The 72,089-nt window shown below is 41.7% G+C and overlaps 1 pseudogene; it reads left to right on the top strand.

Annotated features, from left to right (window-relative positions):
• The first annotated feature begins 13,771 nt into the window (after window positions 1-13,771).
• LOC135514113 (anthrax toxin receptor 1-like) lies at window positions 13,772-60,824 on the top strand (annotated as a pseudogene).
• The last annotated feature ends 11,265 nt before the right edge of the window (window positions 60,825-72,089 follow it).

The following is a 72,089-nucleotide window of genomic DNA, read 5'->3' as shown; positions in this document are numbered from 1 at the left end:
AAACAATTGGAACCATTTCCCTGTTTGACCGCTAGGTTTTATGAGTATTATGACACCTCCACTGTGGGGCTCGATAGCGAGTGCCAAACACTGGCCACACATTCTGCAAGATTGATTGTCTATTCAAACAATTTAAAAGTGCTGCCTAGAGCCCACACTTCTATGCAAAAGAGTAATTGATGTTCAATATTTTGTTCATCAATACATGATTGTGTTTCTATCTCCTGCCTTGGTATAGGCTCTGAGATTAAATAAATCAAATCAAATTTTATTTGGTCACATACACGTGTTTAGCAGATGTTATTGCGGGTGTAGCGAAATGCTTGTGCTTCTAGTTCCGATAGTGCAGCAAAATCTAACCAGTAATATCTAACAATTTCACAACAAATGCCTAATACACACAAATCTAAGTAAAGGAATGGAATTAAGAATGTATACATTTATGGACGAGCAATGTCAGAGTGGCATAGACAGTATAGAATAGTATAGATATAGATATAATAGAATACAGTATATAGATATGAGATGAGTAATGCAAGATATGTAAACATTATTACAGTGACTAGTGTTCCATTTATTAAAGTGGCCAATGATTTGAAGTTTGTGTATGTAGGGAGCAGCCTCTCTGTGCTAGTGATGGCTATTTAACAGTCTGATGGCCGTGAGATAGAAGCTTCCCGGTGATGTCTTGTGCAGACTGCACCACCCTCTGGAGAGGCCTGTGGTTGTGGGGCTAAAATGTCACCCATATTGTCAAATATTTTAAATAGGCTACCGGTCTATTTACTTTCAAGCATGGTTGTCTATTGAATGAGCAATGGATAAATGGTAGCACAATATTTGTTGTGTAGCAGGAATAAAGCAGTCATAACAGAAAAGGAGAGGCATGCCCTGCAATATAATCAAGATTTAGGCCTATATGATAAAAGTAAAATAAATATATTAGACACTTGCTGCTATGTGATCTCCCACCAATGACAAATGCATCCGTTTGAGCATCAGGCTTACATTTGAATGTTTTTATTTTACTACCATTATAATTCCCGTGCATCAAACACCTCCATTTCCACCAAAATAACAATATTTGCTTGCAATACAGTTGACCATCCACTAGATCTTGTGTGTACACAAGGTCTGAGATTTACATGGAGAAACATACATTTTCCCCTCAAGTTCCAAATGGCTAAATACCAACCTTTGCAGTAAACTGGTGCGTACAGCGTTTAGTTTTTTTTTGTGCGCACGCACCATTGAAAATTGAGGCCCTGGCCTGCACCTGCCCTTAATCCTGAAAAAGCAGTGGCTCTTATGTAAACAGTATGGTAAGCACTTTTCTCACTTTTGTTTATGGGTGGGGAGGAGGAGAGGGTAGGCTACTCCCAAAGACCCCCTACTTAAAAGCATGTGAAATTCTCTACTTCCCTACAAGACCCCTAGCTAGTAGCATTACATCAGAATCCAGTCTACATTCATTTGAATCAAGTCATTTTGCATGCTATGTTTTCACGATTTTGGAGGTGATAGAACAGTCCTCTAATTTGGTTGATTTTCGAATACCAAAAGCTGTGTTGTTGATAATTTACTGTAATTTACTGTAGTTCTTCATGGCACATAGGTATCCTAATTGGGTTTAATTTTGTTGTCATAATGTGGACATTATAAATACTACAACATTAATATGTTTTAACTCACCACATTTGTTTTGAGTTAGAATTTATGGTGGATTTAAACTACATGATAGAGAAAATACATTGGAGACATATACACTATCGTTCAAAAGTTTGGGGTCACTTAGACATTTCTTTGTTTTTGAAAGAAAAGCAGATTTCTGACCATTAAGATAACATCAAATTGATCAGAAATACAGTGTAGACATAGTTAATGTTGCAAATTACTATTGTAGCTGAAAACAGCAGATTTTTTTATGGAATATCTACATAGGCGTACAGTTGCCCATTATCAGCAACCATCACTCCTGTGTTCCAATGGCACGTTGTTAGCTAATCCAAGTTGATCATTTTAAAAGGGTAATTGATCATTAGAAAACCCTTTTGCAATTATGTTAGCACAGCTGGAAACTTGTGCTGATTAAAGAAGAATTAAAACTGTCCTTCTTTTGACTAGTTGAGTATCTGGTGCAGATTCGAAATGGCCAGAAACAAAGACCTTTCTTCTGAAACTCATCAGTCTTTTCTTGTTCTAAGAAATGAAGGCTATTCCATGCATGAAATTGAGCAAGAGGACAAGTACATTAGTGTCTAGTTTGAGAAACAGACGCCTCACAAGTCGTCAACTGGCAGCTTCATTAAATAGTACCCTCAAAACACCAGTCTCAATGTCAACAGTAAAGAGGTGACTCTGGGATGCTGAAGGCCAGCTTCCCGGAGTCACCTCTTCACTGTTGACGTTGAGACTGATGTTTTGCAGGTATGCATTTGAACTTTGAAAGTGTCTTCAAGTGCAGTCGCAAAACCCATCATGGCTCTCATGAGCACCGTCACAGGACAGGAAGACGCAGAGTTACCTCTGCTGCATAGGATAAGTTCACTAGAGTTACTAGCCTCAGAAATTGGAGCCCAAATGAATGCTTCACAGAGTTCAATTAACAGACACTTCTCAACATCAACTGTTCAGAGTAGACAGTGAAAATCAGGCCTTTATGGTCGAATTGCTGCAAAGAAACCACTGCTAAAGGACACTAATAAGAAGAAGAGACTTTCGCGGGCCAAGAAACACGAGCAATGGACATTAGACCGGTGGAAATCTGTCCTTTGGTCTGATGAGTCCAAATGTAAGAATTTTGGTTCCAACCGCTGTGTCTTCGTGAGACGCAGAGTAGGTGAACGGATGATGTCCGTATGTGTGGTCCCCACAGTGATACATGGAGGAGGAGGTGTGATAGTGCTTTGCTGGTGACGCTGTCAATGATTTATTTATAATTGAAGGCCCACTTAACCAGCATGGCTACCACAGCAATCTGCAGCGATACGCCATCCCATCTGGTTTGCACTTAGCGGGACTATCATTTGTTTTTCAACAGGACAATGACCCAAAACACACCTCCAGGCTGTGTAAGAGCTATTTGACCAAGAAGGAGAGTGACCTAACCTCCACAATCACCTGACCTCAACCCAATTGAGATGGTTAGGATAAGTTGGACCACAGAGTGAAGGAAAAGCAGCCAACAAGTGCTCAGCATACTGTATGTGGGAACTCCTTCAAGACTGTTGGAAAAACATTCCATGTGAAGCTGGTTGAGAGATTGTATTTGTCACATGCGCTAAATAGCCTACAACGGGTGTAAACTTGACCATGAAATGTTTGCTTATGTGCCCTTCCCAACCATGCAGGGTTTTTTTATATTGAAAGGCGCATTACATGTGTGAGTGTTTTTGTAAGGTCTGGGTTGAGCAAGTAAAAAAGCAACTTCATCTTCAACTGCCCTGTCCTACCACTATATCATATATATACTGAGTGTACAAAACATTCAGAACACCTGCTCTATCCCTGACATAGACTGACCAGGTGAATCCAGGTGAAAGCTACGATCCCTTATTAATGTCACTTGTTAAATCCACTTCAATCAGTGTAGATGAAGGAGAGGAGACAGGTTAACAGGATCGATGGGTCCCCAGCGAGATGGTTGAGCTAACGTAGACTAATGCGATTAGCATGAGGCTGTTAGTAACAAGAACATTTCCCAGGACAGAGACATTTCTGATATTGGCAGAAAGCTTAAATGATTGTTTATCTAACTGCACTGTCAAATTTACAGTAGCTATTACAGTGAAAGAATACCATGCTATTGTTTGAGCAGAGTGCACAGTTATGAACTCGAAAAGTTATTAATAAACCAATTGGGCACATTTGAGCAGTCTGAATACAACATTCCTCACAGAAATGCAATGGATCAGTCGAAAACTTTGCACATACACTGCTGCCATCTAGTGGCAAACATTTAAATTGCGCCTAAACTGCAAAGGCAATTTTTGTATTTTTTTATTTCACCTTTATTTAATCAGGTAAGCTAGTTGAGAACAAGTTCTCATTTGCAACTGCGACCTGGCCAAGATAAATTCGACACATACAACAACACAGAGTTACACATGGAATAAACAAAACATAGTCAATAATACAGTAGAACAAAAGAAAACAAAAAGTCTTCAATGAGTGCAAATGAGGTAAGATAAGGGAGTTAAGGCAATAAATAGGCCATGGTGGCGGAGTACTTACAATATAGCAATTAAACACTGGCATGGTAGATGTGCAGAAGATAAATGTGCAAGTAGAGATACTGGGGTGCAAAGGAGCAAGATAAATAAATAAATACTTTATGGGGATGAGGTAGGTAGATAGATGGTCTTTTTACAGATGGGCTATGTACAGGTGCAGTGATCTGTGAGCTACGAATGGGTGCTGCTATGGTGACCAGTGAGCTGAGATAAGGCAGGGCATTACCTAGCAGAGACTTGTAGATAACCTGTAGCCAGTGGGTTTGGCGACGCGTATGAAGCGAGGGCCAACCAACGAGAGCGTACAGGTCGCAATGGTGGGTAGTGTATGGAGCTTTGGTGACAAAACGGATGGCACTGTGATAGACTGCATCCAGTTTGTTGAGTAGAGTGTTGGAGGCTATTTTATAGATGACATCACCAAAGTCGAGGATTGGTAGGATGGTCAGTTTTACGAGGGCATGTTTGGCAGCATGAGTGAAGTATGCTTTGTTGCGATATAGGAAGCCAATTCTAGATTTAATTTTGGATTGGAGATGCTTAATGTGACTCTGGAAGGAGAGTTTACAGTCTAACCAGACACCTAGGTATTTGTTGTTGTCCATGTATTTTAAGTAAGAGCCGTCCAGAGTAGTGATGCTGGACAGGCGAGCAGGTGCGGGCAGTGATCGATTGAATAGCATGCATTTAGTTTCCCCTGCGTTTAAGTGCAGTTGGAGGCCACGGAAGGAGAGTTGTAATGGCATTGAAGCTCATCTGGAGGTTAGTTAACACAGTGTCCAAAGAGGAGCCAGAAGTATACAGAATGGTGTCGTATGCGTAGAGGTGTACCAAAGAATCACCAGCAGCAAGAGCAACATCATTGATGTATACAGAGAAGAGAGTCGGCCTGAGGATTGAACGCTGTGGCACCCCCATAGAGACAGCCAGAGGTCCGGACAACAGGCCCTCCGATTTGACACACTGAACTCTATCAGAGAAGTAGTTGGTAAACCAGGTGAGGCAATCATTTGAGAAACCAAGACTGTCGAGTCTGCCAATAAGAATGTGGTGATTGACAGAGTCGACCGGAGTAGGGGTAGCCAGGTGGAAAGGTGGAAAGCATGGCCAGCCGTAGAGAAATGCTTATTGAAATTCTCAATTCTCGTGGATTTATCGGTGGTGACAGTGTTTCCTGGCCTCAGAGCAGTGGGCAGCTGAGAGGAGGTGCTCTTATTCTCCATGGACTTTGCAGTGTCCCAAAACCTTTTTGAGTTAGTACTACAGGATGCAAATTTCTGTTTGAAAAAGATAGCCTTAGCTTTCCTAACTGCCTGTGTATATTTGTTCCTAACTTCCCTGAAAAGGGCTATTCGATGCTAATGCAGAACCCCACAGGATGTTTTTGTGCTGGTCAAGGGCAGACAGGTCTGGAGTGAACCAAGGACTATATCTATTCCTTGTTCTACATTTTTTGAATGGGGCATGCTTATTTAAGATGGTGAGGAAGGCACTTTTAAAGATTAGCCAGACATCATCTACTGATGGGTTGAGGTCAATGTCATTCCAGGATACCCCAGCCAGGTCAATTAGAATGGCCTTTCTATTGCATTTCAAAGATGATGGTACAAAAAAAAGCATGTTATTCTTTCTATTATCTATTAGCAGATCTAATGTGTTATATTCTCCGACATTAATTTCCACAAACTTAAAGTGTTTCCTTTGAAATGGTATCAGGAATATGCGTATCCTTGCTTCAGGTCCTGAGCTACAGGCAGGTAGATTTGGGTATGTCATTTTAGGTGAAATTTGAAATAAAAGGGTGAATCCTTAAGAGGTAAAGAAGGATTTTCAAGCCTTGAGATAATTGAGACATGGATTATCTATGGGTGTCATTCAGAGGGTGACTTGGCAAGACAAAATATTTAAGTACCTTTGAACGAGGTATTAGGTTCAGTAGTAGGTATTAGGTATTAGGTAGTAGGTTCCAGGCGCACGGGTTTGGGTCAAGAACTGCAACGCTGCAGGGGTTTGTCACTACACATCCAGCCAACTTGACAAAACTGGGGGGGGGGGGCTCAATGTTTATGCTAATGAATTACTTAAAAATTATACAATGTGATTTTCTGGATTTTTGTTTTAGATTCCATCTCTCACAGTTGAAGTGTACCTATGACAAAAAATACAGACCTCTACATAATTTGTAAGTAGGAAAACCTGAAAAATCGGCAGTGTATCAAATACTTGTTCTCCCCACAGTATATCACTCCAGTGTTTAATCGCTAAATTGAAATTATTTCACCCTTGTGGCCTATTTATTGCCTACCTCCCTTATCTTACCTCATTTGCACACACTGTATATAGACCTTTTCTCTATTGTGTTATTAACTGTATGTTTGTTTATTCCATGTGTAACTCTTTGTTGTTGTTTGTGTCGCAATGCTTTGCTTTATCTTGGCCAGGTCGCAGTTGTAAATGACAACTTGTTCTCAACTAGCCTACCTGGTAAATAAAGTTTTTTTTTAACTGCACTGTCCAATTTACAGTAGCTATTACAGTGAAAAAATACCATGCTATATGAAGAGGATGCACAACAACAAACCCCTGCTGTCTCAGGGGTTCAAAGACCGGCATCCCTGAGTTGCCTCTTCACTGTTGATGTTGTGACTGGTGTTTTGCTGGTACTATTTAATGAAGCTGCCAGTTGAGGACTTGTGAGGTGTTTGTTTCTCAAACCAGACACTAATGTACTTGTCCTCTTGCTCAGTTGTGCACCGGGGCCTCCCACTCCTCTTTCTATTCTGGTTAGAGCCCATTTGCGCTGTTCTGTGAAGGGAATAGTCCACAGCATTGTACAAGATCTTCCGTTTCTTGACAATTTCTCGCATGGAATAACCTTAATTTCTCAGAACAAGAATAGACTTATGAGTTTCAGAAGAAAGTTCTTTGTTTCTAGACAGTTTGAGCCTGTAATCGAACCCGCAAATGCTGATGCTCCAGAGACTCAACTAGTCTAAAGAAGGACAGTTTTATTGCTTCTTAATCAGAAAAGTTTTCAGCTGTGCTAACATAATTTCAAAAGGGTTTTCTAATGATGAATTAGCTTTTTAAATTATAAACTTGGATTAGTTAACACAACGTGCCATTGGAACACAGGAGTGACGGTTGCTGATAATGGGCCTCTGTACGCCTATGTAGATATTCCATTAAAAATCAGCCATTTCCAGCTACAATAGTCCTTTACAACATTAACAATGTCTACACTGTATTTCTGATCAATTTGATGTTATTATAATGGACACTTTTTTTGCTTTTCTTTCAAAAACAAGGACATTTCTAAGTGACTCCAAACTTTTGAACGATAGTGTGTCTCAAGTAAACAATATAAATGATTTAAATCAGACCTATTAGACAGGCTATTTTTTCAAGTAACCTCTTTTGATCTTTACATCCCAAAGGGAGCGTGGTTTATAATATACTGTAAAATTTAATTGATGAACAGATATTTTGCTTTGAAGTTTGTGGGCTTCCACTGTAGCTAAAAACATTTTTCAGTAGACATACTAACTAGACAATAGCTAGGTTTCCATCAAAAGGGTGACAGATTTTCGTGCTAATATTCTAAAAATACACATAAAGAAAATACGCATATCTTCCCACCAGTAGTTCATAGTGTTTCCATCGCAACATGACCAAAAGTATGTGGACACCTGCTTGTCAAACATCTCATTTCAAAATGATGGGCATTAATATGGAGTTGGTTACCCCGTTGCTGCTATAACAGCCTCCACTATTCTGGGAAGGCTCTCCCCTAGATGTTTGAACATTGCTGCGGGGACTTGCTTCCATTCAACCACAAGAGCTTCAGTGAGATCAGGCACTGATGTTGGCACTGATGTTGTCCAATTAATCCCAAAGGTGTTCAATGGGGTTCAGGTCAGGGCTCTGTGCAGGCCAGTCAAGTTCTTCCACACCGATCTCGACAAATCATTTCTGTATGAACCTCGCTTTGTTCACGGGGGCATTGTAATACTGAAACAGGAAAAGGCCTTCCCCAAACTGTTGCCACAAAGTTGGAAGCACAGAGTCATCTAGAATGTCATTCTATGCTTTAGGGTTAAGAATTCCCTTCACTGGTACTAAGGGGTCTATCCCAAACCATGAAAAACAGCCCCAGACCATATTTCCACTTCACAATAACAGCACATATAGTTGACCGGGGCAGCTCTAGCAGGGCAGACATTTTAAGAACTGACTTGTTGGAAAGGTGGCATCCTATGACAGTGCCACATTGAAAGTCACTGTGTCTTCAGTAAAGTCGTTCTACTGCCAATGTTTGTCTATGGAGATTGCATGGCGGTGTGCTCGATTTTATACACCTGTCAGCAACGGGTGTGGCTGAAATAGGTAAATCCACTCACTTGAAGGGGTGTCCACATACTTTTGTATATATAGTGTAGTTTTGTCACAATAACTGTTGCATTAATTAGAAACGTGCCTCTCTGGTATAGGCATGTGCACTCCAACAGCTTGCAGATACAGTAGGCTGTAGGGGTAGGCTAGACTACATGATATTGTGGGGGTAGGCTTGTCTACAATAATATTTGTCAAATGGCAGTCAAGCATCGATCATCATGTCACCAAAATCAAACCCTAGACATTTATTGGAAAGGAGCATCAAGCTCATCACCTTGCACTTTCACCACCCTGTGAAGTTCATCATTATTTATTTGTAGCCTCATAAACTGTAGTCTGTAGCCTCATAACTGTAATCTGTAGCCTCATAAACTGCATGGTTTCCCGAGTTGTAGTGGGAGGCAGACTCCAAGTTTACTTCCATATGATGGTTATTATATCAATATTTCCACATAAAGTTGTTTCCACCGACATTTCTCGCATAATACATTTTACCGACAGAAAAAGATCCCATGTGTCCAATAAACAAATTATCTGTCTGCGTTTATAAAATGGTACCGAAACTTTGTGTTTCCATTACAGTTGTCGTGATTTGTTTAATATGTATACACACACACATATCTCAATATTTTTTGTATGTGCGCAGTCTTTTCAGACATGTCGCTCCTTTTCGGACAAAACTGGTTTATTCTCGTTAGACAAAAGCTATTAGGCTACCATTTATTCATCACTCATTTAATAGCCTAACCACCTGCTCAAAAGTAGAGATCCGGTAGCCTATTTAAAATATTTGAAAGGATGGGTAGGCTACAGTATTGCTCTGTGATAGTAGCCTATTTAAATTCAGAGCCTCTACCAAGGTAAGATATAGAAACACAATAATCTATTCACAAACAATTTGTATTTTCCATAGAAATGTGCTGTAGCATTTCCGTTTAAATTGTTCAAATAGACAATCAAACTAGCAGAATGCGAGGCCATTTAGCATGCATTTTATTTTTTGAAAGTAACTTAAAAATATTAAAATGTGGTTTAAATACATGTGATCAAATTTGCCACTGGCTTTAGAAACTGTCATAGTCCAGTTCCAACATCTCTAAGCTTTTTTTGTGTGTGTTGTTTTTACCGTAAAGGAATATTGGAGGGCGTTTTACAGGCGGGGTTGTAATTGTAACACACAAATATAGTATGGCTCTGATTTATGAATGAAAATATGCATATATGTTGCAACAGTTTGATAAATCCCAATAATTCTTTGCGCACGCAAATCTCCACATATATACATATATTTTTTTCTTGGGCCTCTATAACTATATCTATTTATTTTATTTTATTTTAATTATTTTTTTTGCGAATTGGATTCATCCCCTCTACCACACGGAACCCCACTAATCCTACCGACGGAAACGCACGAAGTGGCTAATAACAGACCTCCATCCTATGCTAGCTTGCTACCGATGGCCCGGCTAGCTGTCTAAATCGCCGTGACCCCAACCCACCTCACTATTCACTGGACCCTTTTGATCACTCGACTAAGCATGCCTCTCCTTAATGTCAATATGCCTTGTCCATTGCTGTTCTGGTTAGTGTTTTTTTGGCGTATTTCACTGTAGAGCCTCTAGTCCTGCTCACTATACCTTATCCAACCTATTAGTTCCACCACCCACACATGCAATGACATCTCCTGGTTTCAATGATGTTTCTAGAGACAATATCTCTCTCATCATCACTCAATACCTAGGTTTACCTCCACTGTATTCACCATACCTTTGTCTGTACATTATACCTTGAAGCTATGTTATCGCCCCCAGAAACCTCCTTTTACTCTCTGTTCCAGACGTTCTAGACGACCAACTTTTATTGCTTTTAGCCGTACCCTTATCCTACTCCTCCTCTGTTCTTCTGGCGATGTAGAGGTGAATCCAGGCCCTGCAGTGCCTAGCTCCACTCCTATTCCCCAGGCGCTCTCTTTTGATGACTTCTGTAACCGTAATAGCCTTGGTTTCATGCATGTTAACATTAGAAGCCTCCTCCCTAAGTTTGTTTTATTCACTGCTTTAGCACACTCTGCCAACCCGGATGTTCTAGCTGTGTCTGAATCCTGGCTTAGGAAGACCAACAAAAATTCTGAAATTTTCTTTCCAAACTACAACATTTTCAGACAAGATAGAACTGCCAAAGGGGGCGGTGTTGCAATCTACTGCAAAGATAGCCTGCAGAGTTCTGTCCTACTATCCAGGTCTGTACCCAAATAATTTGAACTTCTACTTTTAAAAATCCACCTCTCTAAAAACAAGTCTCTCACCGTTGCTGCCTGCTATAGACCACCCTCTGCCCCCAGCTGTGCTCTGGACAACATATGTGAACTGATTGCCCCCATCTATCTTCAGAGCTCGTGCTGCTAGGCGACCTAAACTGGAACATGCTTAACACCCCAGCCGTCCTACAATCTAAGCTTGATGCCCTCAATCTCACACAAATGATCAATGAACCTACAAGGGTACCTCCCCAAAGCCTTAAACATGGGCACACTCATAGATATCATCCTAACCAACTTGCCCTCTAAATACACATCTGCTGTCTTCAACCAAGATCTCAGCGATCACTGCCTCATCGCCTGCATCCATAATGGGTCAGCGGTCAAACAACCTCCACTCATCACTGTCAAATGCTCCCTGAAACACTTCAGCGAGCAGGCCTTTCTAATCAACCTGGCCGGGGTATCCTGGAAGGATATTGATCTCATCCCGTCAGTAGAGGATGCCTGGTTATTTTTTTGAAATGCCTTCCTAACCATCTTAAATAAGCATGCCCCATTCAAGAAATTTAGAACCAGGAACAGATATAGCCCTTGGTTCTCCCCAGACCTTAACCAACACAAAAACATCCTATGGCGTTCTGCATTAGCATTGAACAGCCCCCGTGATATGCAGCTGTTCAGGGAAGCTAGAAACCATTATACACAGGCAAATAGAAAAGCCAAGGCTAGCTTTTTCAAGCAGAAATTTGCTTCCTGCAACACTAACTCAAAAAAGTTCTGGGACATTGTAAAGTCCATGGAGAATAAAAACACCTCCTCCCAGCTGCCCACTGCACTGAAAATAGGAAACACTGTCACCACTGATAAATCCACTATAATTGAGAATTTCAATAAGCATCTTTCTACGGCTGGCCATGCTTTCCACCTGGCTACTCCTACCCCGGTCAACAGCACTGCACCCCCCACAGCAACTCGCCCAAGCCTTCCCCATTTCTCCTTCTCCCAAATCCAGTCAGCTGATGTTCTGAAAGAGCTGCAAAATCTGGACCCCTACAAATCAGCTGGGCTAGATAATCTGGACCCTTTCTTTCTAAAATTATCTGCCGAAATTGTTGCCACCCCTATTACTAGCCTGTTCAACTCTCTTTCTTGTCGTCTGAGATTCCCAAAGAATGGAAAGCAGCTGCGGTCATCCCCCTCTTCAAAGGGGGACACACGCTTGACCCAAACTGCTACAGACCTATATCTATCCTACCCTGCCTTTCTAAGGTCTTCGAAAGCCAAGTCAACAAACAGATTACCGACCATTTCGAATCTCACCATACCTTCTCTGCTATGCAATCTGGTTTCAGAGCTGGTCATGGGTGCACCTCAGCCACGCTCAAGGTCCTAAACGATATCTTAATCGCCATCGATAAGAAACATTACGGTGCAGCCGTACTCATTGATCTGGCCAAGGCTTTCGACTCTGTCAATCACCACATCCTCATCTGCAGACTCGACAGCCTTGGTTTCTCAAATGATTGCCTCGCCTGGTTCACCAACTACTTATCTGATAGAGTTCAGTGTGTCAAATCGGAGGGTCTGTTGTCCAGACCTCTGGCAGTCTCTATGGGGGTGCCACGGGGTTCAATTCTTGGACCGACTCTCTTCTCTGTATACATCAATGATGTCGCTCATGCTGCTGGTGAGTCTCTGATCCACCTCTACACAGACGACACCAGTCTGTATACTTCTGGCCCTTCTTTGGACACTGTGTTAACAACCCTCCAGGCAAGCTTCAATGCCATACAACTCTCCTTCCGTGGCCTCCAATTGCTCTTAAATACAAGTAAAACTAAATGCATGCTCTTCAAACGATCGCTGCCTGCACCTGCCCGCCTGTCCAACATCACTACTCTGGACAGCTCTGACTTAGAATACGTGGACAACTACAAATACCTAGGTGTCTGGTTAGACTGTAAACTCTCCTTACAGACCCACATCAAACATCTCCAATCCAAAGTTAAATCTAGAATTGGCTTCCTATTTCGCAACAAAGCATCCTTCACTCATGCTGCCAAACATACCCTTGTAAAACTGACCATCCTACCAATCCTCAACTTCGGCGATGCCATTTACAAAATAGCCTCCAATACCCTACTCAACAAATTGGATGCAGTCTATCACAGTGCAATCCATTTTGTCACCAAAGCCCCATATACTACCCACCATTGCAACCTGTACGCTCTCGTTGGCTGGCCCTCGCTTCATACTCGTTGCCAAACCCATTGGCTCCATGTCATCTACAAGACCCTGCTAGGTAAAGTCCCCCCTTATCTCAGCTCGCTGGTCACCATAGCATCACCCATCTGTAGCACGCACTTCAGCAGGTATATCTCTCTGGTCACCCCCAAAAAACAATTCTTTCTTTGGCCGCCTCTCCTTCCAGTTCTCTGCTGCCAATAACTGGAACGAACTACAAAAATCTCTGAAACTGGAAACACTTATCTCCCTCACTAGCTTTAAGCACCAACTGTCAAAGCAGCTCACAGATTACTGCACCTGTACATAGCCCACCTATAATTTATCCCATACAACTACCTCTTTCCCTACTGTATTTATTTTATTTATTTATTTATTTTTCTCCTTTGCACCCCATTATCGTAAATGAGAACTTGTTCTCAACTTGCCTACCTGGTTAAATACAGGTGAAATGAAAAACAAACAAACACAAATTGTATGTACGCATGGTTGATAAAGGAGGCCCCAGATAAGCTCCTGAATAAGAACACTGTCACCACCGATCATAACCAGTAGATGGCAGTAGAAGTGGAGTTTGTCTTTCTCACTTGTTTTAATTCCCTCTTCAACCACGTGAAAAAAAATGAAAAAGAAAGTTAGAGTTTTGGAAAGGGTCTGACTGACTGTAAGTTAGACACAATTACATCGTTTTCTGTGGAGCTGCCTGGAATGCACTTACTTTGTAGCTATTTTCTTACTGTTGGGAAGTAGGACAAAGGAAGACCAGGAGTTTGCTGTTATGTGGCTCAGTGCATGTAGCCTGTGCTTGCTTGTCTCTTACCCAGTTATTAGAGCTTCCTGACTCAGTTGAGACGGACTAGATTCATAGCATCAGTGCATTCTCTGCCTTCCACTGCACCCTTTCAGATAACTTATTTTCAATGCTGAAGAATACTGGATCAATATACAGAAATAAGGAATAGTTGTTTTTTTTGTACAAAGGAAAGGTTTTTCTCCACCTGTTTTCCAAAGTGGTTTTATTCTTCCTTTTATGTGAAATAGGCTCCTCCAAACTGGAATAATGTCTTTATATGGGTGCAGAGGCTCCTGGTTACCAGTGCTGCTTGGTGTTGTGAGTGGGCTGGTGGTACTGACAGCTGGTAATGCTGGGCACAACCAGGACAGGGGGGAGACTGGACCATCCTGCTTCGGGAGCTTTGACCTCTACTTTGTCCTGGACAAGTGAGTTTGTCATTCATCATTCTCTTTCCACCTTATCTCTCCACTGCTTGTCATACACTATTGGGGGCAGAGTTCATAACTGTGTGTACAATGTACTATCAGTTGGTGAGAGAGAGACTCAAATATCACATTCATTTGTACATATTCACTGTATAACATCAGTGGTCACCAACCGGTCGATCTTCAAGACAATACACCCATGTGTAACTGTGTTGTTTTTGTCGCACTGCTTTGCTTTATCTTGGCCAGGTCGCAGTTGTCAATGAGAACTTGTTCTCAACTGGCCTACCTGGTTAAATAAAGTTGAAATAAAAATAAATTAAAATGTTCCTAGTTGACCACCAAACATTTCTGTAGAAAAGCCAATGATACAGGCTTGCTCTTTTTTTGTGTTGCGCTGTTGGTGGAAGGTGTACTTGATTCATAAGCCCTGCACACCAGGTAGGCATAGTCATAATACCCATAAAACCTAGCGGTCAAACAGGGAAATGGTTCCAATAATTTTTCACACAGGGGATTTTAGAAACACTTAAAATAAGGCCTGTGTTTCATGTAGGCTTACTCTGGCATGACGTTTTGATAAGCGTGTAAGTCTCTTTAGAACAATGTGACCGTGAGAGGCTGAGACTAATGCTGTGTTCAACTGGAAACCTCATACTTCCGACATCTGACTGGGGAAAATCATTTTGAACGGTCATCCAACTCGGAATTCCAAGTCGGAATCTCGGGCATCTTTCTAGAACTCCGACTTCACTACCTGAAGATCACTGACGTTATGATTTGTCCTTGTTCCCAGTTGCCTTGAAAGCAGTATGACAGATGCAGGTACCATTAATCCAGTAAAATAAAACAGCAAATGATTTACATTTATGCTCAGCTGTGCCTTGCAAGTGCTACACCTGATGTAATTTATCAAAGCTCGAGTTTTGAAATATAATATGGTCTGAGAAGAACAATATTGGCAGGCCAGGTATATAGCCAATATGCTGTGATAATGTATTAGGCCTACTGCACAAATCAAAATCTTGATAGAACTGTTTTTATTAGGTTAATGTTACATTTTTTAAGTCATGTATAAAATAAAAATCATAATCTGAGTGGTACATCTTGACTTGCATTTAGACTGAGAAAGTGATCTTGACTCAAAGGTTGGTGACCACTGGTGTACATGAATCTTGGCAAAGTTCGTTCCTGTTTGGTCACGTTTCTGTGTGTCAAACAAAAACACCCCAATTATAGGTTGACAATAGAGCCTCCCACAATGCAATCTATGGCTGCGGGATGAAGTTGGTAAAGAGTAACTGCAGAAACTTGCAGTCAAAATGACATTTGATCACGTGGTTTTTGTAAAGTTTATGCAAGTAGTCATGTAGGCGCAAAAACTGACAATTTTATCTCCATAATGTAGCACACTTTGGAAGGCTTGACAGAAGTGATCCAAATGTTGTCATACTTGGCAGGACCGGACTACCGCATTGGGGCCCTGGGACACCGAGGGGGGACAGCTAACTTACAGTATTTGTCATGAGGCTAAGATAAAATGTTGCAGTTTTAAGCTAATTTGCTGCAATTCTACACTTTTTGTCATGGGGCAGAGATTTTGTTGTTGTTGCTGTTTTATAGTTCATCTCATGCTTTTGTTGACATTTTGCCATGAGGCTGAGAGACATCTTTGCAGTTTTAAAGCTAATTTATTGCTATTCAACACATTTTACCATGTGGCTGAGAGAAAATGTTGCAGTTTTAAAGAACATTTGCTCAAATTCTACACATTTTGATACATGGGGGCCCCCCCAACATATTGTGTGGGGGTTTGGGATCCCAGGGCATGTGCCCTGCATGCCCGTTTGGTAATCAGGCCTTGATAGGTTGGCATGTTCAGGCATGTTATTGTTATTATCAAGACCTCTGGTGAAACCATTTCTATTTTGACTTAGAATACGTGGACAACTACAAATACCTGGGTGTCTGGTTAGACTGTAAACTCTCCTTCCAGACTCACATTAAGCATCTCCAATCCAAAATTAAGTCTAGAATCGGCTTCCTATATCGCAACAAAGCATCCTTCACTCATGCTGCCAAACATACCCTTGTAAAACTGACCATCCTACCGATCCTCGACATCGGTGACGTCATCTATAAAATAGCCTCCAACACTCTACTCAACAAACTGGATGCAGTCTATCACAGTGCCATCCATTTTGTCACCAAAGCCCCATACACTACCCACCATTGCGACTTGTACGCTCTTGTTGGCTGGCCCTCGCTTCATACTCGTCGCCAAACCCACTGGCTACAGGTTATCTACAAGTCTCTGCTAGGTAAAGCCCCGCCTTATCTCAGCTCACTGGTCACCATAGCAGCACTCATAGCACGTGCTCCAGCAGGTATATCTTACTGGTCACCCCCAAAGCCAATTCCTCCTTTGGTCGTCTTTCCTTCCAGTTCTCTGCTGCTCATGACTGGAATGAATTGCAAAAATCTCTGAAGCTGGAGACTCACATCTCCCTCACTAGCTTTAAGCACCAGCTGTCAGAGCAGTTTACAGATCACTGCACCAGTACTTAGCCTATCTGTAAACAGCCCATCTATCTACCTACCTCATCCCCATACGAGTATTTATTTATTTATTTTGCTCCTTTGCACCCCAGTATCACTACCTGCACATTCATCTTCTGCCGATCTACCATTCCAGTGTTTAATTGCTATATTGTAATTATTTCGCCACCGTGGCCTATTTATTTCCTTAACTTACCTCATTTGCACTCACTCTATATAGACTTTTTGTTTTCTTTTGTTCTACTGTATTATTGACTGTGTTTTGTTTATTCCATGTGTAACTCTGTGTTGTTGTATGTGTCGAATTGCTACGCTTTATCTTGGCCAGGTCGCAGTTACAAAGGAGAACTTGTTCTCAACTAGCCTACCTGGTTAAATAAAGGTGAAATAAACAAAAAATAAATTTGTATTTTTTTATTTTGCTATAATGCTGGCAAAAAAAATGTGAAGTGTTTTCTCAATGTCTGTTTATTTGATAATTGTAATCTGATATAACCTCATTGCTATATTTATGTGTACTTTATACACTGTTGAAGGCATTCTGACTGCAAAAAAAATATTTAACCTAATGTGGAAAATATATTTTTATTTTCAACATCTTTGAAAACCTGCATCTTACAAAACATATGTGGTATTTACTTCCCCTGAGGGGCATTGATCAAGCATTGGGACAATTCTGAAGATGTTATCCCCATAATGCAACACACTTTAGAAGGCGTTAACATGAGCCTCTTTAAAACTCTTCACAAAAGCAGTGTTTACATGTCCGCTGCTTTCTTGAGTTACATACAGTGAATTCTAAAAGTATCAGACCACATTTTGTTACGTTACAGCCTTATTCTAAAATTGACGAGGAAATGTTTTATTTAATCCATCTACTCGCAATACCCCATAACAACGAAGTGAAAAAACAAAAGTATTCAGACCCTTTGCTATGGAACTCGAAATTGAGCTCAGGTGCATCCTGTTTCCATTGATCATCCTTGAGATGTTACTACAACTTGATTGGTGTCCACCTGTGGTAAATTCAATTGACTGGACATGATTTGGAAAGGCACACACCTGTCTATATAAGGTCCCACAGTTGACCGTGCATATCAGAGCAAAAACCAAGCCATGAGGTTGAAGAAATTGTCAGTAGAGCTCCGAGACAGGATTGTATCGATGCACAGATCTGGGGAAGGGTACCAAAAAAATGTCTGCAGCATTGCATCTCCCCAAGAACACAGTGGGCTCCATCATTGTTAAATGGAAGTAGTTTGGAACCACCAAGACTCGTGCTAGAGCTGGCCGCCTAGCCAAACTGAGCAATCGGGGCAGAAGGGCCTTGATTCGGGTGGTGACCAATAACCCGATGGTCACTCTGACAGAGCGCCACAATTCCTCTGTGGAGATGGGAGAACCTTCCAGAAGGACAACCATCTCTGCAACACTCCACCAATCAGGCGTTTATGGTAGAGTTGCCAGACGGAAGCCACTCCTCAGTAAAAGGCGCATGACAGCCTGCTTTGAGTTTGCCAAAAGGCACCTAAAGGACTCAGACCATGAGAAACAAGATTCTCTGTTCTGATTGAACTCTTTGGCCTAAATGCCAAGCGTCACGTCTGGTGGAAACCTGGCACCATCCCTATGGTGAGAGATGATGGTGGCAGCATCATGCTGTGGGGATTTTATTTTAGCGGCAGGGACTCGGATACTAGTTGGGAAAGATGAATGGCGCAAAGTACAGAGAGATCCATCATGAAAACCTACTCCAGATCTCTCAGGACTTCAGACTGGGTTGAACGTTCACCTTCCAATAGGACAACAACCCTAAGCATACAGCCAAGACAACGCAGGAGTGGCTTCAGAATAAGTCACTGATTGTCTTTGAGTGGCCCAGCCAGAGCCCGGACTTGAAGCCGATCAAACATCTCTGGAAATAGCTGTGCAGTGATGATCCCCATCCAACCTGACAGAGCTTGAGAGGATCTGCAGAGAAGAATGGGAGAAACTCCCCAAATGCAGGTATGCCAAGCTTGTAGGCTGTAATCGGTGCCAACGGTGCTTCCACAAAGTACTGCGTAAAGGGTCTGAATACTTATGGAAATGTGATTATTTCATTTTTTTAAATAAATTTGCCAAGAATTTGAGGTATTGTGTGTAGATTGATGGGGGAAAACTATTTAATCCATTTCAGAATTAGGCTGGCACAAAATGTGGAACAAGTCAAGGGGTCTGAATACTTTACAAATGAACTGTAGATTTCCAAACCCGTGTTTGGAAATCACTAACCACTAACATGTGGACAAATCAATACTGCGTGCAACTTACTAGCTTGCTGATTCTTGCATGTTTTCATTTTCACTCAGCCATGTTGTTGGCATTGGACTGTTTCAGACTGGTACCGTCTGTTTCATGGCGCTGCCCCAGTTTTAGCATTTCAACCACAACCAATAATATCTCATTTATGCCACCCTATGATATTCTCAGATGTATTTCTACTGTAGGTAGCCTTTCTCTGTCACTTCTGCACTAGTTCTCCTTAGTGTTAGTTCACCCAAATTCCTTCCTTATCCTCCATTAAAAGGGCCTAATTATTGTGAGCAAAGGCAAATCAAATCAGTTTGAGTCACATGCACAGGGTTGCAGATGTAATTGCAGGGTACAGCGAAATTCTTATGCTTCAACAATGCAGGTCAGAGAAGTGAGTGAAACAATAATACTAAGTAAAATAATAGAAAAAGGCATGTGTGTATGTATCTCTATCCAGGCTATATCACATCCGGTTGTGATTGGGAGTCCCATAGGGCGGCGCACAATTGGCCCAGCGTTGTCCGGGTTTGTTTGGGATAGGCAGTCGTTGTAAATACGAATTTGTTCTTAACTGACTTGCCTAGGTAAAAAGTAAAGTGTTGGTGCCATGTTTCATAAGCTGAAGTAAAAGATTCCAGATGTTTTCCAGATGCACAAAAGCTTATTTTTCTCCAATGTTGTGCAAAAATGTGTTTGCATCCCTGTTAGTGAGCATTTGTCCTTTTCCAAGATAATCCATCCACCTGACAGGTGTGGCATATCAAGGGCCGATTAAACAGCATGATCATTACACAGGTGCACCTTGTGCCGGGGAAAATAAAAGGCCACTCAAATGTGCAGTTTTGTCACACAGCACAATGCCACAGTTTTGAGGGAGCGTGCAATTGGCATGCTGACTGCAGGAATGTCCACCAGAGCTGTTGCCAGATAATTGAATGTTCCTTTCTCTACCATAAGCCACCTCCAAATACATTTTAGAGAATTTGGCAGTGCGTCCAACCGGCCTCACAACAGCAGACCATGTGTAACCACGCCAGCCCAGGACCTCCACATCTGGCTCCTTCACCAGCCACCTGGACAGCTGATGAAACCCCAGTGGGCTCTCCCAGGCCTACCAATGGCTGCGCTCCTGCCCAGTCATGTGAAATCCGAAGGTTAGGGCCTAATGAAGTCATTTAAATTGACTGATATGCTTATATGAACTGTAACGCAGTCAAATCTTGAAATTGTTGCATTTTATATTTTTGTTCAGTGTGTGTGTGTGTGTGTGTGTGTATTTATTTATTTATTTATAACACCTTTTAAATTATATACAGATGTTGCAGTTAAGTGGCAACTTGTGTAAATAAGGCTATTTGTCCATAGTGTAAGATTTACAAGGATAAATGTCCATTAGGGGGAAAGGGGGGAGGGGGGCAGGGGGTAGAAGTTATTGGGCAGTTTATTTCTACCATGATGCTCCTATATTGTCTGTGTGATGAAAGCGGTGAGAACAGGCTGTGGCTCGGGTGACTGAAGTCCCTGATGATTTTCTTGGTCTTCCTGCAACACCTGGTGTTGTAGGTGTCCAGGAGGGAAGATGGTGTGCGACATCTGTAGAACCTTGTGGTCAGAAGCCACACCAGGCTGATGCAGCCCAACAGTGCGATCTCGATGGTGCACCTGTCCAACACTGTGAGGGCCCTCGGGAACAGGCCGAATTTCATAAACCTCCTGCTTTCTTCACCACGGCGTCTTTGTGGTTTGACAATTTCAGCTCCTCTGAGATGTAGACACAGAGAAACTTTAAAGGTTTCTGACCGTCTCCACGGCAGCCCTGTTGATGGGGGGTGTGCCTAGCTTGGTTCCTCCTGAAGTCCACAATTGGCTCCTTTGATTTGCTTACTTTGAGGGAGAAGTTGTTTACCTTGCACCACGCCATCAGAGTGCCTACCTCATCTCTGTAGGCCCTCTCGTCGTTGTTGCTAATCATGCCTACTACTGTCGTGTCATCAGCGATTTTATTGGAACTGTACCCCCGTGTTGAGGGTCAGTGTGGAGGAGGTGATGTTACCTACCTTCACCACCTGGGGGTGGCCGTCAGGAAGTTTAGGACCCAGTTCTATATGGAGGAGTTAAGTCCCAGGGCCGAGAGCTTTGTGGTGAGCTTAGAGAGTACTATGGTATTGAAGACCAAGCTGTAGTCGATTTCAAGCATCTTCACTTGTGCATTCCCCTTTTCCAGGTGGGTGAGGGCAGTGGATCTTTTGGGGCATACCTAATAGGGTAAAATAGAGCCTCTTCTTGTTTTAATATATATTGCTACCCTCTGAACTCCAATACTTTCAAATGACAACACTCATTATTGCCTGCATGATTATTTGTCTAATGTGGGTGAGCAGGCTTCAGACTCTATCATTTGGGTCTGTCTTTTCCTCTCCTCCATTGTTTAGTCTCTTACTCGTGGATGAAGATTTTTTTTTTTCCTTTTGCCCTACATCAGAATGCCAACTCCAGGCAGACATTTCTGTGGTGGCATAACATTTTAGCTAAGTGGAAATTCTGTCAGACATCTCGAATTGTAAGATTCAAAAGACTGATGTAGGGAGTATGATGAACATACTGCTGTGTGTGTGCACAATGTTTTGCTAACAGAAAATGCATAAAAAAGGAGAATGTTAGACACCAGGAGGTTGGTGGCCCCTTAATTGGAGAGGGCGGGCTCGTGGTAATGGCTGGAGTGGAATAGTTGGAATGCTATCAAATACATCAAACACATTCCATTTGCTCCGTTCCAGCCATTATTTTGAACTGTCTCTTCCGATTCTGCATTATATGTAGTATTTTATTTTGTATTAGGATCTCCATTCGCTGATGTGGAAGTGTTACATGTGGTCATTCATGGGTCTATGTAGTCATTCTCTGGCTGCTTTCCTCTACCTCTCTTTGATTGAACTGATATCTTTTTACCATAACTGTCCTTCTGTATTCTCTGTCTGATCATCACTCCTCTCTGTATCAACTCCTCTATGTGTCTGCAGGACCCTTTCTCCATTAGGTCCAGATGTTCCAATGTTTCAGCCTTTTGGCTGCGCTGTCTGTGCTGGGACTCGTATCCTGGTAACAATGGATAAAGAGGTGTTTTGAGATGCTCTGAGAGGGAGAAAGAATAGGGCAGTGAAATAAGAGGATGGGAGTAAAGACAGGAATTAAAAGAATGACACACAGAAAGAAAGACAGTCATATGGCCGGTCAACCTACTGTCAACAACATTTAATTGTAAGAAACCATTATCAAGGTTAGAGTTCAGGGATTTTTGAACTGTTGAAAAGTGACAGCCCAAGTATAAATACCGTAAAGTACATACACTCATCAGTAAAAAAAAATGTTTTAAGCAAAATAGTGTTTAAAAAAATATTATTTTTTAGACACAACTGAAAACTTCAAGGAGTAGGGCATTCAATGAGTTGATCTGATGGGTAGTTGTGATGTCATCGGCATCCCCCTCCATTGAGGAGCAAAAGAGGACAGACCCACCCCCCTACTTGTGATGTCATGACTTACCTGGACCACCTATTGAGATGTGCCTTTTGTTAACTAAATCAGGTGTTAAATGAGGCGAGAAGGAGACTGGAGTGAGTTAACAAAACATAATCATCAAATAAGGACAAGGCGATTTAAACCACAAAAATGTGTAATGAATCGGTCAGCTATGCATACGTAGTGATGTTGAGTACGGTACTACAGCCCCGTTAGACTGGCCTAATTCAAATACATAACTCCGGCATATAGGCATAATGACTGGTAATTTTCCTGACTCTAGTAACACAATGGCTGATCATTTACTTGACTCCAATAAGACGGAGATCATTACTGGGGCTGCATTATAAACACATTGACAGTAATCTGAGAAGAAGGATTTCACTGATATGCATCAGCATGAGATCATTGGTGCAGTCCAAAGATGGCAACTATCTAATCAATCAGAGTTATAGGCTACGTTGTTGCTTTCCAACCAAGGTGTTTGCGTGTTCTAATCGAATGGGTGCTTCCGAAGCAATAACCTCATTTTCGGGAAAGAAGAGGCATACAGGAGTGTTGCCACAGTACACACCGGCAGGGAAAGACTACATTCAGCCAAGATTAATATATCGTCGAACTGTAATGGTTGGATGGGATAAAAAAAAAATGTATTTCACCTTTATTTAACCAGGTAGGCCAGTTGAACAAGTTCTCATTTACAACTGCGAACTGGCCAAGATAAAGCAAAGCAGTGCGACACAAACAACAACACAGAGTTACATATGGAATAAACAAACGTACAGTCAATAACACAATAGGAATCTATATACAGTGTGTGCAAATGAGGTGAGATTAGGGAGGTAAGGCAATAAATAGGCCGTAGTGGCGAAGTAATTACAATTTAGCAATTAAACACTGGAGTGATAAATGTGCAGAAGATGAATGTGCAAGTAGAGATACTGGGGTGCAAAGGAGCAAAAATAAATAACAATATGGGGATGAGGTTGTTGGATGGGCTAATTACAGATAGGTTATATACAGGTGCAGTGATCTGTGAGCTGCTCTGACAGCTGATGCTTAAAGTTAGTGAGGGAGTCTCCAGCTTCAGTGATAATTTTTTTAAATATATATTTTTTTAAATTAGTTCCAGTCATTGGCAGCAGAGAACTGGAAGGAAAGGTGGTCAAAGGAGGAATTGGCTTTGGGGGTGACCAGTTAAATATACCTGCTGGAGCACGTGCTGCTATGGTGACCAGTGAGCTGAGATAAGGAAGGTCTTTACCTAGCAAAGACTTATAGATGAGGTGGAGCCAGTGGGTTTGGCAACGAAAATGAAGTGAGGGCCAGCCAATGAGAGCATACAGGTCGCAGTGGTGGGTAGTAAATGGGGCTTTGGTGACAAAACGTATGGCACTGTGATAGACTGCATCCAATTTGCTGAGTAGAGTGTTGGAGGCTATTTTGTAAATGACATCGCTGAAGTCAAGGATCGGTAGGATAGTCAGTTTTACCAGGGTTTGTTTGGCAGCATGAGTGAATGATGCTTTGTTGCAAAATGGGAAGCCAATTCTAGATTTCATTTTGGATTGGAGATGCTTAATGTGAGTCTGGAAGGAGAGTTTACAGTCTAACCAGACACCCAGGTATTTGTAATTGTCCACATATTCTAAGTCAGAACCATCCAGAGCAGTGATGCTGGACGGGCGGACAGGTGCGGGCAGTGATTGGTTGAGAAGCATGCATTTAGTTTTACATGCATTTAAGAGCATTTGGAGGCCACGGAAGGAGAGGTTAGTTAACAGTGTCCAAAGTCGGGCATGAAGTATAAAGAATGGTGTCGTCTGCGTAGAGGTAGATCAGAGAATCACCAGCAGCAAGAGCGACATCATTGATGTACTGTATACAGACAAAAGAGTCGGCCCTCGGATTGAACCCTGTGGCACCCTCATAGAGACAGCCAGAGGTCCGGACAACAGGCCCTCCGATTTGACACACTGAACTCTGTCTGAGAAGTAGTTGGTGAACCAGGCGAGGCAATAATTTGAGAAACCAAGGCTGTCAAGTCTGCCGATAAGAATGTGGTGATTGACAGAGTCGAAAGCCTTGGCCAGGTCGATTGAATACGGCTGCACAGTATTATCTTTTATCAATGGAGGTTATGATATCGTTTAGGACCTTGAGCGTGGCTGAGGTGCACCCATGACCAGCTCGGAAACCAGATTGCATAGCGGAGAAGGTACGGTGGGATTCAAAATGGTCGGTGATCTGTTTGTTAACTTGGCTTTCGAAGACTTTAGAAAGGCAGGGTAGAATAGATATAGGTCTGTAACAGTTTGGGTTTAGAGTGTCGCCCCCCTTTGAAGAGTGGTAAGCTGCCGCAGTCATCCCCATCTTTGGGGATCTCAGACGATATGGAAGAGGTTGAACAGGCTAGTAATAGGGGTTGCAACAATTGAGGTGGATAATTTTAGAAAGAGAGGGTCCATATTGTCTAGCCCAGCTAATTTGTAGGTGTCCAGATTTTGCAACTCTTTCAGAACATCAACTATCTGGATTTGGGTGAAGGAGAAATTGGGGAAGTTTGTGCAAGTTGCTGTGGGGGTGCAGGGCTGTTGACTGGGGTGTGGGGATAGCCAGGTGGAAAGAATGGCCAGCCGTGGAGAAATGCTTATTGAAATTCTCAATTATCGTGGATTCATCGGTGGTGACAGTGTTTCCTAGCCCCAGTGCAGTGGGCAGCTGGGAGTAGGTGCTGTTATTATCCATGGACTTTACATTGTCCCAGAACCTTTTGGAGTTTGTGCTACAGCATGCAAATTTGAAAAAGCTGTCCTTTGCTTTCCTAACTGCCTGCGTATATTAGCTCCTAACTTCCCTGAGAAGTTGCATATCACGGGGGCTATTCAGATGCAGGCATTGAGGCATTGATTGCTGGGATCCTGTTTGAAGACAGCAGAGGTGTATTTAGAGGGCAGGTTGGTCAGGATGATATCTATGAGGGTGCTCGTGTTTACAGATTTGGGGTTGTACCTGGTGGGTTCATTGATCAATTGTGTGAGATTTGAGGGCATCTAGCTAAGATTGTAGGACGGCCGGGGTGTTAAGCATAGGATACAGTGTGATGAATCCCAGGGCTGGCAAGGTGGACAAAATCTGTCATTCTGCCCTTGAGCATGGCAGTTAACCCCCAACAACAACTGCTCCCTTGGCGCCGACGATGCAGACTTCAATTTAAGGCAGACACATTTCAGTTTAATCCATTCAGTAGTGCAATTTACTAGGTATCCCCTTTTCCCATTGTGTCAAACAGTCTTTTACTGTGCTATAGGATTCACATAATAGTGAAAATGTTTAAAGCAGATGCTACCTTTCTACAATACAGATAGATGCAGTACACATTGATTCCCCTGACTCTCGTCCCCCATCTGTCAGATAGTCCTTAACCTCTCCACTTCCTCCAGACTGTTTATACAAAACACTCATCTCTCTTTACAGATCTGGGAGTGTGCAGCACCACTGGATTGAAATCTATCACTTTGTGGAACATCTGGCTCATAAGTTCATAAGGTGAGAATAATTTGCAAAGACCCTGTAATGTAAAGTTATATAAATTCAATATTAACTAAACTTTCAACTGTTAACCGGCTGGCCATGCCTTCCTCCTGGCTACTCCAACCTCGGCCAACAGCTCTGTCCCCCTCCGCAGCTAATCGCCCAAGCCTCTCCAGGTTCTCCTTTACCCAAATCCAGATAGCAGATGTTCTGAAAGAGCTGCAAAATCTGGACCCGTACAAATCAGCTGGGCTTGACAATCTGGACCCTCTATTTCTGAAACTATCCGCCGCCATTGTCGCATCTCGAATCCCACTGTACCTTCTCCGCTGTGCAATCTGGTTTCCGAGCCGGTCACGGGTGCACCTCAGCCACACTCAAGGTACTAAACGATATCATAACTGCCATCGATAAAAGACAGTACTGGCCAAGGCTTTCGACTCTGTCAATCACCATATTCTTATCGGCAGACTCAGTAGCCTCGGTTTTTGTAATGACTGCCTTGCCTGGTTCACCAACTACTTTGCAGACAGAGTTCAGTGTGTCAAATCGGAGGGCATGTTGTCCGGACCTCTGGCTGTCTCTATGGGGGTGCCACAGGGTTCAATCCGAGGGCCAACTCTTTTCTCTGTATATATCAATGATGTTGCTCTTGCTACGGGTGATTCCCTGATCCACCTCTACGCAGACGACACCATTCTGTATACTTCCGGCCCTTCCTATCTAACCTGCAAACGAGCTTCAACGCCATACAACACTCCTTCCGTGGCCTCCAACTGCTCTTAAACGCTAGTAAAACCAAATGCATGCTTTTCAACCGTTTGCTGCCTGCACCCGCACGCCCAACTAGCATCACCACCCTGGATGGTTCCGACCTAGAATATGTGGACATCTATAAGTACCTAGGTGTCTGGCTAGACTGTAAACTCTCCTTCCAGACTCATATCAAACATCTCCAATCTAAAATCAAATCTAGAGTCGGCTTTCTATTCCGCAACAAAGCCTCCTTCACTCACGCCGCCAAACTTACCCTAGTAAAACTGACTATCCTACCGATCCTCGACTTCGGCGATGTCATCTACAAAATAGCTTCCAATACTCTACTCAGCAAACTGGATGCAGTTTATCACAGTGCCATCCGTTTTGTTACTAAAGCCCAGTATACCACCCACCACTGCGACCTGTATGATCTAGTCGGCTGGCCCTCACGACATATTCGTCGCCAGACCCACTGGCTCCAGGTCATCTACAAGTCCATGCTAGGTAAAGCTCCGCCTTATCTCAATTCACTGGTCACAATGGCAGCACCCACCCGTAGCACGCGCTCCAGCAGGTGTATCTCACTGATCATCCCTAAAGCCAACACCTCATTTGGCCGCCTTTCGTTCCAGTTCTCTGCTGCCTGTGACTGGAACGAATTGCAAAAATCGCTGAAGTTGGAGACTTTTATCTCCCTCACCAACTTCAAACATCTGCTATCTGAGCAGCTAACCGATTGCTGCAGCTGTACATAGTCTATTCGTAAATAGCCCACCCAATTTACCTACCTCATCCCCATACTGTTTATATTTATTTACTTTTCTGCTCTTTTGCAAACCAGTATATCTACCTGTACATTTATCACTCCAGTGTTAATCTGCAAAATTGTAATTATTTGCCTACCTCCTCATGCCTTTTGCACACAATGTATATAGACTCTTTTTTTTCTACTGTGTTATTGACTTGTTAATTGTTTACTCCATGTGTAACTCTGTGTTGTCTGTTCACACTGCTATGCTTTATCTTGGCCAGGTCGCAGTTGTAAATGAGAACTTGTTCTCAACTAGCCTACCTGGTTAAATAAAGGTGAAAAAAAACTTTAAAAAAAAGTGTGTGTGGGTATGCATGTCTACCAGACAAAGATACCAGATTACCCCCCCCCCCCACCCCCTTCTATCGCTGACTACTAAAAATGTACTTTCTATGCCTGTTATATGTGGTTGTCCCACCTAGCTATCTACAGATGAATGCACTAACTGTAGTCGCTCTGGATAAGAGTGTCTGCTATATGACTAAAATGTAAAGAAAGTTAATATACTGTATGAATGTTGTCAATTTCTCTCCAGTCCACAGCTGCGCATGTCCTTCATTGTGTTCTCCACTGAGGGAAGGATTTTGATGCGGCTCACAGAAGACAGGTGAGGGAACAATCTTTCTTTCTTAGGATTTGGGGTATTACCTCTCCACAAGATGTCAGGTATTTTCTGATACTGAACTGAGTTGATTATCAAGAATCCAGAGAAACATGCAGGATTTAAGGTTCATTGAATTAGAGACATAAGAATCACAGAGAACAATACCCTCACATTGAGTTTGACTGACAATGCTGTCAATTCTTTGGCAAACTGTAAGCTTCAGCATGTGGCTCACAATATATTACATGTCACATATCAGTCTAATCTTTCCTTAGGTGCATTGTCCATGCAGGCACTGAAACATTTTCAATGTTTATGGTCTTCCTGCTGTCTCATTTCACACAGGACTAATTTCCCCCACCATCTGCTAGACAATGTCCTGTGCCAATAGGACACTCTTAAAACCCGAAGCACACATAAAGCCCGTCACTACTCTCTGAAATGGAATACCACTTCAATAGAGAGATCATGATAGGTCTTTGTTTCTGTGCCTATTGTCTTTGTCACGTCATATCTGTCTGTCTGCTTTTAGTTTCGGGAGAAGACTATGCGTTGTACAAGAAATCAGTCAAAAGGAAAATATGTTAGATTTGAGGGCTCAAAACAACTCACTTGTTATTGATTATGGGTGTGCATGCATGCAGTTCAATGCTGTACTCAATGTTTGAGTTTGACATTATGATTTGGTAGTAGGACGTCACACATTTATAATTTTATCACTATGACTCTTATATCAAAACCTAAAGCTACCTCTCATTTGAAGATCTAGGTAATTTAGTTGTAATAGCTTTTTAGCTGCACTTAGATCTATAAGACTGGGCACACTCTGGCTGAATCAACGTTGTTTCCACATTTCAATGAAATGACGTTGAACCAACTTGGAATAGATGTTAAATTGACATCTGTGCCCAGTGGAGGACTTTTGCAGGGTGAGGGGTGAGACATGATGAATATGAACTGCCCTTTTACCTGTTTGCTTGCTCAGGGAGCAGATTCGCAAAGGTCTGGAGGAGCTCCAGAAAGTACTTCCAGGTGGAGACACCTTTATGCACGAGGGCATCCAGAGGGTGAGCTGTCTGCTTTTAGCTGAGCTCTGAGCTGGAGTCTATCTCCATTCTGGCTTAAGAACAAATAACATGGTTTGGAGCCAATATGGCACCTGTATCAGTATGGAAGAGTTACTGTATTCACAGGTCCACTTTAGCCATTGTACTGTTTCAATCCAATTCATCTTTTTTTACAGGCCAGTGAGCAGATATATTATGGAAACTCAGAAGGTGTGTAGTTACATTTAATTTTTCAATTGTTTCCTGCTGGAAGTTGTGCATGATATATTAATTTCTCCTGTCTATCTGTTAGTCTGACATTATTATTTGGATAGCGCTGTGGCAGCAATTACATCCTAATCAAAGGTTTTCTGTCTGTTGATAGGATACCGTACTGCCAGTGTCATCATAGCTCTCACAGATGGAGAGTTGCATGAGGACCTCTTCTACTATGCTGAAAGAGAGGTAAACAGTAAATATAGCCAGAGGGAGAAAGACGAGCCCACAAATTGCAAACAGAAGCGGCACTCCTGTTGGCACAGATCAAACAGCAGCACCATATACATCACCTTAGTAGCACTTTGATCCATTATTTTCAGTGAAGGAAAAGGGGGGGGTCAACGTTTCTGTCAGATTTATGTCTCCCATCTGCCCATGAATAAAGAAGGCAGAGTCATTCGCCGCACATTCTGCACAAGGAACCAATGGTTGGGTGTGCAGGTGCAGCAGGCGTGCCAAGCTAGGGCTGTTTAATCAGTTCTGAGCACCCTTGGACACACTTGAGGAAGTGATGCAGATACGGTATCTTTCTCAGTAGCTTTCAAAATGTTGTGGGGAAATGCCACTTACCCTGAACAGGGAGCCTCGGAGCAATAACTTATGCTGTCACTCATATTGAATAAAATGGTCAGCTCAGCTCTGAAGGGCCTTCTTTCAGATGCTTATGAAATGTACCATTTGAACCGTGAGCTCTATTGTCTCTAGCCACTCAAGTGTTTCCATCAGATTTTTTCAATTATTTTTAGAAACAATATTGAATGTCAGTCAACAAGAACTCAGTGCTGTGTGATCTCTTAACTATTACTCAAATCTATGGCTCAGAGTCACCACAGGTCCAGAGGAGCGATCTGGAGGGTTTTCTGTGGTTGTGTGTTGGTTCATGTTGTGCAATGCAGTGCTTTAATAGATTCCAGGTCTTGACAGTTTCTTGTTTTTGCTCTCCTCTGTGAATACCTGACAGGCCAACCGCTCGCGGAGTCTGGGTGCCTCTGTATACTGTGTGGGGGTGAAGGACTTCAATGAGACACAGGTGTGTTGACACGTCTTGCTTCTCTGTGCTCTGATTTGACATCTCACACTGTGTCCCAAACATAAGATGAAAAGGAGGTTGGTGGGTTTGTGAAGGTTCAGCATGAACTGAATGAAACTTTTTTTCTTCCTCAGCTGGCAAAGATTGCTGATAGCAAGGACCATGTATTCCCAGTGAATGATGGCTTTGAAGCACTGCAGGGGGTCATTGATTCGGTAAGAGATCTGACTACCAACACAAGGAAAGCTAGAATAATTAAGCAATAAGGCCCGGGGGGGTGTGGTATATGGCCAAAATACCACGGCTAAGGGCTGTGCTTACGCACGACGCAACGCAGATTGCTAGTACACAGCCCTTAGCCGTGATATATTTGCCATACAGTTGGGCAAAAAAGTATTTAGTCAGCCACCAATTGTGCAAGTTCTCCCACTTAAAAAGATGAGAGGCCTGTAATTTTCATCATAGGTACACATCAACTATGACAGACAAAATGAGAGAAAAAAATCCAGAAAATCTCATTACAGGATTTTTAATGAATTTATTTGCAAATTATGGTGGAAAATAAGTATTTGGTCACCTACAAACAAGCAAGATTTCTGGCTCTCACAGACCTGTAACTTCTTCTATAAGAGGCTCCTCTGTCCTCCACTCGTTACCTGTATTAATGGCACCTGTTTGAACTTGTCATCAGTATAAAAGACACCTGTCCACAACCTCAAACAGTCACACTCCAAACTCCACTATGGCCAAGACCAAAGAGCTGTCAAAGGACACCAGAAACAAAATTGTAGAACTGCACCAGACTGGGAAGACTGAATCTGCAATAGGTAAGCAGCTTGGTTTGAAGAAATCAACTGTGGGAGCAATTATTAGGAAATGGAAGACATACAAGACCACTGATAATCTCCCTCGATCTGGGGCTCCACGTAAGATCTCACCCTGTGGCTTCAAAATGATCACAAGAATGGTGAGCAAAAATCCCAGAACCACACAGGGGGACCTAGTGAATGACCTGCAGAGAGCTGGGACCAAAGTAACAAAGCCTACCATCAGTAACACACTACGCCGCCAGGGACTCAAATCCTGCAGTGCCAGACGTGTCCGCCTGCTTAAGCCAGTACATGCCCAGGCCCGTCTGAAGTTTGCTGGAGAGCATTTGGATGATCCAGAAGAAGATTGGGAGAATGTCATATGGTCAGATGAAACCAAAATAGAACTTTTTGGTAAAAACTCAACTTGTCGTGTTTGGAGGACAAAGAATGCTGAGTTGCATCCAAAGAACACCATACCTACTGTGAAGCATGGGGGTGGAAACATCATGCTTTGGGGCTGTTTTTCTGCAAAGGGACCAGGCCTACTGATCCATGTAAAGGAAAGAATGAATGGGGCCATGTATCGTGAGATTTTGAGTGAAAACCTCCTTCCATCAGCAAGGGCATTGAAGATGAAATGTGGCTGGGTCTTTCAACATGACAATGATCCCAAACACAGCGCCCGGGCAACGAAGGAGTGGCTTCGTAAGAAGCATTTCAAGGCCCTGGAGTGGCCTAGTCTCCAGATCTCAACCCTATAGAAAATCTTTGGAGGGAGTTGAAAGTCCGTGTTGCCCAGCAACAGCCCCAAAACATCACTTCTCTAGAGGAGATCTGCATGGAGGATTGGGCCAAAATACCAGCAATAGTGTGTGAAAACCTTGTGAAGACTTACAGAAAATGTTTGACCTCTGTCATTGCCAACAAGGGGTATATAACATAGTATTGAAACTTTTGTTATTGACCAAATACTTAATTTCCACCATAATTTGTAAATAAATTCATGAAAAATCCTACAATGTGATTTTCTGGATTTTTTTTTCTTCTCATTTTGTCTGTCATAGTTGAAGTGTACCTATGATGAAAATTACAGGCCTCTCGCATCTTTTTAAGTGGGAGAACTTGCACAATTGGTGGCTGACTAAATACTTTTTTGCCCCACTGTATATCACAAACCCCTGAGGTGTTTTATTGCTATTCTAAACTGGCTAACAACGTAATTGGAGCAGTAAAAATAAATGTTTTGTCATACTCGTGGTATACGGTCTGATATACCACAGCTTTCAGCCAATCAGCATTCAGGGCTCAAACCACCCAGTTTATAACAGCATTTTCAATATGCACACTGGTGTTAGATAATTATACATGTTCTAGGAGGTCAGAGGAAATGGTTCCACTTGGAACTCATATCCTCACTGCAGGACATCTCTCTCAATCCATTAACACATTACTCAAATAGGAAACGAGGGAAAATAGGACAAATGAAAACACTAAACAGATATTCTGGCCATCAAAACTCACCAGGAACAACATTCCAGGAAAACATGCTGTGACTTTCCAGCTTTTGATCCAAGCTCTCACCAAATAGGATCAGTGAATGAATTCATTATATCTTCTAGCTTCCACCTCAAAGGAATGAATAATTTTGCACGCCCAATTTTTCAGTTTTTGATTTGTTAAAAAAGTTTGAAATATCCAATAAATGTTGTTCCACTTCATGATTGTGTCCCACTTGTTGTTGATTCTTCACAAAAAAATACAGTTTTATATCTTTATGTTTGAAGCCTGAAATGTGGCAAAAGGTCGCAAAGTTCAAGGGGGCCGAATACTTTCACAAGGCACTGTATATTGTTGTATCCACTCGGCCGATTGAAAAAGTGAACGGATGAAAGAAAAGGAGAGTCGTGGTGGAGAGGCCACTGTCTTCCGGGCACTGAGTTTCTCTAGCAGAGATAGGGGTCAGACCAGTTGACTGTCATCTGGATCCCATTAACAGCATGCTGAATGCTCTTGGCTCAGAGTCGAGGAAGAAGGGTAGCATATTGTAAGTCAGTCTGATCTTCAGCAATACAACACATACTTTCCCTGGACAGTGGGGGTATAGAGAGAGATATACACCCAGAGCACAAGGACCGCGAGGAGCACAGAGATGAGAACAGTAGATATCAAGCAGATCATAGTATTGAGGTGTACTGTTACACACTGTTACTGTAATTGACAGGAAAAGGAGTATATGGATTATATTGTAAACCAATACTCTCAACAAATAAACACACAACCTTCTGTAACAAGTGTGAGATACTGTGAGAATGTCTAGACCTTGGTCCCAACCCCCTCCCCCCCTGTCTCCCTCCTTCTCACCTCTCACCTCCCTCCCTCAGATATTAAAGAAGTCCTGTATTGAGATCCTGGCGGCTGAGCCCTCCAGTATCTGTGCAGGAGGTAAGTTTATAGACCTTTGGCCCAACCCATTTATCCTCTCTGGTCTCTCAGGTCTTCACTAAATCATACATTTAAAGGCCCCCCACATTGGAGCTCACAACAGGAATAGAAGAAAAATCTACCTTGGCAGGGACAGGAGCCTGGTGTGCAGTATATACAGTATCTCCTACACACAGTAGCAGCAACTTCATTTGTCATGAACGATTTAACCCAGGCCTGGTCTCAACTCCATTTAACTACTGTACTAAGGACACAAATCATAGCTGTCTTTTTCCGTTGTTTAATGCTGCTCAGTCATTGTCCATTCTACAGTCTTACAACCCACCACTTTCCCCACTGTAAAGATAGTATTAACGCTTCATGTTTTCTGGGTTCTGTGGTATTGGCTCCAGAGAGCCACTATATATCCACATGTCTGAACAACTGCAGTTGAAGTCTCATTGACCGCAAGATCTCAATTATCCAGGCATCCAGAGAAATAATTTATTTTCAACAAATAATATGGTCAGGGCAGTTTGTTGGCAGAATGTAACCAGAGTGTGAGATGCTGAGATGATAGACTCAGACGTTAGCCTGAACAGCTACAGTATTACATGTGGTGGGACAAATTCAGTCACTGTGCTCCTCTCTTCTCCCTCCAGAAACGTTCCAGGTGGTGGTGAGAGGAAACGGCTTCCTCCATGCTCGGAATGTCCATAAGGTCCTGTGCAGTTTCCGAATCAACGACACACTCACCAAGAGTAAGTGGAATACGAACTGAAAGTAAATAGACAATGGTGCTCTTTTCTTCTTTTCTCTTTCAATGGCTTGTTCATAATGCGTACGTCATTTGCTAATCATGTAATAACAAACACAAAGATGCCATTCCTGCAGCTGCAAACTGCTCATTCGGGACACGGTAAAAAGTCAATGTTTACCAATTGATGTCTCACAGTGCTTCCCAAAAGTGCTCTTCAGGATTGCAGAGTCAGCAGAGGTTCTCTATGCCCAAACAAGTGCTCATGCCATTTGTTCCTGGTATTACTGGTTTGTGTCTTTTGAAGGGTACATTGTGCTTTAATGTCCTGGGACTGTGCCAGAGCCAGAAGATCAAGGGAAAACAGTGCCACACAGAAGTTAGTGAGGGGGAAAGTCCTAGAGGCACATCCAAGTTCCCCTGTGATCTTTAGATGTGGCCTAATGGATGTGTGAGACCAGCCCCCTCTAATGCATGCCAACATGTAGCTGTCGGAGGCCATGCTCTAATAGAAAATAGCCAGCGCTGATGCATAAGCAAGTCTGGAGTCTGGGCCTGAAGGGAAGAGAAGAATAGAATGCCTAGGCTGGAAGAGGTTTTACCCTCTGTCAGAACAGGGTCTGGAGAAAAGACACAGGCACCAAGTTGATGTCCGTTCTAAAGTAAGTTATTGGCCTTCATTCAGAAGGTCTGAATTGCAATGAAGGATTTCATCCTTGGAATTTGATAGCAGATAAAAGCGCAGTCTTCAGCGCCGTTCAATATTACGGTTGAATAACTTTTACAGTATGGTGCTGCTTAGCATGAATGACCTAGGGACTGCTAACACATTTCTCCTACTCTGAAGTAGAGTGATGAAGAGACTGGTTTACGGTGACCCAGAATGTTAATTGTTTGTATGTAGTTAAACGCACAACTCCCCACAAACAAGCGGAAGACATGGAAACGATTTAGGAAAAAAGGATAGACAGCTGTGTACCAACTGTCCAGTAGAGCATGTTTAGCCCTAAACCGTTTAGTCATTTCAGACACAACAGGGGCCACCTATAAATCGCTATTGGATTATTGTTTCCTGTGGTTGAGTGTCATTGGTGTCATATGACTGATTCACCTTGCCCCATGATGGCTCTCCTGTAATCTGCAGAACCCCTAACCACCACAAACACCATCATAGCCGCTCCATAACCTACAAAAGTTTTGGGACCTCGTAGGAAAGGAGCAATGTGTAGCTACATGTGTTCAGCAGCTGAATGGATGTCTCCAGAAACCAGCAGGTTGCAAATATAGGCCCTCTGAGCTTTGGCAGTGAAGACACGTCATGGGTTTTCTTTCCTCTCGGTGACAATGTTGCCCTGATGGCTAGTGAGCAGCAGCATTGATATATGTGAAGAATAAGAATCCACACCTAGTGACGTGATAAAAAGAGGTGGATTAGGAAAAAGTCATTTTATTGAGATTGCATAGTCCTCCAGAAATCTGTGTTGAATGACAGCAAGATTTATTTCGCAGCCACATTATGGTATTAGCTATGTCCAGTTGTTGTATTGTCCCAGTATTAGTTGAATAACATTTTGAGATCATCTCACTGAGAGGCTAGTTACTGATCAGCACAGACTGTAATTTATTGAGTAGGATTAAACTGTGAGCATATCTACACTCAGCAGTAAAGCATGACCTTTTCTCATGTGCACAGAGTAAACAGTTTAATAAAGTGTAAGATGAAGCAAAGCTGTTGGCCAGTATCTAGATCCCTACACTCTCTTAGGGGGAAAAAAAGAGTTCCAAAAACATTCTTCAGCTGTCCCCATTGGAAAACCCTTTTTGATTCCAGGTAGAACCCTTTTGGGTTCCATATAGAACCCTCTGTGGAAAGTGTTCTACAGTGCATTCAGAAAGTATTGACACCTTGACTTTTTCCACATTTTGTTACGTTACAGCCTCATTCTAAAATTGATTAAATTATTTATTTTTCTCATCAATCTACACACAATACCCCATAATGACAGTGAAAACGTTTGTTAATTTTTATTTTATTTAGCACAAATAAGAAACAGAAATACCTTATTTACATAAGTACTTGAAATTGAGCTCAGGTGCATCCTGTTTCCATTGATCATCCTTGATGTTTCTTCAACTTGATTGGAGTCCACCTGTGGTAAATTCAATTGATTGGACATGATTTGGAAAGGCACAGACCTGTCTAAATAAGGTCCCACAGTTGACAGTGCATGTCAGAGCAAAAACCAAGCCATGAGATCGAAGGAATAGTCCGTAGAGCTCCGAGACAGGATTATGTCGAGGCACAGATCTGGGGAGGGTACCAAAACATTTCTGCAGCATTGAAGGTCCCTAAGAACACAGTGGCCTCAATCATTCTTTAACAGAAGAAGTTTGGAACCACCAAGACTCTTCCTAGAGCTGGCCGCCAGGCCAAACTGTGCAATCGGGGGAGAAGGGCCTTGGACAGGGAGGTGACCAAGATCCTGATGGTCACTCTGACAGAGCTCCATAGTTCCTCTGTGGAGATGGGAGAACCTTCCAGAAAGACAACTATCTCTGGTGGAGTGCTGCTATCTTTATGGTAGGGTGGCCAGATGGAATCCACTCCTCAATAAAAGGCACATGACAGTTCACTTGAAGTTTGCCAAAAGGCACCTAAAGGACTCTCGGACAATGAGAAACAAGATTGAACTCTTTGGCCTGAATGCCTAGGGTTCTACCTGGAATCAAAAAGCATTTTTCAAAGGGTTCTCATATGGGAACAGCCGAAGAATCCTTTTAGGTTCTAGATATTTTGTAAGAGTGCATGGTGGAAACATGACCACCGCAGAGATTTGGGCCCCGATAACCCTTCACCTGAGAGAATGACCAGAGTCCATTGTAGTCAGCTAGCCAGTCAGCCAACCAGCCAGTCAATCTGTCTGAAAAAAGGCTCTCAGCTCTCTCGGTCCCATTTGATAGTTTAAGTCCATGCAGAGTGTAAGGTGGGTGACTGCTCAGTTGAACTCTGAGTGGGATATCTGGCTGAGTTTGTGTTGGCTCTCAGCTTAGCTTGGCAGGCAGCAGTATTGATCTCCTGCTCCCCACTCCTCGCCTCCATCCTGCGGGGTGTTACAGGAGAGGAGCTGTCATCCGTATGCTGTGGAGTGCTCATGTTCATTTCCTCAGTGCCGGGGTATGTTCAACCTGAGCCAGGATAAACAGGCTGCTTGGGCAACAACGATGCTCACTGGATCTGTTTTCAAAAGTTTCATAAGTTGGACACAGGAAAAATCAAGGTTCTCTTTAAAACCGAAGATTAAGCTTTTAAATCTTTGCTCTGTCAAATGCAGTGGTGTAAAAATATTTTAAAGTACTACTTAAGTAGTTTTTTGGTGTATCTGTACTTTTATTTATAGTTTGACAACTTTTACTTCACTACATTCCTAAAGAAAATAATGTACTTTTTACTCCATACATTTTCCCTGACACCCAAAAGTATTCATTACATGTTGAGTGCTTAGCAGGACAGGAAAATGGTCCAAATCACACACTTATCAAGATGACACATGGTCATCCCTACTGCCTCTGATCTGGCAGACTCACTAAACACACATGCATAGTTTGTAAATTATGTCTGAGTGTTAGTGTGTACCCCTGGCTATCTATACATTTTAAAAACAAGAAAAAGGTGGTGTCTGGTTTACTTTATTATTAGGAATTTGAAATGATACTTAAGCATATTTTAGCAATTACATTTGCTTTTGATACTTAATTATATTTTGAACCAAATACTTTGAATTTTATTCATGTAGTATTTTACTGGGTGACTTTCACTTTTACTTGAGTAACTTTCTATTAAGGTATCTATACTTTTACTCAAGTATAACAATTGTGTACTTTTTCCACCACTGGTCAAATGGGTGTACATGTCTAAACTAGAGGTATTGAAATCAGTCCTCCAACATCTCTGTATTATGTTAGATTGGTCTTGAGTTACCGTCAGATACTGTATGACATCTGTTCTGTTGTCATCATTAATCAGATTCTCTTGTCACAGTCCAATACCAATAATCCAATTTAGATGATGACATTTCATGATCATTAGTCAATGAACTACATACACCAGTTGAAGAAAGAGTTGGGACATGATATAGTTCTAAGCTCATGATGTACTGTACAATACCAGTCAAAAGTTTAGACACACCTACTCATTCCAGGGTTTTTCTTTATTTGTACTATTTTCTACATTGTAGAATAATTGTGAGGACATCAAAACTATGAAATAACACATGGAATCATGTAGTAACCAAGAAAGTGTTAAACGAATCTAAATATATTTTTGTATTTGAGATTCTTCAAAGTAGCCACCATTTGCCTTAATGACAGCATTCCACAATCTTGGCATTTTCTCAACCAGCTTCATGAGGAATGCTTTTCCAACAGTCTTGAAGAAGTTCCCGCATATGCTGAGCACTTATTTTTACTTCACTCTCTGGTCCAACTCATCCCAAACCATCTCATTTGGGTAGGCCAGGTCATCTGATGCAGCACTCCATCACTCTCCTTCTTGGTCAAATAGCCCTTACACACCCTAAAGGTATGTGTTGGGTCAATGTCCTGTTGAAAGACAAATGATAGTCCCGTTAAGCACAAACCAGATGGGATGGCATATCGCTGCAGAATGCTGTGGTAGCCATGCTGGTTAAATCACTGACCGTGTCACCAGAAAAGGACCATCGCACCTCCTCTTCTATGCTTCACTGTGGGAACCACACATGTGGACATCATCCGTTCACCTACTCTGCATCTCACAGACAGAGGTTAACACCAAAGGACACAGATTTCCACCGGTCTAATGTCCTTTGCTCGTGTTTCTTGGCCAAAGCAAGTCTTTTCTTCTTATTGGTGTCCTTTAGTAGTGGTTTCTTTGCAGCAATTCAACCATGAAGGCCGGATTCACACAGTCTCCTCTGAACAGTTGAGATGTGTCTTACTTGAACTCTGTGAAGCATTTATTTGGTCTGCAATCTGAGGTGCAGTTAAAATTTAATGAACTTATCCTCTGCAGCAGAGGTAACTCTGGGTCTTCCTTTCCTGTGGCAGTCCTCATGCGAGCCAGTTTCATCATAGCACTTGATTGTTTTTTGCGACTGCACTTGAAGAAACTTTCAAATTTCTTGAAATGTTTCACATTGACTAACCTTCATGTCTTAAAGTAATGATTGACTGTCGCATCTCTTCGATTATTTGAGCTGTTCTTGCCATAATATGGACTTGGTCTTTTACCAAGTAGGTCTATCTGCTGTATGCCACCTCTACCTTGCCACAACACAACTGATTGGATCAAACACATTAAGAGGAAAGAAGTTCCTCAACTTTTACAAGGCACACCTGTTAATTGAAATGCATTCCAGGTGGCTCCCTCATGAAGCTGGTTGAGAGAATGGCAATATTGTGCAAAATTGTCATCAAGGCAAAGGGTAGCTACTTTGAAGAATGTCAAATATAAAATATTTTAACACTTTTTTGGGGGGTTACTACACAATTCCTTATGTGGTATTTCATAGTTTTGATGTCTTCACTATTATTCTATAATGTAGAAAATAGTAAAAATAAAGAAAAACCCTTGAATGTGTAGGTGTGTCCAAACCTTTGACTGGTACGGTAGGTATACAGTTGCTCCACTTCTCAAAAAGTCAATGGGTTCTGATCTGTGCAGTCTGAATTACACTATGACTAGAGCAGAACCAATATGTTTGTGTATGAGTCAATGTTGTGACCCTTTGTTCTCCTGTACTCCTAGGTGTGAAGCCATTAATAGTGGAAGATACGTATCTCCTCTGTCCTGCACCCATTCTCCAGGAAGAGGGAATGTAAGTACTATAATCACTGAAAGAATATCAGTTTTTCTCTTTATCTGCTGTTTATCTGCTGATGTTTCTGTCACATCCTAACCACACGCTATCTCTTTACACCCCTGTTGTGTTCCAGGGCAGCCAACCTCTATGTCAGCATGAATGAAGGTCTCAGTTTTATCTCCAGTTCAGTCACCATTACAACAGTGGGCTGTGTAAGTATAGTGGGGTGGTGCATGTTGTTGCACCCCCAAACTATGACAGTTAGTCCCCTGTAGTTACATGATGACAGGCACCTTAACTTTCTGATGGGTCTCAGCCTTTGCACTGTGGTGGAACATGCAGGTCAGTGGAGACTGAGTTTGACCTGTGTCTCTCTCCCTCTCTCTCTTTGTCCCAGTCTGATGGAACCATCCTGGCCATCGCCCTGCTCATCCTCATGCTGCTTTTAATCCTCATGATTCTCTGGTGGTTCTGGCCTCTTTGCTGCACTGTGGTGAGTCACATAAACTGTATGTCACATTCACACACATGGACAGTGTCTTACAAGCGTGAACCTTGTTAAACTTATATTTTATTAAATACAAATGACCCTATATGGTAGACCTATGTGTAGCTTGAAGCATTTTCTGAGAGATCTCTATGTCCTTTATACACTGGCATAATGCTCACAGATGATCACGGATGTATTTTACGGAGTTATTTGATCTGAATAAATCACACTCAAGTCATCTTGCTAATCTAAACAGTATTTCCATGGTGAGAGGGGTTCTATGAGTGAAGGATGAGACTCTTTGGCCTTTTTTGCCTCCAATTGATTTTATTAGTCCATTATGCCCAGAGGCCACCAGAGGTCAGTGGTAAAGGTGTGCTGAAGTACTTAGTCCCTCTGTTGAAGTAGTTTGTTCCACTGGAGGTCACAGGACAGTGGTTATCAGCTCCAAGGTCGAGGACGATATAGCTTCTTTATGCTGTTCTTGTATTTAGACATAAACCCTCCCTGCCAGGCCTGACAAAATGGATCACAATTTAACCACTTTTTTAACCAATTTCCCATCAAGCCTGGAAACAGAAAAGTTGGAAAGACGCAGAAAATTGTATTTTTTTTTTACATGTTACTCTCTCTCTCTCTTTTTAGTTCTTGTCAGTTATTTTCAGTGGAAACCATTACATTACATTTACATTTAAGTCATTTAGCAGACGCTCTTATCCAGAGCGACTTACAAATTGGACCCTTGCCTAGCACTGTTTAGGAGAGTGATGCTATGTTACCATGGGAAATCAGAGAGCATCCCAGCCTTTGGGATTGGGAAGCACAGGGGAAAATAAGTCTAATTTCAAGTAATTAATATTCATTGCCTTGACCGGGTTAATTTCTTAGTTATAGTTGCTCAACATTTTGTTAGCCATGGACACACCAAGCATGTATTTTCCTATAGATTTAGCAAAGTGAATGAGGAAAATACAGATTATCAATATTTACTAAACATCTCAATGATTTTAATATTCTTCTACATCATCACAGGGCTCTGCCAAAATCCAGCAGGAGGAGCTGGTAGTTAAAAGATGTCCTTTTTTCTGGAACACATTTTACACAGGGTTTCTTGAATTTCCTCATAGCTAAAAACAGAAAAACAAGTGAGCGTGGAGCATAGACTCGCATGTCTTTTACTATTCCCCCACCCCCCTGTAAATAGTAGGAAAAAGGAGAGAGAAAAACAATTCCTGAGCCATGTGTTTTCATGCAACCCTGTTTTTGGCACACATTACTGTGACATATATTTTAATGTGTTTTTGAAGTACATTTGTTTTTTACATTCATGTCACGAGTGTAACCCCCCCCCCCCTCTCTCTCTCACCATAGATTATCCATGAGCCCCCACCAGCGGTAGTGGAAGACAGTTCGGTAGGTAAACCCTTGATGTTGATTATTTTTCTTTTTGGGGGGAGGGGGGGGGGTTTAATATATTTTATATCTTCTATTCTCCAGAAGAAAAGTTTCCATTCACTCACTGTTACACAATGATATGGCTGTTAAATTATGTAATGGCCATTAAGCAGAACATAAATACACTTGCAGCCATTTGTTTTATAGTTAAAGTAGTCACATTCTTTTTTTGGAGATTTTTACTGAACAACAGTTATCCTTGATGTATATTCCCTATCCACGAGAGAAAAAAACTAGGCTACAAGGATAGTGGACTGGCTGACATGTAGCACATCCATTTGGAGTTTTTAATAGGTGTAGGAACCCATTGCTTATGGTCCATTTTCTTCAATAACCTCAACTCACTGACCTTTTAATATTCCCCTGGGTTTTATAGACTGACATATGACCAAGATGTTTCTTCCACCCATGTCATGAGGACAACACCCTCCCACTATGAAGCCCGTCTTTCCCCTCAGCTCATCTTGTCCTAAACCAGCCCTTACTCTCAGCAAAAACATTCTGATAAAAAGGCATGAGAGCTTCTTTGAACAGACCCATCTCTGGTCACTGTACAAACTGATAATCCATTTCTATACCTCCCTGTATGATGATAATAAAGCTGAGAATAATTGTCTGTTTAGATCACTATATGGGATTCCTTTTTTTAGTTTAAGCTTTCAATTAAGGCCTTATTTAAGAGCCATCTGTTTTGGAGTCCCTTGAGATCCCACTGGGAATTCACTGACTAATCTGATTAATCAAATAATTCTTATATAATATTTTCTTTACAATAATACAGCATCGCAAATGACTCTAGTTACGAAACATTCTCAACTAGCAACGGAATTCTATTTAATGACACAGTTTTTACAGCCCATACTCATTTAATAATATTGAAATTATTTTCCTTTTAGTATAAATCCTTTGTTCCATTTCTGGATGCAACTTTGGTTGTAAAGTCAGGAAAGAATAGAGAGGCAGCCAAAAAGGTGTATAGTGACAGTCCAATGTACTTTTCTTCTCAACTTGTATATCATAGATTTACCCGTCCTTTCAGAGGTTTGTGTAAGATATTGTCATAAAATCCCCTCATTAACAAGCACATGGAATATACACAAAAAGTGTGAAGTAATCATCTCCCCCACTCCTCTAATTCAATTAAATCATACAGGAGGTATCTCCTCCAGTTTTCTGTGAAGCTTTTTGCCCATTGTCCGTGTCTCTGTGAGGGCGATGGCGTCAGCCTGTTGTTATTTCCGCCTCCTCTCTGGCAGGCCCTGATCATAGGCCTGATGGATTCGATTAGTGTGAATCTGGGTCTATTAAAGAGCTGAAACATGAGGGGGGCTGTGGGCTCGGTCATTTCCTCTGATCTGACGCATGCCATGGACTGGACGGGAGAAGGCGAGGGGGAGAGAGAGGAGAAGGAGACTAATTTAGACATGAAAAGGAAATCATACTCAGGGCTTGAACTATTAGATTGTAAGTAGGGTATATGAGAGATGGAGAGGCAGAGTGCTTGGTGTATAGGCTGTACCTCAGAACCGACAGTGCCAGTGTTGTATGAAATGATTAATTATCTCACACCCTGAATTTGTATTACCCTGTTTGGGACATTGTGCAAAGAGTGGGATCTTTACACTATTCCCCCCCCCAGGATGAGGAAGAAGATGGGATGCCTAAGAAGAAGTGGCCCACGGTCGATGCCTCCTACTATGGGGGCAGAGGTGTGGGTGGAATCAAAAGGATGGAGGTGAGCTTCGCTGGAACCCTGCTGTATTTAAGCTCTGACAAGCTGATTTCATAATACTGTACTTGCCCTCAATCGTCTGTCAATCTACAACTGTTCTCTCCATGCTATTTGATCTAGGAACTCTGTTTGACAGATCAGCAATGGCAAACAATCAAGCACACACTATGTGGTTGGCCGAGCGCGCCCCCATTCACATCGACGGGGCTGTAGTGGTGCGGGTTGAGTGCTTAAAGTTCCTCGGTGTCCACATCACCAAGGACTTATCATGGTCCAAACACACCAACACAGTTGTGAAGAGGGCACGATAATGCCTCTTCTCCCTCAGGAGGCTGAAAATATTTGGCAGGGGCCCTTAGCTCCTCATAAAGTTCGACAGCTGCACCATAGAGAGCTTGACTGGCTGGATCACCGCCTGGTATGGCAACTGCTCTGCATCTGAACACAAGGCGCTACAGAGGGTGGTGCTGCGTACGGCCCAGTATGCACCAGTACGCAGGACCTCTATACCAGGCGCTGTCAGGGGAAGCACCTAAAAATTGTCAGACTCCAGCCACCCAAGTCATAGACTGTTCGCTCTGCTATCGCATGGCAAGCAGTACCAATGCACCAAGTCTGGAACCAACAAACCCTGAACAGCTTCTACCCCAAAGCCATAAGACTGCTAAATAGTTAACCAAAGAGCTGGTCAGACTATCTGCATTGACCCTTTTTGCACTAACTTTTTCGACTCCTCATATACGCTGCTGCTACTGTTCATTATCTATAAATATTTACCTCAATTACCTCGTACTCCTGCACCTCGACTCGGTACTGGTACTCCCTGTATATAGCCAAGTTATCGTTACTCATTGTGTATTTGTTCCTTGTGTTATTTTTCCTCAATTTTTCTCTCTGAGTTGTTGGGAAGGGCCCGTAGGTAAGCATTTCACTGTTATGCTTCATAAACAACAGGTGTAGACTGTGACAAATTGAATGTGCCAGGTTGAAATGAAGCTAGACATGTTTAAAAATCTCTGCTTGTTATTATTTGTCAGGTGCGTTGGGGTGAGAAAGGCTCTACTGAGGAGGGAGCCAAACTGGAGAAGGCAAAGAATGCCAGGGTGAAAATGCCTGAGCAGGAGTTCATACAGTCCCCCACCCGCATTCTCAATAATGGCATGCGCAAGCCTCCAGGCCCTCACAAGTGGTACTCACCAATCAAGGTATTAACATGGCCAATATAAAAGAAACGCATTGCACACAAAGCTGTCAAGTTCAATCACATACACAACATGGCTTCCTATATTATATACACAGAGTGTACAAAACATTATGAACTTGGCATAGACTGACCAGGTGAATACAGGTGAAAGCTATGATCCCTTATTGTTGTCCCTTGTTAAATCCACTTACATCAATTTAGTGAAGGGGAGGAGACAGGTTAAAAAAGGATTCTTAAGCCTTGAGACAATTGAGACATGGATTGTGTATGTGTGCCATTCAGAGGGTGAATGTGCAAAACAAAATATTTAAGTGCCTTTGAACAGAGTATGGTAGTATGTGCCAGGCACACAGGCTTGTGTCAAGAACAGCAACGGTGCTAGGTTTTTCACGCTCAACAGTTTCCCATGTGTATCAAGAATGGTCCACCACCCAAAGAACATCCAGCCAACTTGACACAACTGTGGGAAGCATTGGAGTCAACATGGGCCAGCATCCCTGTGGAACGCTTTTGACACCTGGTAGAGTCCATGCCCCAAAGATTTGAAGGTGTCCAGATGGGGGGGGGGGGGTGCAAGTCAGTATTAGGAAGGTGTTCTTAATGTTTTGTATATCTTGTGTATAGACTGATGGGATGGGTTGAAGCTGGAGTTGACTATGTAGGAATTTCATGTGGAACATTTGAGTGTTGGTGTCCCAGTCCTTAGGTGACCACTGGCATGGTGCCCCTACACACAGGTCCAGGAGCTAGTTAAAGGCATTGTTCTATACATCCTGACAGTCAGCAGGGGATAGCTAATATAAACCAGATACACATTTGACTGACCTCCAAGAGACAAGGGCTGCAGAGCTTGCAGTTTTGTGAAGAAAAACAGATTATTTTCCAACCTCTTAGCAGTGGCTGGGTCTATGCAGAATTCACAATGATCAAATATCATTTGTTCAGGCTCTGGCTTTGAGGAGGAAAATTGAAATAATCTGAGTCAGATGTTTTATCATTAAATCGGATTACGATCTACAAAGTGAATCCTCTTGTTGGTGACAGATAGGCATTCAATGACAAATTTGTGGAGTTGGAGTGTAAATATACATGCTGTATAGTGACTTAGTCACAATACACACAAACCCACAAAAAAACAAAAAGCATCTTAAAAGGTCTTATTGGTATTGTGTACTGCTCTGTGATTGCAGGGCAAATTGGACGCTCTGTGGGTGTTGCTGTCGAAAGGCTATGACCGCGTGTCTGTGTTGAGGCCACACCCAGGAGACAAGGTAAGAGCCAACAAGCTGAATACATGTAGACCGAGCAAGGCTCATGTGAGGACAATAATCAGACCCACTTATACAAGCCAACTCTGACTGCTTCAGAATGAACCCAGTGCTCCCTGAAATACATCATGGTTTCCATGGCAGGAAAACGACTTCTCTTTGCACTTTTCCTGATCCAGAAACCTGTAACCAACTGACATGTGCAGTAACACAATTGTTATGTACAGGAGTCTCTAAAACATACAGTACTTTAGCTATACTATTATATCACCACATGATGTTTATTGACCTGTTTAAATCTCTCAGACCGAAAGGTTCTGAAGTTCAACTATTTAACAAGAAGGTTTTACCTACCCCAAGTGCATTGAGTGCTTGTCTTTTCCTACGAGCACTGACTTTGCTGAACAACTTTGTTGGGGGAAAGGTACTTGCTACAATTGTGATATTTTGTTGTCTCACCTAGCTATCTACAGATGAATGCACTAATGTAAGTCGCTCTGGATAAGAGTGTCTGCTAAATGACAATGAAATGAAATAAATTAAATAATTATATACACTACCATTCAAAAGTTTGGGGTCACTTAGAAATGCCCTTCTTTTTGAAAGAAAAACCTATTTTTTTTGTCCATTTAAAATAACATCAAATTGATCAGAAATACAGTGTAGACATTGCTAATGTTGTAAATGACTATGGCTGGAAACGTCAGATTTGTATAATGGAATATCTACATAGGCCCATTATCAGCAACCATCACTCCTGTGTTCCAATGACACGTTGTGTTAGCTAATCCAAGTTGATAATTTTAAAAGGGTAATAGATCATTAGAAAACCCTTTTGCAATTATGTTAGCACAGCTGGAAACTTGTGCTGATTAAAGAATAATTAAAACTGTCCTTCTTTAGACTAGTTGAGTATCTGGTGCAGATTCGATTACAGGCTCAAAATGGCCAGAAACAAAGACCTTTCTTCTGAAACTCATCAGTCTATTCTTGTTCTGAGAAATGAAGGCTATTCCATGTGAGAAATTGCCAAGAAACTGAAGATCTTGTACAACGCTGGGTACTACTCCCTTCACAGAACAGTGCAAACTGGCGCTAACCAGAATAGAAGGAGTGGGAGGCCCCGGTGCACAACTGAGCAAGAGGACAAGTACATTAGTGTCTAGTTGAGGACTCGCCTCACGAGTCCTCAACTGTCAGCTTCAATAAATAGTACCTGCAAAGCACCAGTCTCAATGTCAACAGTGAAGAGGCGAATCCCCCAGATCATCACAGTGGGTGCAAGACATTGTGGCTTGTAGGCCTCTCCAGGTCTCACACCCACTGAAATCTGGTGGATCGGTGATGATCTGGGGTGCTTCAGCAAGGCTGGAATCGGGCAGATTTGTCTTTGTGAAGGATGCATGAATCAAGCCACGTGCAATGTTGTCCTGGAAGGAAACTTGCTTCCTTCTGCTCTGACAATGTTCCCAAACTCTGAGGATTGTTTTTTCCAGCAGGACAATGCTCCATGCCACACAGCCAGGTCAATCAAGGTGTGGATGGAGGACCACCAGATCAAGACCCTGTCAGATCAAGACCCTGAACCAGCCCAATCTCCAGACCTGAACCCCTTTGAAAACCCCTGGAATGTGATCAAGAGGAAGATGGATGGTCACATGAATTTCTTTTGCGCCAGGAGAAGCATAAAGTCACCCAACATCGATGTGAAAGACTGGTGGAGAGCATGCCAAGACACATGAAAGCTTGGATTGAAAATCAGGGTTATTCCACCAAATATTTATTTCTGAACTCTTCCTAAATTAAAACATTAGTATTTGCTGTTTAAAAAATTACTTTGCATTATTTGAGGTCTGACAATACTGCATGTAATTTATTATTTATTTTTTATTTTTGTAATTTATTTTTTTATTTTTTTTATTTTTTAAAAACTATTTTCTATATTGTAGAATAATAGTGAAGACATCAAAACTAGGAAATAACACATATGGAAAGTAGCCATTTTAGATTCTTCAAAGTAGCCACCCTTTGCCTTGATAACAGCTTTGCACACTTCTTTGCATTCTCTCAACCAGCTTCATGAGGAACATATGCTGAGCACTTGTTGGCTGCTTTTCCTTCTCTGCGGTCCAACTCATCTCAAACCATCTCAATTGGTTTGAGGTCAGGTGATTGTGCGGCCAGGTCATCTGATGCAGCACTCCATCACTCTCCTTCTTGCTCAAATAGCCCTTACACAGCCTGGAGGTGTGTTGGGTCATTGTCCTGTTGAATAACAAATAATAGTCCCACTAAGCGCAAATCAGATGGGATGATATATCGCTGCAGAATGCTTTGGTAGCCATGCTGCTTAAGTGTGCCTTGAAGTCTAAATAAATCACAGACAGTGTCACCTGCAAAGCACCATCACACCACCACCTCCATGCTCCATGGTGGGAACCACACATGAGATCATCCATTCACCTACTCTGCATCTCACAAAGACACAGCGGTTGGGACAAAAAAAATCAAAAATTTGGACGCATCAGACCCAAGGACAGATTTCCACCGGTCTAATGTCCCTTTCTCGTGTTTCTTGGCCCAATCAAGTCTCTTCTTGTTATTGGTGTCCTTTTAGTAGTGATTTCTTTGCAGCAATTTGACCATGAAGGCCGGATTCGCGCAGTCTCCTCTGAACAGTTGATGTTGAGATCTGTCTGTTACTTGAACTCTGAAGCATTTATTTGGTCTGCAATTTCTGAGGCTGATAGCTCTAACTTATCCTCTGCAGCAGAGGTGACTCTGGGTTTTCCTTTCCTGTGGCGTCCTCATGAGAGACAGTTTCATCATAGCGCTTGATGAGTTTTGCAACTGCTCTTGAAGAAACTTTCAAATTTCTTGAAATGTTCCAGATTGACTGACCTTCATGTCTTAAAGTAATGATGGACTGTCGTTTCTCTTTACTAATTTGAGCTGTTCTTGCCATAATATGGACTTGGTCTTTTACCAAATAGGGCTATCTTCTGCATACCACCTCTGCCTTCTCACAACACAACTGATTGGCTCAAACCTGTTAATTGAAATGCATTCCAGGTGACTACCTCATGAAGCTGTTTGAGAGAATGCCAAGAGTGTGCAAAGCTTTGAAGAATCTCAAATACAAAATATTTGTTGATTTGTTTAAAACTTTTTGGGAGGTTACTACATTATTGCATGAGTTATTTCATAGTTTTGATGTCTTCTATTATTCCACAATGTAGAAAATAGTAAAAATAAAGAAAAACCCTTGAATGAGTAGGTGTTCTAAAACGTTTGACTGGCAGAGTATGTACGTTATATTTAAATAGGGAACTATGAAATCCAAGCAAAAAGGGAATTAGGTTTTTAATGTCACGTGCCTTAGACCACTGTGCCACTCGGGAGGCAATATAATTAACCCCATCACTCCCACCACCTCCATAAAGCCAGTCTGTTTTTATTTGGTGACTCATGAATCAGGCTTGGCATAGGGGTTGGCAGGAGTACATTTTGAAACAACAGAAAATGTAGCAACTGAAATAGGCACAGCTGTTAGCAATAAAGCAGACATAGAAAGAGAGAATCCCAATTGAATGAGTTCACCCCCGTCCACTCAACTCACTTCAGAGGGTGATATCTACTAAGCTAACATATGGAATTGTTTTCAGATGGTTATAGCATTGAGCATTTTGCTATTTTATTTTAGAACCCCTGTAGGCATAAACAAAGTATAAAAACATTATTTGATGAAACATTGAATTTGGCCTTACTGCTGTTAACCCATAGAAATGCATTGAATAACACATTCATACATTGGAAAACAGTCAAAAAAACAAATCAAAAGGAAGAATGTTTGTTTTTAAGTGTTTGTCCTGTATCTGAGCGATATGAGAAAGCTAAGGTTATATATATATATATTTTTTTTTACATATATTTAACCCCTTTTGTTTTGGCACATTCTACCCCATATTCACTTGTATTCATTTCTACCACCCAGTACCGGGTTACCTTCAGACGACTCTTGTGGAGCCTCTGAGTCTCAGGTTTCGATAGTGAGATCCAAATAGTTACTAGCTCAAACACTGATTCAGTGGATTGCGACCATTGAGCTATTAAAGAAATGGACTCAGCCTCCAAGATAACCAACCGTTGTTTTCAACGTACACTACTCACACTCACATACGCCATTTCGAATTTGCTGCCATCTTTCTAGATCCGGTTTTACTGGGATTACTATGCATGTGGACAGACAGCTGGATCACGCGAACATTCTCCGGGAACTCAGCCAGCTCAGGGAGTGTGCCAAGCATGTGGACAGCTAAACAAACCATCCGCCACTTCCCCCTCGCCAGCTGGGCTCATAACATCAGAGTATGAATATAAAATGTTCATATCTTCGGCTGTGAGTGATGGGGGGGGACGGCATCAGCGACAATCATTTGAATAATTCAATGCATGTGATGACTAAAGTCACTTATTAGGAATTTTCTAATTTGGCTTCTTTATGGGGCCGTCTATGGGAATTGTCTTGCTGGGCCTTAGGGTAGTTAACTATCCTCTGGTAATTTGAAAGCGTGCTTCCAGACCGGAATCCTGGGCCTTGATGCGATGCAGCCCATGCAAAAACAGGAAGTCTCTAGTGTAAACACACAGGGTTTTATTTAATAAAAGGTGTTGATGTCAACAATTTTTAGCGCGGCCACGGACATCGACCTCAGATGTTTTTAACAGAAGGTAAATTAAATATAACCCCTCTTGACAACTCCTCCTCCCAGACTGGCTGACTTCTACTGTTCAGAACCTGTCCTTGGAGAGTTACAGGCTTGTGATAAGAGCTGTGGTCCGGTGTGACTGGGCTGGGGGCTGGGAGGGAGAACAGAGAGGAATATTGATTCTGTAGACTCTACTTCCTCCTTCACTTAAACCTAGTTTTCTACATGGAACCAAAAAGAGTTCTCCTATGGGGACAGCTGCAGAACCCTTTTGGAACAATTTTTTCTAAGAGTGTAAGGTACCCAGCAGGGCAAGGGTAAGCACTGGGGCATGCAGGGGGCACATGAAAGGTTTTGGACACTGACTGCAAACAAAGACCAATGCAGTTTTCTTAGGTAGAACTGTTTACTGCAGCTCCATTGGCCTGCACTTTCCACCGTAAGATGGTGACGAGAGACAGTGGAAATGACACAGAGACATCAGAAAATGTGGAACATTGTCATGACTCATGACATTGCCTTCAGCAAAGGATGGCACACGAGAAAAAAGCTACAAAATAAAAATGACACTCTATTGCCTATCACACTATAGATGACTGCTGGCTTTAATCACCACTAAGCCTTTCATAATTAACAGTAGGAGTTCAACCTTCAGAAAGCTGTTAATTAGTACACAGGAAGCTAGGTGGAGAGCTTGTTGACTCTCAGTTGTTGACTCTCAGTGAACAAGGCTGCTCTGGTTGCAATTAAGATCTCAAGTCAAGGCATTTGTTTTTCGTTCACCTCAAATCAATGCATCTGCGAGGGACAGAATCTGGTCAGGACACAAGCAATACTGCCTCTGGACATTACCTACTCAGTCCGATGCCCTTTATCCAATTTTCCAGTGCCTTGACAGGGCTAGTCGGGAGAGAGCTGAGCCCAATTAGAGACAAGGAAAACGTTGAGGTGGTGACATTAGGGTTGCAAAGCTACTGGTCATTTATCAAACTTACCAGAATCTTCAGTAATTTTGCCATTGATTTCTTGTTAATTACCAATCTTTAAAAAATGTTTTATCCATATATAGTATTCATTTTTATATCGGTGTCAATGTTGTTCATGAGTTTCTAGCAGATAGACCATATGTTCAAGAGAAAATTGCCAAATTAATTAAATAATCAATGGCAACATTTTCAATGAACTCTTTCAACTATTGACTTTTTCCACAAATGCCACCAGTGTGACACATATTGACATGGTGCATGTGCATTTCTAAAGTATATTTCATGCTTAAACCCTCATATCAAACACCAATGGTATTCACTGAGTTGCTGGTTTATATTTAGAATCATGTTTTACGTCTTTGTCCTACCTATTATTTTAAAATCATCTTATTTAATCTTCCATGTGATATTGCCGCACAGACGGCCAGAGATAATTATAGACACCTGTGATAATCTGCTGTACTCAAGGGCCACTAAAAGTGTGTGCAAGATGGCAATCGGCAAATTTAGCATGGTGGCAGCACTTTTTTAATTTGTTTGTTTTAAACATCACTGGAAATAATTGCATCTGCATCTAGATGAAAGAATGGTACATTTTCAGCAACTTCTCAGCCCTGCCAACACTTTTGATGGCATCTAGCACTTCGGATTTGGAAGGAATGTTATATACTTCAATAGGCCATGGCACAAACCAAAACAATCATCCAAGGCCAGTAAGAAATCACAAATTACTTGTTGAGATCTTATAACTCTATGCCTTCTCCTATTGAGTGATATCCATCAATGCCCTCCACCTCAGTTTATCACAAACACCATTAAACGGCCTATGCACCTCCTGCAAACGTTGGGTTAAGACTAACTGCAAAGCTTTGGTATGTTTGGAATGCGTGCAGTTGATTAATCTAAAATGCAGCCGTCCTAGTTTTGGGCATGGGGTCAATGAAACTTACCTTCGCTGTCGGTGTGCTGTACCGCGGGGGTGTGTGAGCATTGAAGGTGGAGTGGGACCAGAGGACTCACCTAGGATGGAGAGCGCACCAGAGGAGGGGGGCTCCACAGCAGCGCACAGGCCACCAGAGGCGGGGAACGTGGTGGTGAGGACGACAGAGCAGCGGTAGGTGAGCTGGCAATGCGTGCACCTGGGGAGGGGTGCTCCATAGCAGCAGAGGCAGTGCAGCGGGAGGAGGTTACAAGTGGATCGGGAATTCAGCGAGGTTTACATTTAAACGCCAGAATCCTACTACCGAAAATTGATTAGATATGCCTGTTGGTTCGCAAATTAGAGGTGGGTGACTTATGTTTTACAGAGACGGTGGGATTCATCTGTTCGTGAATCAGAAATTGAGATGGACAATTACTCTGTCAGGAAGGATCGGAATCAGAACGGTGGGGGTTTATTTGCCTTTGTAAGCTCAAATATTGCTTATAAAGTCAGTTTGGATTTAATCGATGATGTGGACATTGTCTGGCTGGATGTCTGGTTTCCCAATAACAAGCTGATTTTTGTTGGGTGTGTTACGGCCTGCCAATCAGAATGAATTCTATTAAGGTCTCTAAATTATCAAACTGTAGTGATTCCCTGGTGAAGGAAATCATTTTGTTAGGTGATTTCAATACTGATGTCTGCAAAATGGATAGCCCAACCTGGATAGCCCAACCAGATGACTATATTTATGCACTTCTGTAGATTATTTGCTCTGACCCAAATGATAAAAGATCCACCAGGGTATGTGAAACAGTGCAAAGTTTGATTGACTTATTGTTGATGTCTGATAAATCCAACATTTTTCAGAGTAATAGTAATATAAATTTTTATTACATTTTGCACAAGGAGAGTTTTTAAAGATATATTTAGGTGTCACTAAACTGTTAAACAACAGTGTTGAAATGTTTAGGGAGCAAGTGGGTAAACTTGACTGGGCACCTGTGCTGGATAGTGTAGGGGTAGACAGTGCCTGGGAAGTGAAATGTAGATTCCTTGATGTGGTGAATGTGATGGTTCCCCTAAGACGGGTCAGGGTAAAGCGGAGCGAGCCCTTGATTTAATCATGACATTCTAGACTCAAGAGCAGCCTGATTTTTCTCCTATATAAACGTCACAAATGAAGCACAGAGAAGGATGGATGAAGCTAAGCGGGGTTACTTTGCTGATTTTTGAAATCATTGAGAGCAAAAATTACCCTAAAAAGCTTTGGAGATCATTTTAAGGAACTATGGTGTAGTAGTTCTACCAAAAACAAACTGTTGCCAGTAAGCTGGTAAGCAAGCTGCCCACCAGTTCTGGTTTGTATGGAAACAATCAAGTCAATAAGTATTATGCAGAGCCAAACGTTCTCTTTTGTAAAGGTAGCAACAGCTAAAATAGCCAGTACACTAGTGAAGCTTAAATGCCCAAAAACCACAGGCCTGGATAATATTCCTGTGAGGTTTCTTAGAGATTCTGCTGAGATTATTACCTATATTGTTAATCTTTCTGTTGAACAAGGCATCTTTCCCAGGGATGAAACAAGCTAAAGTTATACCTCTGTATAAGGGGATAAAGTCTGACCCTGGGAATTATAGGCCTGTATCTACCCTCGGTATACCATCAAAGATCCTGGAGAGATTTGTACATAAGCAAATTTATGAATATGTCAACCAAGTCTAATGAATGATTTTCAGTCAGGGTTCAGAGAAACATACTCCACTTATTCACATCTACTTTACTTGACTGACTTCATCAGGAAAGAGATTGATGAGGGAAATCTGTGTGGAATGGTACTGCTTGACCAACAGAAGGCCTTTGATACAGTTAACCACTGTCACCTAATCTCCAAACTAGAGGCACTAGGGTTAAGCAGTATCCCTATAGGCTAGGTAAAGTCCTATTTGTCAGGTAGGGAGCAAGTGGAAGAGGTTAATGGTTCACTGTCTCTGACAAAACCAATGAGTTTTGGCATTCCGCAAGGGAGCGTGCTTGGGCCTCTACTGTTATAAACGATATGAACGATGCCTGTTCTTGTCGTCTTTTCCTTTATGCGGATGACTATACATTTATGTTGTCTCATAAAAGTACAAATATGTTGGAGAGCATACTTAGTACAGAGCTTACTAACATTAGCAAATGGCTTAGAGATGATGCGCTGCACTTAAGTAAAACTGACGCAGTTATTTTGGGGTCCAGACCTAAAATGTGTAGGTCCTCTGAAATCAGAGTGGAGTTATGGGGTGAGGTGCTGACTACTAAAATCTCTGTTAGCTACCTGGGACGCATCCTTGATGTAAGCCTGGGAGGTGTGAGCATGGCCACTAAAGTGTTAGGGAAGGTTAAGGTGGCCAGAACTGCGTTTTTGGCTAAAAAGTCCAAGTGGTTTGACAAGGACTCCATGAATGTTAACCACTGCTCTCATTCAATGCCATTTTGACTACGCTAGTACTTCCTGGTTTGGGGGCTTATCTAAGCTTCTGAAGGGGAAGCTTCAGATTGCCCAGAACAAGCTGATCAGGGTAGTACTGAAAGTGAGTCCATGGACTGGGTTTGGTTTACAGGAGTATTTATGGTTCTGCGCCCAGATGTCTAACTGATTACTTTCTCCATATTAGGGATGCACACTCACTCACAGCACCTGATCAGGTGTTGCAAATGTGTGCTTATACAGGTTCAGGAGTAATGCTGGGAAAGGTATTTTCTTGTATACTGGAGCCTCGGAGAGGAATTGCCTCTGCCCATAAAAACTGTCCAGTGTGGGCAGCTTTAAAAATAAAGTAAAACAACTGTTTGATGCCTTCTGTGCCCATTTAGAATGTACCATACGATGTAATTGCAATGATAAGATATGTTCTTCTGCTTTGTTTTAGTTTTATAATCATCTCTCTGTCATACTGTGTTCAACAATGTCTCAAGAAGACCACAATGGAAATAAGTCCCAGACTTTATCCTCAATGATTTTACTTATGTGCATTTATGGCTTTACGTTTTGTATGTGCATGTTTTTTAAAATGTTTGAATTAATAAACTAAACACTAGTTGTCTTGTGATAATTACATACAATCCTTATAAGATACCAAAATTCTGGTAGTCAGCAGTAGACATCCTAATAGCGTTCCAGAAACGTGTAGAATCTATCCCAAGGTGCATTGAAGCTGTTCTGGCTTGTGGTGACGCAAAACAATAGCCAGCCAAACCACTGGCTATTGTTTAGAATATAAATACATGAATCTTAAATCATAGGTACTCTCTGATCTTTGTCCTTTTAAGGATTAGGACTTTGACATTGTTTAGCATCACAAATATCTTCTTTTTTTTGCAGCAAGGATATTTTTTGGGATTTAGCACTGACACTATGCAGACATGAATCATAAGGGGAAATCAGAGAATGTGTGTTTGTCTCCCCAACCCAGCAATATGAAACAGAAGTGTAGACGACGGACAATGTACATGCCCTTAAAAAGTTGGTTGCCATAATGTAGGAACATCTAGTGTAGCGATCAGTCCATTCCACGTTGTTATGCCTCCAGATTTATTTTATTTAACAGCAAATTCAACTGACCAGCTCACCTGACAAAGCAATAAAATAAAAGTGTGTCAGTGGAGGCTGCTGAGGGGAGGACAGCTCATAATAATGGCTGGAACGGCGCGAATGGAATGGCAGCAAACGTGCTTGACGTATTTGATACCATTCTACTGATTCCGCTCCAGCCATTACCACGAGCCCGTCCTTCCCAATTTAAGGTGTTACCAACCTCCTGTGATGTGTCTTGTCACTGGTGTCTGTGGAACATCAATGTGACTGACTTTCATAATTTTAATCCTGAGCTCTGTCTCTCAAGCCACTTTTATACCTGGTTCTAACATGCGTCATTTGCCCTGATCTTGTCCTCATTCTGATGTGCCCACAATTTTTGTCAGGCGTAGTTAAAAGACACATTGGGAACTGATCAGATCTTATAAGTATAAACGGGCAAGATGAAGGACTCATGTTAGCGGCAGATATAAACAGGGCTTTAGATATGTGTGGAGACTGGATAATGCATACCTTTTTAATGCCTTTTACTATGAAGCACACCACCTCTACAACAGACCAGTGGATTCAGAAGTAGTACATTGCGTTTTTCTCACCTTGTCTCTGTCTTACGTTTCAGGGCCGATGCATGAACTTCACCCAGGTCAAGTTCAATCCTTCTCCTCGCTACCCCCACTACAACCATCACTCAGCCCCCATCTACACACCTCCAAGAGGATCTAGTCCACCGCCTCCCCAAGGCATGCTCCCCCCTCCCCCAACAGCCCCCCAGCATCCCCTTCACCATCCTCCACCTCCACACTGCCCTCAACACCCCCTCCTTTTTTTACCATTACACCTCCACCTTACACTCCTCCTCCAACTCGAGCCCTTCCTCCAACCACTCTGTATATATCCCCTCCTCCTATGTGCCCCCCCTCCCCTCCACCACCTGCATCCCCAACCGGCGCTCTACCCCTTCCACCAGGACGAGGCTCCCTGCCACCACCTCCTACCCGCCCACCACCATGCCCATCTGTAGATCCTCAGTAGTGATTGGAAGAGAGAGGGACACGGGATGACTAGGACAAGGAAGATCAACAGGAATTTGTCCTGTCTCCCCTAAGTCTTTGACTGTCCCCTCATTCCACTGCCAGTCAGGATATCTGTGTGGCTCACACCACAAACAACCAGCTGATGACTTGACAACTATTTGTCTACAGTGGCCCATGTACACATCTAGGTCAACAGTACAAAGATAAGTTGTACACTAAAGGTTCTACAGACGTCTCCTGATGGACAGCTTTCCTCATAGAAATACATCTATGTTGTCCATAGATGGCCAGGTCTGTTACCTTGTCAAGGTCATGAGGGCTAAGCTCATCTCTTCCATTCTAGAACCAACAAGAATGGACGGATATCGTTGTGACAAAGCAAAGCCAAGTGTTGGATGTTTGCCTCTTTTTCAAAAAAATTAAGGCTCTAGAGAGTTGGCATTATATTAGGTATTATATTCAGAAAAGAATGGATAGATGTCTCCAAATGACATTCCAATAATGTATCAGTCTGAATTTTATACATTTAATATTTGTTTCTCACAGACAAATAGGTTATTATGAGCAGCGGAATGATTTTTTGCCTGTGGTAGTTCCTTTAGAGAATAGCCAAACTAAATCCAGTAAATGTAATATCTCAATGAATCCCAAAGTCCCAGTGCCAGTCACCCTGCTGCACTGCACAATTGTCAAGTCAATGGCAGGTTTGCATAATGTCAGCATAGAGGATGATTTAGTGCCTTATTGAGCCTTTTAAATGGGCAGTGTAGTTAATGTGATTTTTCCATTATTTTTTGTATTTTTAGTATTCTACACTATAATGTCGAAAGTACACTCTGAAATGATTATAATGTCCTTTTTGTGTAAGAACTGATAAACTTTTTTTTCATCTGCACACCCACACGACCAGTCTGAGCATTTCAATGGCAAAAGGAGGCTCAGGGAAATAAATGATAGAACATACAGTACCAGTCAAAAGCTTGGACACACCTAGTTATTCCAGGGTTTTTCTTTGTTTCCTATTTTCTACATTGTAGAATAATAGTGAAGACATCAAAACTATGAAATAACACATGGAATCATGTAGTAACCAAAAAAAGTGTTAAACAAATCAAAATATATTTGAGATTCTTCAAAGTAGCCACCCTTTGCCAAGAGTGCAAAGCTGTCAAAGGCATTCTCTCAACCAGCTTCATGAGGTAGTCACATGCTTTGCATTTCAATTAAAAGATGTGCCTTGTTAATTTGTGGAATTTCTTTCCTTAATGCGTTTGTGGCAATCAGTTGTGTTGTGACAAGGTAGGGGTGGAATACAGAAGATAGCCCTATTTGGTGAAAGGCCAAGTCCATATTACGGCAAGAACAGCTAAAATAAGCAAAGAGAAACGCCAGTCCATCATTACTTTAAGTCAATGTGAAAAATTAAGGACTTTGAAAGGTTCCTCAAGTGCAGTCGCAAAAACTAGTTATGATGAAACTGGCTCTCATGGGGACGCCAGAGGAAAGGAAGACCCAGAGTCACCTCTGCTGCAGAGGATAAGTTCATTAGAGTTAACTGCACCTCAGATTGCAGACCAAATAAATGCATCACAGAGTTCAAGTAACAGACAGATCTCAACATCAACTGTTAAGAGGAGACTGCGTGAATAAGGCCTTCATGGTCGAATTGCTGCAAAGAAACCACTACTAAAGGACACCAACAACAAGAAGAGACTTGCTTGGGCCAAGAAACACAAGCAATGGACATTAGACTGGTGGAAATCTGTTCTTTGGTCTGATGAGTCCAAATGATAGATTTTTGGTTCCAACCTCCGTGTCTTTATGAGACACAGAGTAGGTGAATGGAAGATCTCTGCGTGTGTTTCCCACGGTGAAGAATGGAAGAGGCGTGATTGTGTGGTGGTGCTTTGTTGGTGACACTGTCAGTGATTTATTTAGAACTCAAGACACACATAATCAGCAATGGCTACCACAGCATTCTGCAGCCATACGCCATTCCATCTAATTTGCACTTAGTGAGACTATCGTTTGTTTTTGAAAAGGACAATGACCCAACACACCCCCAGGCTGTGTAAGGGCTATTTGACCAAGAAGGAGAGTGATGGAGTGCTGCATTAGATGACCTGGCCTGCACAATCACCTGACCTCAACCCAATTGAGATGGTTTGAGATGAGTTGGACTGCAGAGTGAAGGAAAATCAGCCAACAAGTGCTCAGCATATGTGGGAACTTCTTCAAGAGGTTTGTAAAAGCATTCCATGTGAAGCTGGTTAAGAGAATGCCAAGAATGTGCAAAGCTGTCATTAAGGTAAATGCTGGCTACTTTTTTAGGAATTTCAAATATATTTTTATTTGTTTAATACTTTTTTTGGTTACTACATGATTCCATATGTGTTATTTCATAGTTTGATGCTTTTGCTATTATTCTACAATGTAGAAAATAGTAAAAATAAAGAGAAACCCTTGAATAGGGTATGTAGGTATGTCCAAACGTTTGACTGGTACTGTATCTTTGGAGTTATTTTTAATAAACACACAGTGATTTATTAGACATACATTGATATAAACATTCAAAAGACTGCATGGGGGCTTTAATTAAAAACACAATGTTATCTGAGAGCAATTACATTCCCGTGGTTTAAGTAATTTGTTAATGCATGTAACAGTGTTTGATTAATTAATGGGTGTTTGTTAGTTTATCATTCATAACATTTTTTTTAATACATTGTGTATAAATGTCTGTGTCTTTGTATTGTTCACTCAGCATTGGAGTATGGTTGTCACAGTGAACAAATTAATTATTGCAAATAAATGAACGTAAATGTGTGCAAACGAGTCCTTACAATTATATGAAATTCCTGTCAGCAGTATCAATGGTTAATGTGACATAGTTGGGTTTAATTTTGTATACGCTATATATACAAAAGTATGTGGACACCCCTTCAAATGAGTGGATATGGATATTTCAGCCACACCCGTTGCTAACAGATGTATAAAATCGAGCACACAGCCATGCAATCTTGATAGACAAACATTGGCAGGAGAATGGCCTTACTGAAGAGCTCAGTGACTTTCAACGTAGCATCGTGATAGGATGCCACCTTAACAAGTCAGTCAAATTTCTGCCCCGCTAGAGTTGCCCTGGTCAACTGTAAGTGCTGTTATTGTGAAGTGGAAAGGTCTAGGAGCAACAACAGCTCAGCCACGAAGTGGTAGGCCACACAAGCTCACAGAATGGGGCCGCCAAGTGCTGAAGCGTGTAAAAAATTGTCTGTCCATGGATGCAACACCCACTACCGAGTTGCAAAACTCACTAAAGAGTTCCAAACTGCATCTGGAAGAAACATAAGCACAAGAACTGTTCATCGGGAGCTTCATTAAATGGGTTTCCATGGGTTTCCATGGCTGAGCAGCATCGACGCAAGCATCGGCTGGAGTGGTGTAAAGCTTGCTGCTATTGGACTCTGGAGCAGTGGAAATGAGATTCTCTGGAGTGATGGATCATGCTTCACCATCTGGCAGTCTGACGGACAAATACACTACCTGCCCTAATGCATAGTGTCAACTGTAATGTTTGGTGAAGGAGTAATAATGGTCTGGGGCTGTTTCATGGTTCGGGCTAGGCCTCTTAGTTCCAGTGAAGGGAAATCTTAATGCTATAGCATACAATGCCATTCTAGACGACCAACTCCATATTAATCTCCATGATTTTGGAATGAGATGTTCGAAGAGCAGGTGTCCACATACCTTTGGTAGTGTAAATGTAATCAATCAAATTCCTGACAAAACATATCCTTGGCCTTACAGTAGATTCTTCAAGCTGTGCCTTTCAGGGTTCACATGGTATTTTGTCATTGTTGCTCCTTACAATTTCTTGATCAAAAAGACCATAGTGTATTGATGGTAAGCCTCTAAACCTGGCTATGACGACACCCATTGATACTAACATGCTAACATGCTGACGAGACCGCTCGCGCCATCGTGCGCCTGATGATTTTGCCAACTCACACCTGATCAGAACACGCAGGTTGAAATATCAAAACGAACTCTGAACCAACTACATTAATTTGGGGACAGGTCAAAAAGCAATAAAAATGTATTGCAATTTAGCTAAATAGCTTGCTGTTGCTAGCGAATTTATCCTGGGATATAATCATTGGGTTGTTATTTGACCTGAAGTTCCTCTACTCTGACAATTAATCCACAGATAAAAGGGTTTATTTGAAAGATGAACTGAGGTCCACCTGCCCAGGGACTGCGGTTGAAAATTAGCCGGCTGGCTAAAACCGTCACTTTTAATAAAATAAAATAAACTCAAATAATAAACTCAATCTCTCCTCCTTCAGGCTTCTTTTCCTTCTTTGGACTTTATATGGTGGTTGGCAATCAACCTTAAGGTGTATTACCACCACCAACTGGACTGGAATGTGGACCTCAGTTCATCTTTCAATCACCCACGTGGGACGAAACAAGCTAAAGTTATACCTCTGTATAAGGGGATAAAGTCTAACCCTGGGAATTATAGGCCTGCATCTATCCTCAGTATACCATCAAAGATCCTGGAGAGATTTGTACATAAAAACCAATGAGGAGATGGGAGAGGCAGAACTTGCAGCGTGTCAAGCGTCACAAATAGAATGGATGGAACTACAGTGGCTTGCAAAAGTATTCACCCCTGGGCATTTTTCCTATTTTGTTGCCTTTACAACCTGGAATTAAAATAGATTTCTTGAGGGGTTGTATCATTTGATTTACACAACATGCCTACCACTTTGAAGATACAAATGTTTTTATTGTGAAACAAACAAGAAACCAGACAAAAAAAATGAAAACTAGAGAGTGCATAACTATTCACCCCCCCCCCGCATGTCAATACTTTGTAGAGACACCTTTTGCAGCAATTACAGCTGCAAGTATCTTGGGGTATGTCTCTATAAGCTTGGCACATCTAGCCACTGGGATTTTTGCCCAATCTTCAAGGCGAAACTGCTCCAGCTCCTTTAAGTTGGATGGGTTCTGCTGTTGTACAGCAATCTTTAAGTCATACCACAAATTCTGAATTGAATTGAGGTCCGGCCTTTGACTAGACCATTCCAAGACATTTAAATGTTTACCCCAAAAAACACTTGAGTGTTGATTTAGCAGTATGTTTAGGGTCATTGTCCTGCTGGAAGGTGAACATCCGTCCCAGTCTCAAATCGCTAAATAATTTCCCTTTATTTAGCGCCATCCATCATTCCTTTAATTCTGACCAGTTTCCCAGTCCCTGCCGGTGTTCTTGGGGTGATGAGAGGTGTTGGGTTTGCGCCAGACATTTTCCTTGATGGCCAAATAGCTAAATTTTAGTCTCATCTGACCAGAGAACCTTCTTCCATATGTTTGGGGAGTCTCCCACATACCTTTTGGCAAACACCAAATGTGTTATTATTTATTTATTTTCTTAAAGTAATGTTTTTTTCTGGCCACTCTTCCGTAAAGCCCAGCTCTGTGGAGTGTATGGCTTAAAGTGGTCCTATGGACAGATTCTCCAGTCTCCGCTGTGGCGCTTTGCATCTTCAGGGTTATCTTTGGTATCTTTGTTGCCTCTCTGATTAATGCCCTCTTTGCCTGGTCCGTGAGTTTTGGTGGGCGGCCCTCTCTTGGCAGGTTTGTTGTGGTGCCATATTCTTTCCATTTTTTAATAATGGATTTTATGGTCCTCTGTGGGATGTTCAAAGTTTTGGATATTTTTTTATAACCCAACCCTGAGCTGTACTTTGTCCCTGACCTGTTTGGAGAACTACTTGTCTTCATGGTGCCGCTTGCTTGGTGGTGCCTGCTGCTTAGAGGTGTTGCAGACTCTGGGGCCTTTCAGAACAGGTGTATATATGCTGAGATCATGTGACAGATTATGTGACACTTAGATTGCACACAGGTGGACTTTATTTAACTAATAATGTGACTTCTGAAGGTAATTGGTTGCACCAGATCTTATTTAGGGGCTTCATAGCAAATGGGGTGAGGTGAATACATATGCATGCACCACTTTTCCGATTTGACTTTTTTAGAATTTTTTGAAACAAGTAACTTCTTTCATGTCACTTCACCAATTTGGACTATTTTGTGTATTAATTATACAACACATTTTCCAAAAAGTAGTAGCATTAGTCACGTGAAACACAGAAATAAACAAATGGCACATTGGATTCCTAATTTTACATGAAATCCAAATAAAAATCCATTTGAATTGCAGGTTGTAATGCAACTAAATAGGAAAAACGTCAATGGGGGATGAATACTTTTGTCTTATCACACTCAAACACATATGTAGGCATCAGAGTGTGGTTTTGGTCCAGTGACTGTGGTCTTGTCCACACAATGGATCAGTATCATCGGGGCAACAGGTACCCCTGCAGTTAAGAGTGATGGTTGCTGGTTCGGATCCCAGAGCCGGCAAGGTGGAAAAATCTGTCGTTCTGCCCTTGAGCAAGGCAGTTAGAACACAACAACAACTGCTCCCTGGGCACCAATGACATTGATTACGGCATCCCCCAGCAAATCTCTGATTCAAAGGAGTTGGTTTAAAAGGGGTAAGACACATTTCAGTTGAATGCATTCAGTTGTGCAACTGACCAAGTATCCCCTTCGCTGTAACATCAAGTCATCATCTCTATCCCTCCAGATGAGGTGTAATATAGTCCTTCTACCAGTGGAGGCTGCTGAGGGGAGGACGGCTCATAATAATGTCTGGAACGGAGTGAATGGAATGGCATCAAACACATGGAAACCATGTATTGATGTCATTCCACTGATTCCGCTCCAATCATTACCACAAGCCCGTTTTCCCCAATTAAGGTGCCACCAACCTCCTGTGCCTTCTACCTATCCATAGCAGGAAGATTGGAGGCACTCATAATGGAAAGTTGACTTTGTACTGAGTCAAGTTGATGTGCAGATGTCTGGTTTTGTATAGTTAAAGGCACTTCCAAATATTTAGCAGTCTGAATATATGTAGCGAATGAAGTATTTTAGAAAACTTTAAGTGTAGTCACTCTCTGTGTTCCTTTGTGATGAAATCACTTTTTCATTACAGACTTATTGACTTGTTTCCAGTTCTTTACTTGTACCTGCTAGGCTTTCACGACATAAGCGGAAGTGTAGCCTGGAGACTGTGTTACCTGTCATTGCTGTGAAATCCATTTTTATTTAGAATTGATGAAGTACACCTTGAAACAGTGAAGAAATGTATTCAGATGGTGTCTTTTTATATGGTTTGTTGTTATGCAAACACAGTATAACGCTTGTTTGTGACATTTAGAGCTGGAGTTGAAAATCACGGATTTAAAGCAGATTGGTTAAATCCTTGTGCAATGTACTATTGAGATGTACTTCATGGTGCTCCGAGTGACAAAGGTGCAAACTGGCAATGACCCACAGTTTTAACACATCATCAGAGACTTGTAAAGACTTACCTCACATTTCATAAAGCCACCCCCTTTGTCTATAGACCCATTAAATGTGTGTTGAATTTTTTCTAACTTTATGCAATTCAAAACGGATTCAAATCCCAGCTGGATCATAAGCATGCTTCAAACTCATTCTGGTAAAATATCCACATGCCATTATTTTAGTGTACCTATTTTAAAGCCTCTCTTAAAGATGTTCAGTACTAAAATGAATACAATAGAGAAATTTACCAGCTGGAGAAATATGTTTTTCATCCCCTTTCTTAAGGATGTTGGAGTCAGCAGGACAATGGACTGGCATTGGGTTGACGGGGTTCACAAATAATGCACAATTTAGCAATTTTGAACTTGAGTGTGATTGAGTCCCTAGCAGTGCACAGACTGTACCTCGCTGCCTCAATCATAGAATAAAGAAAATAAAATGTGTACTGCGGCTAACAGCATTCAGATGTTCATTTGTTGAATTATGTCACGTACAAATGAAGTGAGCTATCTCAGAAAATATTAGACATCCTCGGGAAATATGGAGAGACTGGGGGAAAGGTGTGCTGTGTTTTGGACATATACAGTAGTGGGACTAGGGTTGCAAAGCTACCGGTAAATTACCTAATTTACCGGAATCTTCAGTAATATTGGTAATTAACAGAGAATCTATGGCAATCTATCGTAACTTTGATGATTTATATTTGAATAACTTAAATCTATTCCTATATAGTATTCATTTAAAAAAAAAAACTTTGTTTATTGGATTTTCAACACCAGCATTTACAAAATAATTGCAAAATAATTAAGTTATTTGGTAGTAATATAAAACAACACATATAACAAAGAAATATACCAACAAATAAACAAAGACAAAAAAAATAATTTGATACAGTTGTTACAGGTCAACTAGCACAGATAATATAGTCATCCTTAACATCCGAGATGCCGTGTATACACATACCAGGCCTCTTACATCACCAATATATAAATATACATCACTCTGGAACTGCAGGGAAATATAGTTGGTTAACATAAGAAGGGAGCCCACATTGCACAGAATTTGTCTATAGACCCATTGAATGTGTGTTGAATTTTTTCTAACTTTATGCAATTCAAAACGGATTTAATCCAAAGAGCATGAGAAGGGGGTGCAGAAGATTTCATCTCAGTAAAATGAATCGTCTCGCTAACAAAGTGACAAGGCCTTATTCATTTTGGCCTTATACCTTATTCATTTTGGCCTTATACCTTATTCATTTTGGCCTTATACCTTATTCATTTTGGCCTTATACCTTATTCATTTTGGGCAGTTGTAATGTGGGTAAGGAAACCCCAAATAATGCAGCAAAAGGGTCTGGTTCGATCTGTGTGCCGCTTAATTCTGTCTTCCCAGAAACCAACAAGAGATGGGCAACACCAAAACATGTGTACATGATTAGCAGGAGACTGGTTACATCGTACACAATTAGGGTTAACATCCTTGTAAATTTTGGAAAGTCTTGCTTTGGTCCAGTGAGCCCTATGAATGAGTTTGCATTGAATGAGATCGTGCCGAGGAACAAAAAGAAGAGGTATGTATAACCCCTTCCCATGGTTCATGAGATATTTCCTCAACCAGTTCCTCCTCCCATGAGGATTTAATATTGTTTAATGTGGTGGTTTGTAGTGAGAAAATGTTACTATAGATTATTGACATGGTGCCTTTCAGAGTAGGAAGTGGGATAAGAAATGTGTCAAACTGTCTTTCACCAGGAAGGGTGGGGGGGAATCTGGGATCTATGCAGAGGACGTATCTCCGGATTTGTAAGAACCTAAAGAAATTATGTCTGGGGAGACCAAATTTAGCTGATAATTGTTGAAACGTACTAAATGTATTGTTAATATAGAGATCTCTAAATATTTGAATACTAAAACTAGACCATGTTGAGAAAGCACCATCAACCATAGTTGGGGGAAAAGCTGGGTTTGAGGCTAACCTGAGTGAAAGAAGAGGTTGTCTGAAACCCAAAGTGGGATCTAAATTGATTCCAGATCTTCAATGTTGTTTTGACACATATATTTTTGGTAAAGGAGGAGGGCCTGCAACGGAGGAGTGAGCGAGGGAAGACAATGATGCTGGTATACATTTACATTTACATTTAAGTCATTTGGTAGACGCTCTTATCCAGAGCGACTTACAAATTGAGTATAGATGAGGCGGCCTCCATCTCTAGACAAATTGGGGGTGGGAATATATCTCTGCTCTGCAACCAGTACTGAATGATCCTAAGGTTAGCATCCCAATAACAGAATCTGAAATCCGGTCGCGCTAGACCTCCGTCTGGTTTGGGCCTCTGCAAATGCTGCTTTCGGCTTTTTGTCCCATACGAAAGGTCGAATTAGGCCGTCAATCTTTTTGAAAAACGTATTGGGAAGAAAAATCGGTAGGCACAGGTAGAGATATAAAAATTTAGGGAGAGAATTAATTTTAATATAATTAATTATTGCAACTAAGGAGAGGTGTAGCAAAGTCCAGCGTTCCAAATCTTCATTAGTATGGGTTAAAAGAGGAGCAAAATTGTCCTGAAAAAGGTTTTCAAATCTGATTGTGACGTTCACCCTGAGATAAATACAACTACTGTGAGCAATTTTAAATGGCAAGTTGTGTAAAGTAATTTTTTTTGCTGTCACATTAAGCAGCATCAATTCGCTTTTGCTGAGATTCAGTTTATACCCTGATAAGTGACTGATGGATGTGAAAGTGGCAAGGAAACAGAAAAGTTGGATGTGTATAATAATAAATAATCTGCATATGAAGACAGTTTGTGTCCGTGTCCGTATCTGACTATATCTTTGATGAGGGGGTGTGAGCGAAGTGCTATTGCACGTGGTTCTATGGTGAGGGCAAACAGTAAGGGACTTAAAGAGCAACCCTGGCATGTCGATTGTTGCAAAGGGAAGCAATCTGATTAAGTGTTATTAGTCCTGACAGAGGCTTGAGGGGATGAGTACAGAAGTCATACAAGTAATGAATTTGGAGCCAAAGCCAAATTTATTTAGTGTAAAAAAAAAGGTATTTACATTCCACCCGGGCCAAACTTTTTCTCTGCATCCAGGGATAAAATGGCTTCAAAGGCATTGGTGACAGAGGGATTATGTATATATATACGATAAAATAATCATCAAAGATTGAAGAATGAGTGTCTACTTTTAATAAATCCTGTTTGATTCGGAATGATGATTGATGGGAGGACTGTTTCCAGACGCGTTGCCAGAAGTTTGGCTAGAATTTTATAGTCGACATTTAGCAGGCTAATTGGAGGATATGATACATAGTCAAGAGGGTCTTTGTTTTTTTAAAGAATAAGACATGGTTGCCTGTGGGAGAGCACCATTTGCAAATGCTTCATTGTACATTTCAATTAGAATAGGGGCTATTTTGGAGAGAAGCTTCTCCCGGATTGAAGGGATTTGACAGCATTAGACAATTCTTCAGCAGTGATTGGCTGCTCAAATATTTTTACCAAATCCCGGCTGACAGAAGGCAAAACAAGTGAGTGGAAGAAATCATCCAATTCCAATATATCCGCTTTACTTTCAGAAGTATATAAAGACTGGTAAAATCTCTTGAACTCATCACTGATCCCCCCCTAGGATCTAATGATATCCCAAATGATGTACACATTTTAGGAATCTGGTGTGATGATGATAGTTGATGTAACTTGTGAGCTAATAATTTACTGGCTTCATCTCCTTGTTCATAGTAAGTGCTTCTAGACTTGACAAGCAGTTCAGTAACCTGGTCTGTTAATAATAATGTGTCAAATTCTGCTTGCAAAGTTAAACGCTCCTTATAAATATCTGGAGATGTCTGGAAATATCTGGAAACGGCATAAATGTGATGTAATTGGGCAATACAGCGTGTTAACATAAATAGACTAACTTTTTTCTTCTCATGTGCTGTGTAGGAAATAATTTCACCTCTGATATAAGCTGTCAAAGTTTCCCAGAGAGTAGACGCAGAGATGTTTGGAGTTCGATTTGTACTCATGAAAAAGTCGATTTGACCCAAAACAAAATTGACAGTGTTCATTACTGAGCAGTTGATTCTTTAGCTGCCACAGGCGGTCGCAGGTTGACAACAGTTTGAAAGACCACTTCCATAATAACAGGGGCATGGTCAGATACAACAATTGGATTATATGAACTTGAAGATATGGAATGGAGAAGTCTGTCATCTACAAGCAAGTAGTCTGTGTGTGTAAAAGTGTGGTGAACCGATGAGACAAAAATTGTATGCTTTTCCAGATGGATTAAACATTCCCTAAGGGTCTGAAACTGCAAATTCAGACATAAAGTTTTGGACAACTCTAGCTGAGGTTGACAAGGTAGTAGGTTTAGTGGAGGATCGATCCAAATCGGGGTCTAACCAACGGTTAAAGTCACCACCTAAGATCAACATATGAGGGGACATATCGGGGAGTGTAGAGAAAACCAATTTGAAAAAAATCACCATTGTCCCAATTAGGAGCATAAATGTTAACAAAAAGTGCATTCGTATTGAACAGCCTAACACTAACAATTATGTATCTACCATGGGGACCTGCGATCACATTAGAACATGTAAAAGGTACCAATCTGTGAAGAAAAATAGCCACCCCTCTTGCCTTACTCTGAAATGAGGAATGGAACACCTGACCCACCCATCTGCACCTAAGACTTGAGTGTTGTGATACCTTCAGATGAGTTTATTGGAGAAAGATGATGTGAGCTTTCAATTGATGAAGGTGATGGAGCCCCTTTCTACGTTTAACTAGGTTATTGATGCCCCTGAAATTCCAAGTAAGAAAATGAAAACCATTCCCTCCAGCTGGATGGACTACACTAGGCTGAGTCATGTCTTAAGAGAGAGAGAGGACGTGTAAAGGGCAAGGTACAATGTAAACTAAAGATCTTAGTTGACCCTAATAGAGCAAATTTAAAAAACAAAGACAAGCAACAAAGTGCAAAAATATAGCATATAAAAACTATAAACAAATAAAGAGGGAAAAACCACATCCCTCACAACCTCCCCAACGAAGCATCTCCCCAACTGAGATGCAAGCAAAACCCTAAATACAAAAACAAGTTTAGAGTAAAGCATGATAACTCTTACACCGTGCTACCTGAGATTTGTGACCAATTAACAAGAGTACACCAGCCATGCATAGGGTCTAAGGAAAACGAACCTCGGTTAAGAGAGATTTAAGAGCAGTAAAAGTGGAAAAACTGCAACTGAACCATGAAAACAGCCAGATATTGGCATTTGAAGCGGCTTAGAACAAAGTAAAATAGTATATATATATATATAAATATATGCATATCTGCATTGTATCACATTATAGTGTGGAGTCAACTGTATACTCACCAACATGGGTTGGTAATGAAAAAAATAAATAAATTGACATTCAAGAGCCGGGTCCTCGAATCTGTGCGTGGAGCCGTCCGGTAAAATCAGTCTCAGAAGGGTAGGGTAGATGAGGCTGAACTTCCCGCCCGGGCAGGCGCATAGCTGGTGCTTCACAGCTCCGAAGCTAGCACGCTTCTTAGCCACAGCCGTGGTGTAGTCCGCAAATATCAAGACTCTTTTACCCTTGTAGAGGATAGGAGATGCGGATATGAAAGAAATGCACCCTGATGACAAATGGTCACGCAGGTTCTCCATCCCGGGGTCGGTCTAGCAGCGGCTTCTCCTCCAGGCCGAGCAGCTCCTGAAGCAGCTGGGCCATGAACTCTGTCAGTCTTGGGCCCTCCACTCCCTCCGGTATTCCCAGAAGACGAATGTTGTTCCTCCGCATTCTACTTTCCATCTATTGTCGAGGTATGAGACCCTAGTTGTTAATGAGCCAATGTTAGCCTCTAACTCGCTAATGCGAGTGCTGTGGTCTGTAGCACCGCGCTCGAGCTCCGATAAGGCCTTTCCGTGTGCGTCAAGCTTATTCTGTATATTCTCAATAGATTTTTAAGCTTGTCTTTGACCATTGATATTTCTGACCTGAGATTGGTAGAGACGGTGCTCATCATGGATTGTAGCAGCTACACAGTCAGTGTTCCCATGGGGCCGACATTAGCCGCAGCATCCGGTGGCGGGGGTAAATCAGGAGAGGGCACGGGCTTGCTGTTTTTGGCCCGGTAGACAACATTACAAACTTACATTTCTCAGACTTGATCTGAATTGTTTAGAGGTATCCTCAGATCTCGAGCCTGCCTGCCCCACTGTACCTTTGGAACTCGGAAGTGTCGTGTCTTTACTATCATTAACTGAAGACTCTCTGCAAAGATTCTCAAAGATTCAAAGATTCTCTGCAATTAGTTATTACGCGATTAGACTGATTAATCATGTAACCGTAATTACTAGGAAGTCGGGGCACCAAGGAAAAATATTCAGATTACAAAGTATTAATTTCCTAAAATAACTTTTCAGATATTTTCATATCTGATCCATAGTCTTCTGATTAATTAATTATTTACTTTACCTCACGTTAGTCTCATTCCAAACGTTGGTTATCTGCACGAACTCAGTCTTCACTATGAGTCATCCATACATCAATTGTCTTAAATAATTGATTTATTACTAAGTAATTCACAGAAATGCATAAACAAACATTAAATATGGTAAATGTGGTTACATGAAATGAGAATG

Source organism: Oncorhynchus masou, chromosome 25 (assembly GCF_036934945.1).
Source record: "Oncorhynchus masou masou isolate Uvic2021 chromosome 25, UVic_Omas_1.1, whole genome shotgun sequence".
NCBI lineage: Eukaryota > Metazoa > Chordata > Actinopteri > Salmoniformes > Salmonidae > Oncorhynchus > Oncorhynchus masou.
This window is presented reverse-complemented; position numbering and strand designations above follow the sequence as displayed.